The sequence below is a fragment of the Onychostoma macrolepis genome, chromosome 16 (assembly GCF_012432095.1).
Source record: "Onychostoma macrolepis isolate SWU-2019 chromosome 16, ASM1243209v1, whole genome shotgun sequence".
In the NCBI taxonomy this organism is placed as follows: Eukaryota; Metazoa; Chordata; class Actinopteri; order Cypriniformes; family Cyprinidae; genus Onychostoma; species Onychostoma macrolepis.
This window is the reverse complement of record NC_081170.1, coordinates 28,053,095-28,121,006: the sequence shown is the minus strand read 5'-3', so window position 1 is coordinate 28,121,006 and position 67,912 is coordinate 28,053,095. Positions and strand designations below refer to the sequence as shown.

General features: G+C 39.5%; 2 protein-coding genes and 3 long non-coding RNA genes across 15 annotated transcripts; 4 read left to right on the top strand and 1 right to left on the bottom strand.

Moving 5' to 3' along the window:
* Positions 1 to 7,584: 7,584 nt before the first annotated feature.
* LOC131522467 (uncharacterized) lies at positions 7,585 to 26,400 on the bottom strand. Its single transcript, XM_058747972.1, has 5 exons — positions 26,304 to 26,400; positions 25,472 to 25,679; positions 9,299 to 9,468; positions 8,444 to 8,537; positions 7,585 to 8,042 (listed from the first exon to the last, which is right to left on the bottom strand). Exons 3-5 carry the CDS (start codon positions 9,452 to 9,454, stop codon positions 7,585 to 7,587), a joined length of 708 nt encoding a protein of 235 aa, XP_058603955.1. The 5' UTR covers positions 9,455 to 9,468; positions 25,472 to 25,679; positions 26,304 to 26,400.
* Positions 26,401 to 28,164: 1,764 nt separating this feature from the next.
* On the top strand, positions 28,165 to 58,580 carry LOC131522347 (protein FAM133A-like). Of its 8 annotated transcripts, XM_058747791.1 has the most exons (10): positions 28,165 to 28,743; positions 29,542 to 31,414; positions 31,857 to 31,948; positions 32,209 to 32,245; positions 33,890 to 34,043; positions 35,088 to 35,235; positions 35,901 to 35,986; positions 36,247 to 36,396; positions 36,582 to 36,812; positions 46,637 to 47,242. In XM_058747791.1, the coding sequence occupies exons 7-10, from the start codon at positions 35,911 to 35,913 to the stop codon at positions 46,906 to 46,908; spliced, it is 729 nt and encodes a 242-aa protein (XP_058603774.1). In that variant the 5' UTR covers positions 28,165 to 28,743; positions 29,542 to 31,414; positions 31,857 to 31,948; positions 32,209 to 32,245; positions 33,890 to 34,043; positions 35,088 to 35,235; positions 35,901 to 35,910; the 3' UTR covers positions 46,909 to 47,242. The 8 variants fall into 8 exon arrangements, 5 of the variants coding, with proteins under 5 accessions (XP_058603774.1, XP_058603775.1, XP_058603773.1 ...); XR_009266509.1 differs by lacking the exon at positions 46,637 to 47,242 and adding exons at positions 34,908 to 35,004; positions 38,636 to 38,715; positions 38,899 to 39,051 and having other exon boundaries at positions 35,088 to 36,812; XM_058747792.1 differs by lacking the exon at positions 35,901 to 35,986.
* Positions 41,176 to 41,980, top strand: LOC131522350 (uncharacterized). 2 transcript variants are annotated; one of them, XR_009266515.1, is made up of 4 exons: positions 41,176 to 41,259; positions 41,399 to 41,586; positions 41,666 to 41,817; positions 41,890 to 41,980. It is a non-coding gene; the product is annotated as an uncharacterized LOC131522350 (long non-coding RNA). The 2 variants fall into 2 exon arrangements; XR_009266514.1 differs by having other exon boundaries at positions 41,666 to 41,975.
* LOC131522349 (uncharacterized) lies at positions 41,979 to 44,393 on the top strand. Of its 3 annotated transcripts, none has more exons than XR_009266511.1 (5): positions 41,979 to 42,065; positions 42,157 to 42,219; positions 42,390 to 42,937; positions 43,077 to 43,129; positions 43,230 to 44,393. It is a non-coding gene; the product is annotated as an uncharacterized LOC131522349 (long non-coding RNA). The 3 variants fall into 3 exon arrangements; XR_009266512.1 differs by having other exon boundaries at positions 43,029 to 43,129; XR_009266513.1 differs by having other exon boundaries at positions 43,008 to 43,129.
* A 72-nt stretch (positions 58,581 to 58,652) lies between the features above and the next one.
* Positions 58,653 to 61,416, top strand: LOC131522351 (uncharacterized). Its single transcript, XR_009266516.1, has 3 exons — positions 58,653 to 58,849; positions 60,717 to 60,850; positions 60,964 to 61,416. It is a non-coding gene; the product is annotated as an uncharacterized LOC131522351 (long non-coding RNA).
* The last annotated feature ends 6,496 nt before the right edge of the window (positions 61,417 to 67,912 follow it).

The following is a 67,912-nucleotide window of genomic DNA, read 5'->3' as shown; positions in this document are numbered from 1 at the left end:
CAGAGGCTGCTGGGACTCATGGCATCCGCTTCAGCGGTATGTCATCTGGGCTTACCACATCGCCCGCTGCAGTTATGGCTGAAATCTCGAGTCCCTTGGGCGGCGTGGACTTCGGGCCGTCTGAGCATCGCTCAGATCTCTTCAGCCGGGGTTCCCCTGGGATTGGTGACGCCGCGCGTTGTGGTCACGACGGACGCATCGACTCGCGGCTGGGGAGCAGTGTGCGAGGGTATGCCGGCCGGGGCTGTGGTCAGAACCTCTGAGCCGGTGGCACATAAACCGCTTGGAGCTGGAAGCTGTGTTCTTAGCTCTAAAGGATTTTCGGCCGCAGCTGGAACAGCGGTCGGCATGAGTGGTTTCCACATCACTGCTAGGCGGTTTGGGTGGTACTTGGGGTGGTTGCTAGGGTACCCAGGGTGGTTGCCACAGTGGTTGCTAGGGTACTCAGGGTGGTTGCTAGGCTGTTGCTAGGGTACTTGGGGTGGTTGCTAGGGTGTTGCTATGCGGTTGCTAGGGTAGTCGGAGTGGTTGCTAGGGCACCCAGGGTGGTTGCTAGGATGTTGCTATGTGGTTGCTAGGGTACTTGGGGTGGTTGTTAGGGTGTTGATCTGGGGTTGCTAGGGTACCCAGGGCGGTTGCTAGGGTGCTGCTAGGCAGTTACTAGTTTTCACATATCATTACTATGGAGTTTTATAGAGTTCTTAGTTTGAATTAGCACTTTGCTAATCACTATTAGCATGTATCTATTCCTGCTAGCATGTGTAGCATGTTTGGAAGTTCTATTTGTTAGCATGAGTCAAAAGAACCAACTCCCAAGTCTATACGACATTCTGATGCAAAGATATAGGACTTGATAAATGGTTGCTAGGGTACTCTGTTTGGTTGTTAGGAAGTGGCTTGGCAGCTGCCAATGATGATACTCCAAAGGCTTTTTGCCAGTATGAATAATATAAACCCCCATGTCTCTATGACATTCAGATTTGAAGATATGCCTGTTTGGGTTTGAGTTGCTAGGTTACTCGACATTGGTTGCTAGGGAGTGGCTAGGAAGTGTCTATGGTGATTCATGATTGGCTGTTTGCTGCCCCGAGTCAAACGAGCCCACCCCCATGTCTGTATGACATTCAGATTTGAAGACATGCCTGTTTGGGTTTAGGTTGCTAGGGTACTCGACATTGGTTGCTAGGGAGTGGCTAGGAAGTTTCTATGGTGAGTCATGATTGGCTGTTTGCTGCCCCGAGTCAAACGAGCCCACCCCCATGTCTCTATGACATTCAGATTTGAAGATATGGCTGTTTGGGTTTGGGTTGCTAGGATACTCGACATTGGTTGCTAGGGAGTGGCTAGGAAGTTTCTATGGTTATTCATGATAGGCTGTTTGCTGCCCAGAGTCAAACGAGCCCACCCCCATGTCTCTATGACATTCAGATTTGAAGATATGGCTGTTTGGGTTTGGGTTGCTAGGGTGCTTGATAATGGTTGCTAGGGCGAGGCTAGGAAGTTTCTATGGTGATTCATGATTGGCTATTTACTGCCAATCATGTATGAGCCCACCCCCATGTCTTTATGACGTTGTGATCTAAAGATATCCATCTGGCCCTTTATAATGGCAGTCTATGGGATCAGTTGCTAAGGTGCTCTAAATGGTTGCTAAGGCGTCGCTTGACAGCTTCATAATGATCCTGAGAGTTTGATTGGTTGGCTGAGTAAAATGAGCCCACCCCCATGTCTCTATGACACTGTGATCCAAATATATCCATCTGGGACTTTTATAATGGCAGTCTATGGGATCAGTTGCTAGGGTGCTCTAAATGGTTGCTAGGGTGTGGCTTGATAGCTTCATAATGATCCTGAGAGGCTGATTGGTTGTCTGAGTAAAATGAGCCCTCCCCCATGTCTCTATGAGATTGTGATGCAGAGTTATGTTCAATGCAAAATTCCTATGTAAATTACCATAGTAGGAAAAATGTGTGCTGTTTCATGGGCCGTCCCTCACCATAGTTAGATTAGATTAGATTAGATTCAACTTTATTGTCATTACACAAGTACAGGTACAGGGCAACGAAATGCAGTTTAGGTCTAACCAGAAGTGCAATAGCAGCAAGTGCAGTATATACAATGGTTGAATAAGTGCAGGACAAGGATATGTACTGAATATATGTATAAATATATATAGAAAGATGGTTATTAATATAAACAGAATTTACAGGTGATATGTACTATCAATATAATATATATACAGATGACTATTACTATAATATGTATAACATAGTATGTCAACATAGTATGACATATGTATAACATAGTATGTCAATATGTATAACATAGTATGTCAATGGGGCAAATTTGGGGGGCTCTTGCGCCCCAGGGGTACAACTTATACCCCATTGCGGGGTATGTTCTCGCACAGCTTGATAGCCTCTTCAAATGTGGTGATTCACAAGTTTCTATGAAATTCTCGCTCTGAGCTACAACTTGTCAAATTTGGTCGCAATGTTAAGTCTATGGGATTTTTCGGCCAATTTTTCGCCCACTGTACGATTATCGTACGCCCGATCGCTTATAAAAGATATAGCACACCATTCCTCAATAAGCCGCACGATTTGACGCCTCTTTCATGGGTCTGTGACGAACGGTGCAGGAGGAGTAGCGAACCAAAGTTTTGTCCAGAAGAAGAATAAGAATAAGCAGAATAATAATAAGTATGCAAGATAACAATAGTGATGCCTTGCCTTTGGCAAGCACCACTAATAAGAAATTTAAATAGCATTTCAGTAATGCCTGGCTCACACTACAGGATTTTTAAAATCCTAACCGATTATGAAATCTGGTTGCAGCACACACATAAGGAGAATCTTTGCAGATTACCTTACCCTCAAATCTTAAACATGCATACACTACAAGATTTGAAATTCTCGGAGCATCACACACTACGAGATGTTAAGATTATCGTGCCAGAGGGAGCGCCTCATGTGATCTAGAGGAGACGCGGAAAAGCGGATGTAAACGAAATGGATACTGTAGCGCGACAACTTGCTGTATCGATACTTATTGTTTGTAGCGAGAAAAAACAAAAGCGGAAGAGCAAACGATTGTGGATGAGAAAATGGTTGGGGAGACGTGGTCAACACGGATTGCCAGTTCTTCAGCGAGAATTGGAGGTAAGAATTTAACTACCAGTATTACTATCCTGTTAACGGTGGCGTGTTTGAATTTTTACCGTTATAGCGCTAGATGGCTAGTTCAAAAGCCATATTGTCACCTGTTGCAGTGTAGATCTGTGCTGTAAAATGAAAATAAATGTAGTTATTATGAAGAAAAGTGTCTACATATTCTAATATAGAGACAGGATATGTGACTGTTTAGCAACAGGACTGATTAGGAGTGTGTAAATTGTAACTGTGGTGACCAGTATATTCACTGAATGTAACGTTAAAACCCGGTTCTATCTATCTATCTATCTATCATCTGCATTATACTTTTGATTATTAGTATTGTTATTATTACTAGTGGGACTGAAAATGGCTATGTAAAGGGTGTGTTTAAAAATATGGCCAAGGGTAAGCTTATTTGAAATATGATTTTTGTTTTCATGTATAACATTAGTTGGAGGACAGGTCAGGCTTCAGGGAGCTGCTGCGGATGACCTTGGATGAGTTTGAAACCCTGCTAGGGAGAGTAGAGCCATTGATCACCCGACAGGACACCAAGATGAGGCGGGCAATTACGGCCAGGGAGAGTCTCTCCTTGACCCTCAGATTCTTGGCAACAGGTTTGTATATATAACAAATGTACAGGTTTGTATTTTATGTTTTCATTTTACAGTAATGTTAACTTTCTTCTGTTGAAGGCGAAACCTACAAATCACTGAGTTTTCAGTACAGAATTGGGGCTACTACTGTATCTGATATAGTGAAACACACGTGTGCAGCCCTACATCAAGTGTTGAAAGATGATTTTCTAAAGGTTAGAAATCCTTAATATTTTTATCATTAGTATCACAACAGCAAAAATTCTGACATACAGTATGATTAACTGTCAAGAAATCTCTCATGTTGACTGTTGTAAATAAATCTATTGTACTGTTTTTATATTTGCAGACACCAAAATCAGAGGAGGAATGGCAAGCAATTGCCAAGAACTTTGTGGAGAAATGGCAGTTTCCACATTGTCTGGGTGCCCTTGATGGCAAACACATCTACATTCAGCCCCCAGCCCACAGTGGAAGTATGTGGCACAATTACAAAGGCAGATTTTCAGTCCTCATGATGGCAGCTGTAGATGCCAATTATAAATTCATTTACATTAGTGTTGGCACTCAGGGCAGGGTCTCGGATGCTGGGCTTTTTGCTCATTCTGATCTGAAGAAAGCACTGGACCAGGGTCTCCTGAATGTTCCTCCTCCAGAAAAGCTTCCCGGTTCTGAAAGTGTTCTACCCTATATGTTTGTGGGGGATGAGGCGTATCCACTGAGAAGGGACCTTATGAAACCTTACCCCTTCAGGCAGATGGACCACAACCAGAGGGTCTACAACTACCGGCTCTCACAGGCACGCAGAGTCGTAGAAAATGCATTTGGCATTCTCGCCAATAGGTTTAGAGTGTTCCGCTCCACAATCCTGCTTCACCCAGACAGTGTCACCAAGATCACCCTAGCGTCAGCATGCCTCCACAACTTCCTTTGTGATCGCCGTTCAGAGGCCTACATGACACCAGCACTGGCAGACTGGGAGGATGTAGACCACCGGGTCAACGAGGGAGCATGGAAGAGAGATGGTCTGGGGGCCATGCAATGTATGCCAGCTGAAAGATCACGGAACCCTACTCTTGCTGCTAAGCAGCAACGTGACCTTCTGAAAGATTACTTTGTGTCACCTGCTGGCCAGGTGCCATGGCAAGAAAAGTACATTTAGAAAATGGACAAAAAGAAGTGTTGTTAGTTGAAGTTTAGTGATGTATGTAATGTACATAGTTATCATATTACATAATTTATATTAATTTACCTTTGTTGATTGATTTGTTGGTTGCGATTTAAAATTCTATTTGATTCTGCTGTACTGTATTTTGATGAGATTTTACATGTTTACAAGTTTTTAATAAAATAAAATAAAGACAGCATTTATGATTGTCACAGTTATGGACTTTTGTTTGTGTTTTCATTCCCATGTGTGACCTAGTTTCTGTATCCTATTAATGGTATCATTATGTTCAGGTGTGTCTCCTCATTATCCTTGATTACGTTCCCCTTATAAGTTGCATTCAGTTCTGTGTTTCTTTGTCCGATCTCGTCTATGTATGCTTGTGGTGTTTATCCTCTCGTATTGGATTATCTATGTGGATTATTAAAGACTGTTTCTCATTACCCTTCAACGTCGTGCTTCTCTCCCGCACCACACCGTGACAGAAGATCGGACCAAAACAAAAGTAAGGCATAGCTGCGTGTTTTCCCTCGTTTTGTTTTCCGTTTTTAGTCAGTTTTTATTTTTTCGTTTCGTCATGAATGACCCTGCCTGCCTCCTCCTCATGCTGGAGCAGAGGAGCCTTTCCCTCGAGGACCATACGAGACTATTCGTGGAAATTGCCAACTATACCCACTACCCGGACTACTGCCTCTGCACGTTCTACCAGACGAGCCTGAACGACGAGTGCAGAGCGGTTGTCCGGAGATGGTCCTCGGGAGATTTTGCCACCTTTGTGGAGTGGGTGCTGGTGTCCTGTGAATCCCCACTGACCGTGGACTTCGAGGAAGATGACACCAGCCCCACTCCTGACCCAGAGCCCAGCCCACCATCACCCCGAGCCGCAGAGCGTCAGCCCGAGCCCACCGCAGACAGAGAGCCAGAGCCCATAGCAACCCATGAGCCATCGCAAGAAGGAGCGACTGAGCTGGAGATTGCCCCGGAACCAGAGCCTCACCGAACGTCCGATCAGGTGCGAGAGCCGGCTACATCGCACGCGACAGTGGGAGTTACAGTGGAGCGTGAGGGTGCCGAAGAAAGCCCGCCCACTGCACCGACGCTGAGGGTGAGCAGTCGCAGGACTCTGGGGACTGGATAAATTGGGAAGATCATGCAGACATGCCTTCCATGCTCACGCCTTCATCTGAAATCTCTAACTACCCTGAATTGCCGACCTACCTGGATTACCCACCCACCCTCCTCTCCTGCCTCCTCCTATCATCCCGGCTACTTCAGCCCCGCCTCCGCTGCATCCTGGCAGCCCCTCTGCTCACCCTCAGTCCACCATCTGTGCGGTGGGATCGCCGGGTCTGTCTGTCTCCATCGGCCGTGGCTGGGAGATCCCTCCTCGCCTCCAGCCTCTGAGTCCTGGACTCCACCTCGTCCCTCCGACCCAGCGGCTCCACCTCGGCGCCTAGCTCCCTCATCTCCACCGTCGCCCATCGGCCCACCAGCTCCACCGGGCTCCTTCGTCCCTCCGGCTCCGCCTTGGTCGGTCGTCATCCCGCCATCGCCTCAGGACTCCACCTCCGGCTGTGCCTGCTCGCCCCACCGGCTCCGTTGGGCTCCTCCTCCTCCAGCTCCACCTTGGTCCTCAGTCGCTCCGGCTCGCGCGTACCTCCGGATCTCCGCCTCCGCCTCGTCGCCAGAGCCCTCAGCTCCACCTTGGCCCTCCGGATCCTCGGCCGCCCGGACTCATCTGCTCTCCGGCTCCGGCTCGGGCTCCTCCTCCACCTGCTCTACCGCCGCCGGTCGGCCCCTTGAGTCGGCGGCCATTCCTCCTCCATGGCTCCTCCTCCGCCGGCTCCACCATGGGCCGTCATCATGGCTGTGGCCTGGGTCCTACCAGGCTCCTCCTGCTCCAAGTTCCTCCTGTCTCCGTCCTGGCTCCTCCCTCCGTCTGATCCGCCCTGGGTCCCTCTGTTCTCTCCCTGGCTCCTTCCTCCGTCACCACCCTGGACACTGCGGATCGTCCTCCTCCCGGTCATCCGGCCACCTCCGGAACCTCCTCCTACCTATTCGCACCAACCCTCCGACATACCTCCGTCTCCTTCCCCTTCTACGGCACGGGGTCGCGCCTTCCGGGAGGGGGACGAACTGTCACAGTTATGGACTTTTGTTTGTGTTTTCATTCCCCATGTGTGACCTAGTTTCTGTCTCCCATTAATGGTATCATTATGTTCAGGTGTGTCTCCTCATTATCCTTGATTACGTTCCCCTTATAAGTTGCATTCAGTTCTGTGTTTCTTTGTCCGATCTCGTCTATGTATGCTTGTGGTGTTTATCCTCTCGTATTGGATTATCTATGTGGATTATTAAAGACTGTTTCTCATTACCCTTCAACGTCGTGCTTCTCTCCCGCACCACACCGTGACAATGATCACATTTCAGTTGTTTATTTAAGTATTTCCAACATAAAGGATTAAAGTGCCAACTGAATATTTTAAAACATTCATTCATACAAAACTTTCATTTTGAAAAACACATACAACCGTTTTAACAGCAACTTAAAATTACATTGTCACTTGTATACATTACAAGAGTAAAATAACCAATTAATAAAGTAGAAATAAATAATGTGTTTGTGTATAACATACAGCATTTTTTAAATATGCAACTACTTTTCCTATTCTTCTAGCATCCTCAAAAAGTTCTGAGGTTGAACAGGGCCCTGAGGGGGCATGTGCTGATGGTAGTGTTGAGGTGTCTGTGTGTATAGAGGGGTTGAGGTGAGCATTTGTGTAGGTGTGAGAGTTGAATATATGAGTGGTGGCATGTGTGAGGATGGTGAGGTACTAGATTGGTCAGCCTCCTGGGCCTCAAACAAAGCATTCATTATTTTTCTTTTTACCCCGGTCTGTATGCTTGTATTCTTTATTAACCGGAGCTCCACAGCAACCTGGTTTCCAAAGGAGCTGCATGCATCTGGGGTGGCCAGAACTGAAGCAGACATCTGCTGTAACAGCTTCAGTTTTTGTTGCTCAACAGTGTCTGTGTCAGCTTTTCGGCGTTTAAGCGCAGGCCTGGGAGTGGGAAAAAGGGAGTTGTGGTCTTCACCCTCTTGCTGGGTAGAGGGATGTGGTCCTATGGTTGAGATAAAAGATTAAATTATAATAACATTAGAAGAACTTCAAAGTATGTTTTTGCATACAGCCAAAGTATTTGCAAACTTTTAATTATAATTAATTTTTTTCATTGTGCTTGATTCTTAATACTATGACGTTACCTGCATGATCTACAACTGTTTTTTATTTTTTTTTTTTTTTTAATAGATAAGTGCCTTGTTTGTTAAAATTGGAGCCCTACAAGAAGCATGTTGCCAAACACCCCAGTGGGTGATGTAAGAGTGACATGTATAAACACTAATCCTAATAATTAATGATAGAAGAACTAGACTATTTAAAATGTATGAAAAGTCACTGTCTCTAGATTTGTGCAACTTTACACCCTGAAAGAGTCTTGTACATCTACATTTATAATTCTACCTAGTGCCTCAGATGTGTCTGCAATGTCTTCATCACTGGTGGGGTCATCAATGTCCTGTCCTTCACTCAGTAAGTCTTTCACAGATTGATCAAGCTAAAAATAATAATAATAATTGTTATGTCAGTGGGGTTTACAAACATTTATCCATCCATCTATCAGCAAAGTACTGCCAAAACAATTGTATAACAATTTCACTGTATTGCCCCAATAATTATCCACCTTTTTCCAAACGTGCATATTGCATTTTAAATTATGGGTTGCACTTCAGGTTTGGGAAACTTCCATTCAAAAGAGTTCACCTTTTCTTCCTCCAGATTTCAGTAATATTTAACTCATTAATATTGCTGTGGAAATTCACGTTCTGATTTTTTTTTTTTTTTTGGACGTAATGTGCTGCAGCACCCGGGGAGCAATTGGGGGTTCGGTGCCTTACTCAAGGGTCTCACCTCAGTCGTGGTATTGAAGGTGGAAGAGAGTATTGAAGGGGCACTGGTCATTCACTCACCCCACCTACAATCCCTGCTGGTACCGAGACTCAAACCCATGACCTCTGCTTTACAAGTCCGACTCTCTAACCATTACGCCACAACTGCCCCAAATTTCTGCAATTTTAGGTCTGCTAAAAGTAATTTTTTAATATTTGATGGTTGAACTGTGAGGAGAATAATGCTACCTTATTGTACCCAATTTTTAAAACACATCACTGATTATTTACAGTTTAATAAGTTACTCCCATAATTCATGCAAAACGTCATGGGTATAGGAAAAAGGTGGATACATGATGAAGCCTACTACAGCACTTATTAAAGACACAGTATCACATGTCATGCCTGTCCATAATATTGCATGCTTACACTGGTCTCAGAGGGGCGTTGGGCAACATGTTTCTTAAGAAAGTCCAAGCTGATTAAAAGCCATCTCTGTTTCTGTGATAACCCTTTCTCTCCACTGCCGCTAGGTTTGGGTTTAATGAGTTTTGTGAACTGAGTCCGTAATGATGTGGCTCTCATCTTAACGTCTTCCACTGAAAATATACAATACATACATTGACACTCAGAGTCTCCTCTCTACATTCGGCTGAATATTATTAAAATATAAATGGGCTATAATAAACTCTTAATGTCCCTTTAAGTATTTTTCTCAAAATGTACAAACAATTATAGAGCTCATAAAGATGTAATGTTTTAACCCTTATGCTCTGTTGAGAGAGTGGACTGCATGTGTGTGTGAGAGACAGAGATTGAGGATATTGTCTTTGTGTGAGTGTGTGCGAGAGAGAGGGGATTGTCTCTGTGTGTGTGTGTGAGAGAGTGAGTGTTTGAGAAAGAGGGGGAGGGGTGGTTTGTGGTCGTTTGATACTGATAAATTGCTACGTTATTTTTTGACAGACATGTAGCAGATGGTCACTGACGCTTCAACTGTTTGTTTACATTTGCAAGCCTAGCACGCTAGCAGATTTCTATACTCACCTGGTACGTTTAAAACCGACGCGATTTCTCCCCAGCTCTTTTCCTTATCGCTACGGTTGTGGTACAGCTTTGATGACACATTAAATAGACAATCATGTTGTTGCCACATCTCAACAAGTTGCTCCTCCATCTCTGCAGTCCAACGGGTACGTACTACAGGTTTCGCGGTCACCATTTCAAAATGTTCGTCATTTCCGTCTCCTTGTAGACTTGCTTCTTATTGGCTATTGTGAATGTACTGACGTAATCATAGCCGTCATCATCCCGATTTAAAATCCTAAATATCAAACATGTTTGATATTAATCGGGGCAGCCCCGATTTTGTGCGAGCAGATCGAGAGGTGCAAGATTCGATCTGTGAACGCCTCACATTACGAGATAATCTGCGCCGAACATCGGGACCGATCGAGGTGCTCGACAAGATTTCTGCTCCGATTCTCGGGAGAGGAAAATCGGGCTCCTGTAGTGTGAGCCAGGCATAAGTTGGCTTTCTCAAGCTTAACTTAACTAGTTAAAAAAGTTAATCGAGACAAACTTTAAGTTGGCTTGAGAAAGCCGAACCAGAAAATTAGAAAAGTTAAAAAAGTTTGAAAAGTTTTTAAAAAGTTTAAGAAGTTTAAAAAGTTTAAGTTTTAAAAATGTTAAACCTTTTAAGTTTGATGGATTTCAGTCTGAAATAGTTTGAAGTTTAAAGTAGTTTTAAAAGCTTAAAGTTTGATACATAGATAGATACATAGAGTCAGATTATAGATAGATAGATAGATAGATAGACAGATTCTAAGGACCTCAGAGTGGTTGCTAGGGTACTTAGAGTGATTGCTATGATGGTTGCTAGGCTAACTCTGGTGGTTTCTAGGGTGTTGCCATGTGGTTGCTAAGGTGTTACTATGCAGTTGCTAAGGTACCCGGGGTGGTTGCTAGGGTGTTGCTACATGGTTGCTAAGGTACCCGGGTGGTTGCTAAGGTGTTGCTAGGGTACCCGGAGTGGTTGCTAAGGTGTTGCTACACGGTTGCTAGGGTACCCAGAGTGGTTGCTAAGGTGTTGCTATGAGGTTGCTAAGGTACCTGGGGTGGTTGCTAGGGTACCCGGGGGGGGGGGTTGCTAAGGTGTTGCAATGCGGTTGCTAGGGCTCCTGGAGTGGTTGCTAAGGTGTTACTAGCATGTTTCTAGCATGATTAGCAAGTGACTAGCATGTCGCTAGCATGATTACCAAGTTACTATCATGTCGCTAGCATGTTTATAGCATTATTAGCATGTTAGTAGCATGTTGGTAGCATGATTAGCACATTACTAGTATGTCACTAGCATGTTTCTAGCATGATTAGCAAATGACTAGCATGTTTCTAGCATGATTAGCATGTCGCTAGGATAGATAGATAGATTAGAAATATTAGATGGATGAGTTTGAATGAGTTTGAATGGGTTACAAATAGTACATAGAAGGGAAGCTTGATTGAGTCTCAAAGGATTCTGGGAGTTTAAGTTTAAATTTTGACAGTTGGAGTTTGAATAGTCTTGGCTCATTTGAACATTCCGTCAATGTAAGTCTATGGGATTTTTATGATTTTTAATCTTCAGTTTTATGAAAACCATAAGTCTGATCAGTTAGAAAAGATATAGCACACCCAGCGAGATCAGTCTTAAGATCTGGGCTGAGTTTGGAGTCTGTAGAGTTAAAGCTCTAGGAGGAGTAGCAGTCAGAAATTTTAGTCTCAGAAGAATAATAATAAGAAGTTTAAATAGGATTTCAGTAAGTTGGCTTTCTCAAGCGAACTTAATAAGAAGTTTAAATAGGATTTCAGTAAGTTGGCTTTCTCAAGCCAACTTAATAACTAGATAAAAAAGTTTGTCGAGACAAACTTTAAGTTGGCTTGAGAAAGACGGACCAGAAAGTTTTAAAAGTTTTAAAAGTTTTTAAAAAGTTTAAGAAGTTTAAAAAGTTTAAGTTTGAAAAATGTTAAATGTTTTAAGTTTGATGGATTTCAGTCTGAAATAGTCTGAAGTTTAAAGTAGTTTTAAAAGCTTAAAGTTTGATACATACCTAGATAGATAGATAGATAGCTAGATAGATAGATAGATAGATAGATAGATAGATAGATAGACAGATTCTAAGGACCACAAGTTTGAATGGATTAGAAATAGTATTGGGGTCAGTATGACCCCAATCAACTTTCTTTAGTTAAAAAATGTTTTCCTTCATCTCAGTGGAATAAGATTTTGTGACTTTTCAACATTTTCTATCTGTATTCACACATAAAAAAAAAAAAAAAAGGGCTTGATTCGGTTGTTCTGAAACTGTTTTTTTTTTTTTACTAATATGGTCTTTGTGGTCAATATGACCCCAATTGAAAATGAATGGGAAATACGAAAAAAAAAAATAATAATAAATCCAGCATAGGTCTGAAAATTTTCACACAGAAATGAAGGCCTGGTACTAGATCACAAATGCAATGTAGAAAGGATGTGCACACACACATACAAAAACACACATGTGTGACTGCAACAAAGAGCATTTTTATAGAAATTGGCAAATAAAATCAAAAAATTCTGCATAAATCTATATATATGGTCATTACACTATTCTTTCAAAAACTGTGATTTCTACAAGTTTTTCTCTAACCACCAGATGGCAGAATTGTACACCTAACACCTAGATCAATATCCAGAAACAGTTTAAATTAAATTTAGATCATCATTTAAGAGATTTATTCATAAGAATGTAATATTTCACATGCAAGCTAATGGTGTAGCTGAGGATTTTTGTGGTAAACAGGTACAAAAGTACTTCATATCTCCCAAAACACAGCATTAATGAGAAGTAAACAAAAAAAAAGATATATTATTTGTATGATTAAAAATTTATAAATGCTTTACAATTACTCTTTCAATTTTGGGGTCATATTGACCCCAAAGGACACAGGTGTAAACAGGAAAAACAGGTCTTATGAGGGTTAAGAAATAATGTTAATGCAAATGCGAATAAATGCAGTGTATATATTAAAGCTTCACATTTTCTGTCTATTTCTTGTGTGCGTGTGTTTGTGTGTGTGTTAAATAGGGAAGGTATGTTTGTTTGTGTGTGTGTGTGTGTGTGTGTGTGTGCTGAAAAGAATAATAATAACTAGATAAAAAGTTCGTCGAGACCAGAAAGTTTGAAAAGTTTTAAAAGTTTAAGAAGTTTAAAAAGTTTAAGTTTGAAAAATGTTAAAAGTATTAAGTTTGATGGATTTCAGTCTGAAATAGTTTGAAGTTTAAAGTAGTTTTAAAAGCTTAAAGTTTGATAGATAGATAGATAGATAGATAGATTATAGATAGATTATAGATAGATAGATAGATAGATAGACAGAAAGACTGATAGATAGATAGATAGATAGATAGATAGATAGATAGATAGATAGATAAAGTCAGATTATAGATAGATAGATAGACAGAAAGACTGATAGATAGATAGCTAGATAGATAGATAGATAGATAGATAGATAGATAGATAGACAGATTCTAAGGACCTCAGAGTGGTTGCTAGGGTACTTAGAGTGATTGCTATGATGGTTGCTAGGCTAACTCTGGTGGTTTCTAGGGTGTTGCCATGTGGTTGCTAAGGTGTTACTATGCAGTTGCTAAGGTACCCGGGTGGTTGCTAGGGTGTTGCTACATGGTTGCTAAGGCACCGGGTGGTTGCTAAGGTGTTGCTGCGCGGTTGCTGAGGTATCTTGGGTGGTTGCTAGGGTGTTGCTATGCGGTTGCTAAGGCACCGGGTGGTTGCTAGGGTGTTGCTATGCAGTTGCTAAGGTACCCGGGTGGTTTCTAGGGTGTTGCCATGTGGTTGCTAAGGTGTTGCTATGCAGTTGCTAAGGTACCCGGGTGGTTGCTAAGGTGTTGCTATGAGGTTGCTAAGGTACCCGGGTGGTTGCTAAGGTGTTGCTATGCGGTTGCTGAGGTATCTTGGGTGGTTGCTAGGGTGTTGTTATGTGGTAGATAGATAGATACAGTCAGTTGATAGATAGATAGCTAGATAGATAGATGCACAGAGTGGTTGCTAAGGTGTTGCTATGAGGTTGCTAAGGTACCTGGGGTGGTTGCTAGGGTACCCGGGGTTGCTAAGGTGTTGCTATGCGGTTGCTAAGGTACCTGGGGTGGTTGCTAGGGTGTTGCTATGCGGTTGCTAAGGTACCCGGGTGGTTGCTAGGGTACCCGGGGTTGCTAAGGTGTTGCTACACGGTTGCTAGGATAACTGGGGTGGTTGCTAGGGTGTTGTTATGTGGTAGATAGATAGATAGATAGATAGATAGATAGATAGATAGATAGATAGATACAGTCAGATGATAGATAGATAGATACAGTCAGTTGATAGATAGATAGATAGATAGATACAGTCAGATGATAGATAGATAGATAGATAGATAAAGTCAGATTATAGATAGATAGATAGATAGATAGATAGATAGATGCACAGAGTGGGACCACAGAGTGGTTGCTATCACGGTTGCTAGGATAACTGGGGTGGTTGCTAGGGTGTTGTTATGTGATAGATAGATAGATAGATAGATAGATAGATAGATAGATAGATAGATAGATAGATAGATAGATAGATAGATAGATAGATAGATACAGTCAGATGATAGATAGATAGATACAGTCAGTTGATAGATAGATAGATAGATAGATACAGTCAGATGATAGATAGATAGATAGATAGATAAAGTCAGATTATAGATAGATAGATAGATAGATAGATAGATAGATGCACAGAGTGGGACCACAGAGTGGTTGCGATCACGGTTGCTAGGATAACTGGGGTGGTTGCTAGGGTGTTGTTATGTGATAGATAGATAGATAGATAGATAGATAGATAGATAGATAGATAGATAGATAGATAGATAGATAGATAGATAGATAGATAGATACAGTCAGATGATAGATAGATAGATACAGTCAGTTGATAGATAGATAGATAGATAGATAAGAAACATTAGATAGATGAGTTTGAATGGATTAGAAATAGTATTGGGGTCAGTATGACCCCAATCAACTTTCTTTAGTTAAAAATGTTTCATCTCAGTGGAATAAGATTTTGTGACTTTTCAACATTTTCTATCTGTATTCACATAAAAAAAAAAAAGGGCTTGATTCGGTTGTTCTGAAGGTATGTATTTTTTTTTTTTACTAATATGGTCTGATAATGAATGGGAAATACGAAAAAATCTATATATATTTTTTTAATTTGTCAAAAAATAATAATAAATCCAGCATAGGTCTGAAAATTTTCACACAGAAATGAAGGCCTGGTACTAGATCACAAATGCAATGTAGAAAAGACGCGCACACACACATACAAAAACACACATGTGTGACTGCAACAAAGAGCATTTTTATAGAAATTGGCAAATAAAATCAATAAATTCTGCATAAATCTGAAAATGTCCACACAACAAAATTAAAGCATGATACTAGAGCACAAATGCAATGTGGAACGAGCATACTCACTCACGTACGTACACACACACTCTCTCTTACACACATACCCGCCATTCATATCTGCTTATTGCAGTTGTTTTTTTTTTTTTTTTTTTTTTTCGTTTCAATTTTATTTACATGTAAAAAAAAAAAAAAATTATTTTACTTTTTAGATTGAAATAAATATGTACCTGCAATCAAGTTTTAGTGACAACTTGTGTGGCATTTCTGCAAATTTATGTGGCATTATTGCAAAAGCGAGCACTTATACAGTTTTTAATGTATTTTATAATGTTTAAATATATAATTACAAAATATATATCAGAAAAGTTGTGAGAGGAGCAGCTGACCACTTCCAGAAAAATGAATGGCTCTCTATGGGCCTCTGCTGGATATATATGGTCATTACACTATTCTTTCAAAACTGATTTCTACAAGTTTTTCTCTAACCACCAGATGGCAGTATTGTACACCTAACACCTAGATCAATATCCAGAAACAGTTTAAATTAAATTTAGATCATCATTTAAGAGATTTATTCATAAAAATGTAATATTTCACATGCAAGCTAATGGTGTAGCTGAGGATTTTTGTGGTAAACAGGTACAAAAGTACTTCATATCTCCCAAAACACAGCATTAATGTATAGATGAGAAGTAAACAAACAAACAAAAAATGATATATTATTTGTATGATTAAAAATGTATAAATGTTTTACAATTACTCTTTCAATTTTGGATAGCTAGATCTTGATAGATGATAGATAGATTTCAAAGGACACAGGTGTAAACAGGAAAAACAGGTCTTTTGACTTTTAAGAAATAATGCTAATGCAAATGCGAATAAATGCAGTGTATATATTAAAGCTTCACATTTTCTGTCTATTTCTTGTGTGCGTGTGTTTGTGTGTGTGTGTGTGTGTGTGTGTGTGTGTGTTAGATAAAGAATGAATGGAGAGTGAATATCCTTTAGATAGATAGATAGATAGATGAGTTTAAATGGGTTAGAAATAGTACATAGAAGGGAAGTCTGATTGAGTCTAATGGGCTTCAGTGTGTTTAGATTTAAATTTTGACAGTTGGAGTTTGACGGAATGTTCAGATGAGCCAATGTAAGTCTATGGGATTTTTTATGATTTTTAATCTTTATTTTTATGAAAACCGTAAGTCGGATTAGTTAGAAAAGATATAGCACGCTAAGTCAGATCAGTCTCAAGACTTGGGCTGAGTTTGGAGTTTGTAGAGTTAAAGCTCTAGGAGGAGTAGCAGTCAGAAATTTTAGTCTCAGAAAAAGAATAATAATAAGAAGTTTAAGTACAATATCAGTAAGTTGGCTTTCTCAAGCCAACTTAACTAGATAAAAAAGTTCGTCGAGACCAGAAAGTTTGAAAAGTTTAAAAAGTTTAAAAAGTTTAAAAAGTTTAAGAAGTTTAAAAAGTTTAAGTTTGAAAAATGTTAAAAGTATTAAGTTTGATGGATTTCAGTCTGAAATAGTTTGAAGTTTAAAGTAGTTTTAAAAGCTTAAAGTTTGATAGATAGATAGATAGATAGATAGATAGATAGATTATAGATAGATAGATAGATAGATAGATAGACAGAAAGACTGATAGATAGATAGATAGATAGATAGATAGATAGATAGATAGATAGTCAGATTATAGATGGATAGATAGACAGAAAGACTGATAGACAGACAGATAGATAGATAGATAGATAGATAGATAGATAGATAGATAGATAGAGTCTAAGGACCTCAGAGTGGTTGCTAGGGTACTTAGAGTGGTTGCTATGATGGTTGCTAGGCTAAGGTTGAATCCCATTTCTCTGTCTTACCCCTAGCCCTTGTCCCTCGAAACCGAGTGGTAAGCGCTAGGGGTGAAAACATACCCCTATGAAATGAGACACCACTTGGTTACGGTTACGTCATCATACACCGTCGCTAGCTGGCTGCTACGTCACCAGAGCCGACAACTGTCGATCACGAACTTTGGATCGTTTTACAAACTTGTTAAAACTGTAGACATGCATGAAGTCCATTCAAGGCTAGTCTGCGGGACTGTTGTGCAAATCAGCAATGTAACGTTAGTGTCGCAAACTAGCGATTTTTTAAAAACGTTTAAATTAAGAACATGGTTGCAAATATATATGTACAGGACTGTCTAGAGCACAAAACAAGACTGTCGTAATTTTTAAATAAATTATTTAAGCCGAAAATACTTGATTGTTGCCGGTTGCGCAGTGTGTTCTGGGTACCCCTCGGTTTCAAGTAAGCTCGTGAAAATGCTTGGTTTTAAGGTATCTACCCTTCCCTTAGCCCTACCCTCGATCAAAACGAGAATTGGGATAGCCCTTACTCTCACATGAACGCGCAAAACTAAGGGGAAGGGGTAAGGGGAAGGGGTAAGACAGAGAAATGGGATTCACCTTAACTCTGGTGGTTGCTAAGGTGTTGCTATGTGGTTGCTAAGGTACCGAGTGTGGATGTTAAGGTATTGCTATGCGGTTGCTAAGGTTCCCCGGGCAGTTGCTAGGGTGTTGCTAGGCGGTTGCTAAGGTACCCGGGGTGGTTGCTAGGGTGTTGCTATGCGGTTGCTAGGGTAATCGGGGTGGTTGCTAGGGTGTTGCTAGGCGGTTGCTAAGGTACCCGGGGTGGTTGCTAGGGTGTTGCTATGCAGTTGCTAAGGTACCCGGGGTGGTTTCTAGGGTGTTGCTATGCGGTTGCTAGGGTACTTGGGGTGGTTCCTAGGATGTTGCTATGCGGTTGCTAAGGTACCCCGGGTGGTTGCTAAGGTGTTGCTATGTGGTTGCTAGGGTAATCGGGGTGGTTGCTAGGGTGTTGCTATGCAGTTGCTAGGGTACCCAGAGTGGTTGCTAAGGTGTTGCTATGCGGTTGCTAAGGTACCCGGGCTGGTTGCTAAGGTGTTGCTATGCGGTTGCTAGGGTATCCGTGGTGGCTGCTATGCGATAGCTGTGGTACCCAGGGTGGTTGCTAGGGTGTTACTAGCATGTTGTTAGCATTATTGGCTAGTTACTAGCATGTTTCCAGCATGATTAGCAAGTTACTAGCATGTTGCTAGCATTTTCTAGCATGATTAGCAAGTGACTAGCATGTCGCTAGCATGATTAGCAAGTTACTAGCATGTTGCTAGCATGATTAGCATGCCACTAGCATGTTTCTAGCATGATTAGCATGTTACTAGCATGATTAGCAAGTGACTAGCATGTCGCTAGCATGTTTCTAGCATTATTAGCATGCCGCTAACATGATCAGCAAGTGACTAGTATGTCGTTAGCATGATCAGGAAGTGACTAGCATGTCGCTAGCATGATTAGCATGTCGCTAGCATGTTTCTAGCATGATTAGCATGTCGCTAGCATGTTTCTAGCGTGATTAGCAAGTGACTAGCATGTTGCTAGCATGATTAGCAAGTGACTAGCATGTTTATAGGAGGGATTAGCATGTTTCTAGCATGATTAGCATGTCGCTAGGATAGATAGATAGATTAGAAATATTAGATAGATGAGTTTGAATGGGTTAGAAATAGTACATAGAAGGGAAGCTTGATTGAGTCTCAAAGGATTCTGGCAGTTTAAGTTTAAATTTTGACAGTTGGAGTTTGAATAGTCTTGGCTCATTTGAACATTCCGTCAATTTAAGTCTATGAGATTTTTATGATTTTTAATCTTTATTTTTATGAAAACCATAAGTCTGATCAGTTAGAAAAGATATAGCACAATAATAATATGTTTAAATAGGATTTCAGTAAGTTGGCTTTCTCAAGCCAACTTAATTACAGAAATTAATTACAGATTTAATTGCATATAGGTATTTTTAAAAATATAAGTACAATGTAAAAACATGTACACAATAAGTGCATTGTACCAAATGATTAATTTAAATGTAAGTACATAGTAGTTACCTAATATAAAGTGGGACCAATTTATGAAAATTTACTGAGTTGAATGTGTAAAGGTGGTTAACGATATTATACCTAAAACAACAGGCTCTTGTTTTTGTTATTTTATGCCACCTTGTTTTTGCAAAAAATGTTTTAAATTTTGTGATATTTGATGTTGCAATTTAACCCTTTAAAACCTAAGGGTAAAATAGGTCATTTTCACACATTTTGTTTATTTGACTGTAAAATTCTAAACGAATGTGCTATTATTGAATCATTAGTTTTTACCACTTTTAGTTTCCAAGCAACCTCAAAGATGCATGTGTCTTATCTGTTCAGCATACTGTTTTATAATATGTTTATCAAATTTAAGCGATAATTATGTTCAATTCAATCAGTATAAAGAGTATAAAATCACAGCTAAAAAAATAAAAAATAAAAAATAAAAACATTTGTTGTTACTTGGATCATAGTATCAACTGCACATTAATCCTAAACCTCCTAAAGAACAGGATTCAGATCAAGAGGTTATGCAAACATATAGAAGAAGATTATAGCAGATTGTTTTTGTTAATGATGTAAGGCAGTATTGTATCAGATTATCAGATAATCTGTGTTATAAATTTAACATAAATTAAAGATACATTACATGCTGGGTACACATTAATTTTTCATTAGTCTGGGATCAGACCAGAATGGAAAAACTAAACTACCACTTTTGTCTCATTTCCAGTTAATACGTTCATGAATGCACCGTGATGTTATATATGTGCATTGATTTATTACCTGAGAACCAGATCATGGTGAGTGCATGGATAATTATGACTCATTCAAGTGTAATTAATCTAGCCAGTGTCATTATGGGAACTTGATTCCCCACAAACCATTATATTCCTCTAATTCATTTACCCCTCTCACCTACACCATCATCTCCACCATCTACATGTCCTGTTGTGTTTTACTCCTTCATAGTATTTATTTCATTCATTCATTCATTCATTGGTCACACTTTATATTAGGTGGCCTTAACTACTATGTACTTACATCAAAAAATAAGTACAATGTGCTTATTGTGTTCATATTGTATTGCAAAACACATTTGCTGCTATTGAGGTGGGATACGGGTAAGGTTAGGGACAGGTTTGGTGGTCTGGTTAGGTTTAAGGGTGGGTTAAGGTGTAAAGGATGGGTCAACAGTGTAATTCTAAATGTAATTACAGAAAATAATTACAGATGTAATTACATATAGGTATTTTTAAAAGTACAATGTAAACACATGTATGTACACAATAAGTGCATTGTACCAAATGATTAATTTAAATGTAAGTACATGGTAGTTAAGGCCACCTAATATAAAGTGGGACCCATTCATTCATTTATTTATTTATTTATTTTCTGGCACAGCTCCGGTCCACAACCCCTTTCCATCAGCCCACATACCACAAAGAAAAACGGCCTGGGGTGCCCCAGATCTGGATTAAAGACAAGGGCCAACTGGCCTGAGTTCCAGTCAGTTAATAAGCCTTAAATGGCCCTGCACTGGGCCTGAATAGGTTTAGTATTGATACCAATGCTCAGCATTAGGTAAGCCAGAAGTCCCAAAACTGCACCACACCTGAAACTTATATAGCCCAGACCCAATACAGAATCTTAGTATTTAATATAAATCCTAATACAGAATATTAAATTTTGTTGTTACATTGTATATTTATTTTACAGTAGTTGCCATTGTGTTTTGTGAAATGTTTTAGTAATAATGAAAGCACAATCATGCCAATAAAGTACAATAAATTAGAGTAAAATATACAATAAAAATCAGCCTTAAAATCCACACATCATGTAACTGTACAAGAAAGTATTGCAAATCAACCAAATCTATTTTATACGTAGTGTCCTGTCCTGTACAGATACCTATTACCTGAAAAAATAACCTGATTACGTAACTTGTTACTTCACTGTTTCTTGAGACATGGGACAAAACATTTGTACAATTTTAACTGCTTATAGGTTTAAAAATGAAAATATTTTAAATTGAAAATGTACTGAGGGATTAATAATAGAATGTATTTAACTATCCCCTTCAATTTTATTTTACCGTTATTATATCAAATCTATGACACTTATTGTCTTCTCACTACATCTAAAACTGTGTCCACAGTGAAGGATTCAATCATTCATATGCTACAAAATGGATAATTATTTTTTATTTATTTATTTTAATGATGAAAAATAGCTTGTTTTATCAAAGGCAACACTTAATAATATCTCATATCGAAGGAAGGTTGTTTTTCAATGACACATGCGTGTTTCGTAAGGTTTCTAAGTTGTGTCCCGACTTTTGTCAACACCGTCAGACAACCATTAAAATGTAAAAAAATCAGAGTGGCAGCTGTCACTCTAAACGACCCCCTTGCCACATTCTACCTCTGCAGAATACATCAATATCTGGTAAGTTTTATAGTTTTAGAATATTTTAAATCCTAATGTTAATATTTCCTGTGTCAGAACTAGGGGTGTGCAGCGGAGCCATTATTTTTATCTGTATCTGTGACAATCTCAAAATAATTTTATCTGTATTCGGATAGATCCGGAAGTGGGCGTGGCTTAAACCACGAAGTTTGTCAAATTACATGAAAATACCATTTTAAATGCAAATCTTTTCGATTCGTAGTTTTCATTTAACAAATATGCCTTGTATAACCAAATAAAGTATTCTTTTTTATTATAATTATAACTTTGTAAATATCTTCTATTTAAAACTTTATCAAAAAAGAAAAATAACTTTACTCTTATTTTCCAGTGAAACTTTGTGTACAAATTTGACAAGAGAGAAGCATCCACAATCTTAAATAAGAGCACTAGTAGAAAAAAAGAAGCTGAAAAAAAAAATAGAAATGGAAAGAAAGTTTTCAGTAGCCTACTCATAGCAGAATGACAATAAAGCTCGCTTGAACTTTAAGTAACTTAGATCATGTGTTGCGGGAGTCTGCGATTATTTACGAGTATTTTATCAACAGAGCGCAACAAATCATTTGGACCCTCCAAAAGCCTTGATCAAACATCACTTTTCTTCGTCTTGTATAATTAAATGTAATGCCATTCATGAAAAGGGCTAATGTAATGCATTTTTACAGTTGGATTTCGAAAAGGTTTGAAGTTAGGACCGTTTTTAGGATATTTTTTTCGAGTCAAGACGCGCATAGACCCCAACTATTGATTTGCGCTCATTTCATTCACATAGGCTATAGTTTGCTCACTTTACACATCCAGGCCCATAGCCAGCTATGAGGTCCAGACCTCCGTAAAAGTTTCATGTTCAAAAATAAAATTTGAAAACATATGAAAAATTATTTAAAATCATGTCACTGAATAAATTCATGTGGCTGACTTACAGCAGGCAGCTGCGAAACGCAGGAGTTAAGGAGCTTGGCGCAAGTGCAGCCTCCACTCTGCTCCGCCATGTTGCCAGTTCTAGTTATTATAAGCGTCGCTGGACTTGTTTTAATACTTAATGTAACAGCGTTAATAAAGTAATTAGGGCATTAATAAAGTGGGAAGATGAAGGTTGAGGTTAGAGATTCTGTGTCCTATTTGCAAAATGCAAGATTTAAACTTATTTTCGTGCAATTCTCTGTTCCCTCCTTCAGGAAACGAGGGTTACATAGGTAACCAAGACGTTCCCTTGGGATCCCTACCAAAGGGCCACAGATACTGCCCCTTCCAGTGTCCTGTGGAAGACTCCTGCGCCCCTTCTTTTTGGCATAGGTCGGGGCTTACCACAAGAAGACCAGTTACTGTTGCTATGGCACTACTCACTCAGTAAGACTGGATAACACTGGGAAAACATACCAGTTCCACTTGGAACAGGAGCGCTGCAGAAGTCCCATCCTTCCCAAAGGAGGCTCAGAAGCACTTACACATATGAACAACCGTTTAGGTGCATATAGAAGATTAAAGGTGATTGTAACTTTTGGAAAATGGCAGAAGGTTTGCCAGGGAAACACGGACTCTGGAGTTATACCGTGGAATTACACATATGGGATCCATTTAGGTCTCTACATATGGAACCCAGCCCTCTACCGGTTCTCACGGATTCATCGAGTGAGGGCCTGGCACTGGCGCTCCACCACGTCTGGCTGCCGAGGGGACGGAGGAGCTCGACAGGGCCTACAGTATGGACACTGTGGAGCGGTTTTAGCAAGCCGACCCAAAACCGGGGCCTCTCAGTGCTTCTACCCGTTTGAGGTGAGAACACAGGAGGATACGGGCTCCACACGAAGGCTATAGAATCTAGCGAAAGTGTTGGGGGTCGCCCAGCCCGCAGCTCTACAAATATCTTCCAGCGAGGCGCCACGAGCCAGCGCCCAGGAGGATGCAACACTTCTAGTAGAGTGAGCTCTCAACCTGAATGGCCGGGGCACACCCTGTGCCTGATAAGCCAGGGTGATGGCATCCACTGTGCAGTGGGCCATCCTCTGCTTAGAGACAGCATTCCCTTCTGCCGGCCTCCGTGACAGATAAAGAGCTGGTCTGAGGTCCTGAAGCTTTGTGTCCTGTCTACGTAGCATCTCAATGCTCGGACGGGACAAGCAAAGCTAAGGCTGGGTCTGCCTCCTCCGGGGGAAGCGCTTGCAGGCTCACCACCTGGTCCCTAAAGGGAGTAGTGGGAACCTTGGACACATAGCCGGGCCGGGGCTTCAGGATTACCTGGGAGTCAGCTGGCCCAAACTCTAGGCACGAATCGTTGACTGAAAACGCGTGCAGGTCCCCTACCCTCTTGATGGAGGCCAGTGCAAGCAGGAGCAGAGTTTTCATTGATAGAAACTTCAGCACAACTGTCTGCAAATGCTCAAATGGGCCCTTCTGTAGTGCTCTGAGCACTAGAGACAGGTCCCAAGAGGGTAAAGAGGGGGGCCATGGAGGATTTAACCCTCTCGTCCTCTAAGGAACCTGATGACCAGGTCATGCTTCCTTAACCAACTTCCCTTCCACGGGGTCTTAGTTGGCAGCAATCGCAGCCACATAGACAGGTGTTACCGAAGCGTCCTCTTGCATACTACAAAACAGTATCAACAGTGTTAGAAAATAATCAAAATAATCTCTTGACCCTGTAAAAATGTATTACTAGAAAGGTGTAATTATATGATAATCCTTTTTTTCATCCAAAACTTTTAAATTCATTTTTAAGCAACTTTTTAAATTCTGTATAATACAATACCCAGTCAACACGTGAGATCATGCAATGATCACAGTGACATCACACCATTTTCATACGGTGATACTCACAGTGTGAGTAATATATGAGCTCATTGTGAACTCAAAAAGATGAGCGGGGTTCTTATTTCTGTTAGACATCTACAAAAGCGCTTATTGAGAATTAACAGATTTAGATGATGATTTTTTATTGTTTTGTTTGACGTTACCATCGTGGTGTGTAGTGTTTGCTTTAGTTGGGCTCTTGACCCTTGACTTTACATCATTATATTTTTTGGGGCTGCTGTAACTGTGTTATAAAAGCACATTTGTTATGGCAAGGAAAACCAAAAAGAGACTGATGATGATAACACCGCAACCATCATCTAAATTCAGTATGCAGTCTTTGTGAGGAGTTATTAATCTAGAGTTTTTAGTAATAGCTATGTGATTATACAGTATAGGACCCAGCAATGTCAATCGTTTATGAAGGATTTTAAAAGCATGATAAGACACAAACATTTTGAACTACTGTCATTTAAACACAAAGAGAGACATCAAGAATCGGTGTATGAATCTCAACAATGGTGACAATCAAAAGCTTCATGCTGCAATGCATGCTGGGTACCTGATCTCTGTGCAGTGAGTGCAGTTTGACCTCACATTAGTATGAGCACACAGTGAGGGCGCTGTGAGGTTACACTTTTAGCTCACTGTTACCTCACATTGTGACCTCATAACGAGTATCCTGTGAGCTCATGGTGACATCACTGTGAGATCAAATTGTTGACTGGGTAAATATGCTTACAAAATAATAAAATAAGAAAAAAGTAAACAAAACTTATATACAATCAATCAGTATAAACTGATTGACATCTTTGTGGAAAGTGATGTCTACCCCCACTACTTATAAATATCCTAAACTACGATACACATATTGATGTCAGCTCTTTCAGGTTCTACAAAATGTAACACGTTTTGTCAAGTGCATTGCACATTTAGATTACATTACCTTGCGTTTATGGCAGAACTTGCTCTCATCAATGTGAACAACGACATTAACTCCACCAACTTTCTGCCTTTTTTTCTTTCGGTGCTTTTCCAGGCTTTTTACACAAATTCTTCTGAGTTTCGTTGACATCATAGAAAGTGTTGCTGTGCTCTTTGCAATACCATCTTGAAGCATGTCTACTTGCCGTAGATGTAAACCCTGTGCAAATCTACAAAGGATTAACAAAATTGATTACCATTAAATAAGAACAGTATATTTCACATACAGAAAATCTATGATTTATGAAATAGTAGGCTGCAAAGCATAATTTGTTGATTGTATTTTGGACACTAGTTTTTTTTTATTATTGACATGTTGCTGCTCAAATTCTAAACATAACAAAACATTAGCATAAAAACACATTCTGTCCACCAACCATAGCTGACTAAACAGTACTGTATAGTACAGTAACTAAAAGTGATGCTCCTTGCAACACAGTGCCACATCTATACAGTCACCACCATAATCTTCTGTTAGAAATGTACATTACATAGTTAAAATTATGGTCAAAATATAGGCAGCTTGATACAATTAAAAAACAAAAACTTTTTTTAATTTTATTTTTTACTTTTTGGTTATTGTAACATGTATGGCAAACTACGGTGACATATTACAGAACATTCTTTTGTAATATAATGCTACGCTAGATGGACCACAATATTTTTTAAATCCATGCCAACATAAACTATTATAGCGTATGCTGTAGTGCAATTGTTCTATGCACTCAAAAGCACTATACAAATAGTGTAATATTCCAAATATAGTTCTTATGAAATGCACTTGCATTGCTTACCTGTGAATGTACTTCATCCATGTGAATAGACTGCAGTGTGATTGTGAAAAGAGTGACTTTGACCTGACACTTCTTTTCAACCGCCCACATCTTTTACGTCGACACTCCCTGGGAAGTTTTAGGAAATCAAATTGAATGATATACAAAAAAATTTAACATTTGTCTTTCAACACACACACACAAAAAGTTGGATATTTAATTAATGTGTATATATATATATATATATATGAAATACAGGTGTGTAAAGAAAAACAATAAATTGATTATTGAGCTCATAGTAACATGTATATACTTAATGTGTTTAAAAAAAAAAAAAAATCTGTAGCATTTATTTGTTATGATGGGCAGCCCATGTTATAAAATCTCTTATTTTAAAATATCTGTGTTTTTACAACTTCCAGCTGCTGGCTAAAAATGGAAGTAAAATCATGATAAGAAATTGCGCTCTTACAAAGATCTACAATAAATTACAATATGAACACTGTAAGTACTGTATACATTGTCATTATTCATTAACCGTAGATCAAAAGCAATCACTGTGTGCTGTATCATTACCAACTGCTCGGAAACCACTCACCAGTAGAACATTTATTTAAATAATAGCTTTTTGAACTTTAATGAATGTGTTAAACTTAAAAAAAAAAAAAAAAGTATCAAAGTCATATAGCGATTCTAGCTTTTCCTTCCCCAAAATACCATTTCAAATAATTACTAAGATTTTTTATACAATTTATATTTAAAAGTTTCTATGACCTTAAATTGATTAAAAAAATTAATTTAAGACTTTTAGCAATTATTAATGTAATTCCCACCTACAAGAGGAATAGCGGCATTCTACTAATATAACTTACTAATGTTTGCTAAGGAGGAAACCCTATCTACAAGGTTAACTACCTATTGCAAAACAAAATTTGAACCTATAGTTTTCAAATGGTGTGTGCAAATGGTTAATATAATAAGATATAATAATATATTAAAATATTAATAAAGATATAAATAGATTGGACTGCCACCTCTCGCGCATTCAGCGTGAGACGGTCAGAATTCACTCTAAACGCCACAGGCAGACACGATGTAAATAAGATATTATTTGCAGATGTAAGAGCTTCATATCACGGAACATCGTGGGATCGCGATAAATTGAAGTGAGTGACAGCTTTTTAGTGATTAACGTTATATATGAAAGCGCTATTTGCTCGCTTTCTAGGCTATAATCGATTCAGAATTTAAATAAGTTGTTTTAAGTGCTGCTAATAGGACCAACAGCCACATCCCAGATAGCAAAATACACTCGGGCCAGCTCCGGTTAGATTCTCGCCCGCCGGAGACTTACTTTACAAGCCACTTTCCCCTGCGTTTTTCAGTCAGTTTCTTGACTTTCCCCCTCTTATGAACAACACATTGTCGTACATAATAAAAGCTCCTTGTGTTTTCTCGGTTTGGCCGATTATGGCATCCTTATGCCGAGTTCACACTGCACGATTTTAGCCCGATTTTTCACTCGCCGACAGGTTTTGATAAATCACCGACAAATGCCCGGCATCGGAGGCAAATCGGAGCTCGTTCACGCGAGTGACAATCGCGCAGTGTGAATTACCAAAGACGCGATCTGAGAGAATCGCCGACACGTCGCCGACGCCTGTGAAATATTTGGCATGCTAAATATCTGGAGCTGTCGGCGATTCACAATCAAGCTGTGTGCAATGATTTCTGACTGAAAACTACATCCCGATGACAGTGGCGGTCTTAACATAGAGGCATAGGTAGGCGGTTGCTTGGGGCCCCCTACCGGCGGTCGAAGTAGGGGGGCCCCCAACCAACCTAAAAAAAAAACTAAAAAAAAAACCTTATCATCATGAACGCTTCAAAAACATGGTGAATTGTATTAATATTCTTAAGAAATACGTTGAAACATTGAAGTAGTAGTTAAAATGTCCAGTTCATGGTTATCTGTCCCTACACATATACACCCCCTACTTTCATAATGAAATGGACCAGTCCGTGACGGTGCGCGGCGCGAAAGATAAACACACAGTGACAGGAGGACTGGGAAGTACACAAACAGAGACGAAGCAAGACGCGAAAATGAAACGATGTTACCCAAGCGGCTCAAATTAGAGAAAAAAACGAAAAGACACAGATAAGTATTTGGCAACGCTGCTGAAGATGACACACTTTTTTACGGCTACTGTTGTTGGGGTTGGGGATGCAGACAGCCCAAAGCGTTGAACATGCCGCTACAGCAGCATCAGCAACAGCTAGCTGTGAAGTGGCGCTAGTTGTAGTTGAGGATAACATTAACCAAGAAATCAATGAAAAGGACATCACGTTGTTGCCGCCCGCCGTCACCGACAGTGTTATCGACTTTGACACAGATGAGGTGGAAGAGTTGTCCAGTGATGGCCATTTTGACACCGATGATGACGATGATGGGGCTTTGGTGAGTCAAATGCCTACTTCTGCTAGTAATAGCCCTAGCCATACCCTAATAAAAATGATTTTGTGGTGAAGTAAATACTACAGAAAAAAACATGTAATTTCTACATGTAAACGGTCTCATTCTCTCTCACTCACTCACATACACTCACGTGGATATACATGGATTTGCTTGGAGCCAAATGCAACCTCACCTCTCCCAGTTCGCCCCTCTTACCCCCTCTCACTCACTACTCATTCACTCACTCACTCAGACAGACAGACACACACACACACACACACACTTTCTGTCATACCCTGCATCCTGTACATGGGTCTGCTTATGCAATGGCCCTCTCTCCCACACACACACACACTATCATGTACATAGGTTTGTTTGTAGAATGTTTGAAATGTCAATCTCAAGTAATACCAACTGCAACCTCACTCACTCACTCACACATACAAAGTAAATTATTCGTCTTGACAGTATTTGTTAAGTATATGACTGTTTGTGGGGGTTTACCCTAACTTTTCTTGCTGGTTATATTGATTTGATCTTAAAAAAAAGAATAAACAGTGCTGGTTTCCTGGCATTTTGGCAAAGACGTGTTATCTGAAACCTTATTCTCTGTTGGGTTCCATCGTGACTGTTAGTTTGTATTGTGCTACACTGTGTTCTCTGCTTTCCATCTTCATTTTGGAGTAAAGTGTATGCAGGGTTTAAAGGGGAAGGTTTTTTCTCTCCTCTCCAACCTTTACTTCCCCGTAGATTAGCTTTACCTGCCTATCCACCATTTAGTCAGTACTTTCTTTTTTAAAGATTGGATGGGGGGGGCCCCATACATACCTTCGCCTTGGGCCCCCAATTTGCTAAATCCGCCACTGCCCGATGACCTTCAGCCAATGAGAGACAAAGATACAGGGCAGAGGGAAGTTTGGTGAGGAGTTATAGACCATATCAGTATTTTAATATGTACAATTATATCATACAGAAACAAGCAGAAACGCTTGACCAGCCGCAACATCAGCATAACAGTTACTGCAAATTATTATTTACCAGAACACAATCCCTGTTCCCTGCATCTCCCTCCTGCATAATCTGTTTTTGTTTTTGTAGCTGGAAATCAGCGCACAGACCATTTGCAGGCTATATTTTTTAATACTTCCAGTCTCGCTCGAGAACAACGGTCTGACGCACGCGGGTTCTCGCGTTATTTCCTTATCACTTCTCGCGTAGTTTGCAGATCAGACAGAGTTGTCGGCGATTCTTCCTATTGTGAAATCGTGCAATGTGAAAGCCCCTGTCGCCGATCCATCGTGCAATGTGAACACAGCAGCGACTGAATGCTACCCCAGATAGTCATGCAGTGTGAAAACAACAGCGATCCGACGAGTTTGAAAATCGTGCAGTGTGAACTCGGCATTAAACAACGCAAAACGCAGAAATTTTGAGTTTCTGCTACTGATTCCTATCGAGAAAAATCACTTCCTGCCCTCCAGCTGCATTTTGCGCGTCATCAGTGACGTCATGTGCAAACAACCTATTGGCTAAATATGTTATCAGACACACCTACCATGGCTGAGTGTTGGCAGAGCTAACACGTGACCGACCACTTCTACAATCGGATTGGCCAACCCGTACTGCTCTGGAAAAAAAATTGTCAAAAATTGGTAAGAGTTAACTCCACTGGAAATATTGTTCTTTTTTTATTTTTTAGAGAGCGGTCGTTATTACTTGCATGTTAACCAAAATCGCTATCTCAATTTTCTTCTCAGCCTAAACATAACATGTTTGATCAAGCACATTACCGCCCCTTGCCTGGCAACGGGAGCAGTGCGCTGCTGGGTCCCAGCTAACACACGCCAACAGTTACGTAATTTATTTGTAATTTTTGGTAATTTCATGACTTACCAACAGACAACGTTACCACAACGTCGTATGTTCGTAATTCCATTACCATCCCATTACCAACTCACAACGTCGTCAGTACGTCCTCATAACGTAACAAGATCACCAAAAACGTCCCAGACAGGTCCTCTATTCGTAATAATTTGGTAATTTCATGACTTACTGACAACATAACTGCAACGTGACTAGCCATAATTTAATTAAACTGCATTTCTTTTAAAGATTTTATTGCTATTGCTATTATTTATGCTAGTTTTTGAAACACTACAAAAAAATGCACAATTTCAACTCTTTTTGTGAACGTTCCTAAAATATTGTGCTTGACATTTTCATTCATTTACAGTTTTATTTATTTATTTATTTATTTTATTATTATTATTTTTTAAATAAAGAATTGACTAAACTGCCCAAGTTTTCCTTGTGGCCCCTTAGAAAATTAATTGCCCACCCCTGGTCTACATGCAAGAAGGCTTTCTAATGAAATAAGGTGGTTGAGTGTTCATTAAAAAAAAAAAAAGTGTGAGTCAAATGCAGAGTGCCATAGAACTACATTTAAATAAATTAAATGTATGATTCAATAATAATTTAATTAGATTGTTATTTATTTATGTAATGTTCTAATTTTATATGATTATTTATGTAAATTCTGCGTGACTATGACGAGCTGAACTTTCGAACCGCGTTCAAACACTGGAGCGGAGGGAGTTGCCATGGTAACGGGGCGTCAACACAACGACTGTCAAGCAAGAAGCTCCGTTTCTCGCTGCTGTTTTTACTGTTTTCGGTAAGTTTAGTCCCTAAAATCTCACAAATATTAAATATAACTATTTACTCCTCTCTTGCTTGTATTTGAGTCGCTTCTGGTGAAATTAGTTCATAGAAATGGTTTAGTGTCTTCTTACGAGTCCGTTAGCATCTTAGCCGTTTTCAGAGGAAGTAAGTTAGGCTAACTCCATAGACTGAGCTCTTTTTGAAAGTTTGGGATTTTAATCAAATCTTTATGTGTAGATGAGAGGTTTTGACAGTTCTGTAAAAGTTTTGCTGGTAATGTTTCAGTGGGTGATTGGAAATAGGCTCCTTTATTTAACTTAAACATATAGCCTACACTGTACCGTTAATCGGTGACGTCACTTACATCAGCGGGACAATTAACTGAATCTAGTTCAAACGTATTTTGATCTCTCACAGTCAACAAATATTGATGATAAACTGTTCTGTTACTTCAGAAGAAAAAAAACACAGCAACATGGGAGGCTCCAAGATTTCATAATTTCTGAAGGGAGCCGCAGACGGAGAAGTAAGGAACACAAGTGAACAGGTGAAGCTTCTTAAAATTTTAAGAGGGCTTTGACATCCACAAGAAGTATGAGCAATTAAATAAGTAAACCTAGAAGCAAATTATGTTATGTTAAAAAAATATTTTCTGTATATTCTTCTTTCTCTTTTCTACATTTCACCTGCTCTAGCTTGGTTCCTTGTAATAAACCTGGCTGGCATTGTATACTAAATATTGTTGTCTCTGTGACAAATTGCTTCTTATGTTCCTACATTCTTCCATGTTGATGGCCTGCACCCCAGACTCAGAGCGGACGTCCTGTCGGACAACATCTCCCAGGTACAATGAACTATATGGCTAATGCTCACAAAGGCTGAATTTATTAAAAATGCAGATTAAAAAAAAAAAAAACAGTAATACTGTGAAATATTATTACAAATTAAAATAGCTGTTTTCTGTGTGAATATATTGTAAAATGTCATTTATTCTTGTGATCAAAGCTGCAATTTCAGCATCATTACTCCAGTTTTCAGTGTTACATGATCCTTCAGAAATTATTCTAATATACTGATTTGCTGCTCAAGAAATATTTTTGATTATTATCAATGTTGAAAACATCCTTTAAAAAAAATACTTTAAAAAAACTTTACACTGTTAAAGCATTCACACAAAAATATTCCGCACAGCTTTTCTTTTTTTTTTTTTTTACATTCATATTTGGATCATTCTACAGAAACATCCACTTTTGGTATGGCAAGATGTCTTAAAATGTATTTCTTTTTTTAACGTTTAAACTTAGACCACACTATTAGATTACCTTTTGACTTTATGAATACGCATAAATGACAGCTAAATTATTTTTATATTTTTTGTACCATTTATTTAAAGACCACATTGTAACATTTTTTTTGTCATTGGTGTTACCTTCTTTGTAAATTTTAGAGGTTTTTATTAAATATTATTTCTCGATTTTTTTTTTTTTTTCAGCACATGTAGTCAGAGTTACAGAAAAACAATGATAATGTGACAAATAAGGAGATTATGTTTTATTTATTTTAATCAGGTTTGTTAAAAGTGTGATTGAATGATGTTAGTACATTTGCGCAACCATGTATTTGCTATAACAATGAAAATATTTGGGGAAAAAAACAGTTATAAACAACTAATGATGCAATCCTTTAAATCTTAACTCTTGAGTGAAGCAGAATTCAGTGGATGTAAAATTAATTATTATCATGCCACATGTGACACATTTTATGTAATGTGACAGAAAAAAAAAAAAACACGGTAACACCAGTGACATACATTAGACCAAAGATCCTTATTCTTCAGCTATAATTAATAGATGAGACTAAATTGTTACATTCGGCATACATTTGGCAATTAGTGAAAGTAGTTAGTAAAAGAACATAAATGTAAACTGATCTTCACTGGTGTAACCCATAAGGAAGGTAACACCAGTGACAGATTTCATGAAAAATGCATTTTACAAAATGTCTGCTGCAAGGTATCAAACCACATGTTGTCAATCATGGTATACTCACTAAATTAAGTAGTTTAATCCATTTGTATTCTAGTTTTTTACAATTCCCTAACAATAAAGTAGGTCATACCAGTGACTTCAACTAAAAGCCTCATATGAAATCATGAGATAAATGAGAAAATTTCTGATAACTGAAAAGATACAGTGGACTTATCATAGGCCTTTCTTCATAGATCTTCAGAAAATAGGAAGAAGGAAGTCAAGTGATGTCATCAGTGTGATTTTTATTTAAAAATAAATGGTTTTTGTTAAACGGTAACACCAGTGACACAACTCCAAATTACATTTTAACATATTCACACAGAAAACATCTCATAACCTTGCACTTCAGTTATATGTGATGAAATAAATAATCTTTTGTCTGAAATAATATGAACAGCAGCTATTCTAATCTTTCTTCTTTTGGTTTCCTGTTTATATCTCGGGATGTCCATCCCAAGGTTACTAGAGATTACACCAGTTCCAGTTTGGATCCAGCCTTGCGTGTGATGTCTTCAGAAGACGCTAGCACTCACAAAGACTTCAGATGATGGCAACTAGATGAACATACAAAGCTGCCAAATAATCCTTATATTGTAATCATTGCCCTAAAAGGTAAGTTTGCAGATTTTCAACCAGCTTTGTATTGTTACAGTGTTGGTAATATATGTAAATGAACAAGGTTTACCTGTTCTCTGAATTACTTGTATCGAGATTTCACCATAAATGAACAAATTTTCAAAAATGAGTCACTTTTTATGGTCATTTAAGACATAACAGATTATGTTTGCGTGAATACTTAAATACTGTAATTCTGTGTATGTGTGTATATTTATTGGGATCACACGCCGTAAGAAGCGCCGTTATGCGCTCACTTCAGAAAGCATGCAAATAAACATATATTTAGATGTTTAAATACTATTTAGAGCATTGGGATCGCTAGAAGAGGGCTTAATGAACTCATTTTTGTGAAAACCTCAAATTCGACCAAAATCAACATCTTTCACTTCTGTGTGCATTTCAGACTCATTTTACCAGCACAGGTCACATTTATTAGTAAGCAAAACTCTGCCAGATGATGCAAACATTTCTTTGTCCTGTGTACTATAACTTTTGAACAGGAACTAATACTCCTTTGACTTGTTTGAGAAGATTTAGATGGAGGATTTCTCCCTTTTCTCTATTTTATTCGTTTTTTTATATACTACTACTATTAAATTATTAATCAGTTTGGAAATCTTTTTACCACATTTACTAAAGATGACTTTGGGACTGAGTATGTATTTATGATGCAAATATAAATTACTGTAAATGAACCTAAAACGCTGTTGCATGCCTTTCTCATAAGGTTAGCAATGTTATTTATTATAACAATAATATTATTTAGCGAAGTTATTAATGAGATAATTTAAAAAGGCTATATAGTGACTTCATTAAATGATCCACTATGAAAATACAGTTTTATCAATGTACTTTTAGGGAGGAACTTGTCAACAAACCTCACAGCGCATCAATGAAAGCAGTTTGACAATTACAGATGGGTGTGTTGGGTCAGGGTTAGATCTGAATTCTGCAGGTGGGTAGATCTCCAGGAACAGGATTGGGCGGTCCTGTTATATTGTTTATGTATGATTTTGAACTGTACTATTTTTACTGCAGGTTTTTTGGATTCCCAGTTGAAGACATCAGTACATCAGATGTTGGCCTGGACAGCTGTATCTACAGTACACCACACTGACCTCTCTTCTTTTGCATAGATGGCTGACTACTACCATGTTCTATAGTGTTATTGGTATTATGTTCTAAGGTATTATTATATTAAAACTGAGCACCTGTGACAGTGGAATTTGTAGTTGTAAAGAATAGACACATGCGTATTACAGGTAGTAAATTTAAAGTCACAGTTTTTTTTTTTTTTTAGGAGTTCCAAATGTTGTTTTTTTTACTCTTTCTCTCTAACAAACACAACACAACAGTTACATAATTTAAAATTCTGAGGTGCACGAATCATATTCTACAAATAACAAATTAAGAAACTCATGTGAATGTGGGGCAAAACACATTCACACACCCAAATAAAAAATGTGAAGTCATGAACAAATTTTGCACATTTGCATATATACAGTCATAGTCAGAATTATGGACACCCTTGGTAAATATGAACAAAGAAGCCTGTGAAAATAAATCTGAATTGTCAATCCTTTTTGATAAAACATGAAAAAAGGGGTAGGGGGAAGCTCATTAATTTCTAGTGATTATCGCCGATTTGGTTGCACAGATACTATTTAAACTAAACTGAGCTAGACAATGACATCTCTGAATTAACTGGCGACGTCACGAAGTTACGTTGTAGCAACGTATCCGGGAATTTCACTTTTCCGGTTGTCGCAACGTAACTAGTTACTTTGTCACAACGAAAGTTTTGTCGTCAAATTACGTTGCAGTTACGTAACAATCACGTATTATGGTTAGCTGGGGTACCATGCATTTTACCCGGGCAATGGCACGGAGGGGAAACGCTGAGGGCGAAGAAGGAGAAGATTCCACAAACAAAAGTGGTAAGTTGTGTTTATAAATGAAAAAAAAAAAAAAAAGTTTACATGAAGCTGATATGTCGCGTGACGCAATTATATACAAAGTCAATTAAAAGACGCAAATTGATACAAATTTGTGCTGGACGATGCGTCACGGGAGCATAATTAATGGGAGACGTAATTAAGGTCATATAATGCATACAACTTTTGACTCTGTGCTTACGAGGTTTGGACCTTTTTCCCCTCTGACATGTATTAGTAATTTTTCATGCTATATTTTGCAGCTGATAAGATGGACAGTCTCAAGCCTGTTAAACAACATATTCTCTGGAAAAAGAAGGCTGAGATGCTCCAGTCTCGCGTGGATGAGCTGGAGGAGGAAAATGGCTTGCTCAAGAAGCAACTTGAAGATAAGTCTGCACAAGAGTACACAAGTATGTAGAGGTAGAGCAGATGACTCTCCAGAACTTGTGTGGGCTTCAAAATAATTCTGCCAGTATCACTACAATATTTTAGCCATGTTTAAAAATATTATTGCCAGCCTTTCCATATTATTTTTCTACCCAGAGGGTGAAGTCACACTTTAAAGTTTGTTTGTGTTTGTTTCATCATTTCACAGATGGGAACATGGAGATTACAGCCACTGAAGATGAGGAGCCACAGGCCATGATGTTGGACTCCAGCACTGATAGTAGCACCGATTCAAGCTCTGATGACTCCAGCTCTGACTCCAGCTCCAGCTCTACCTCTGACTCTTCGGATGAGGAAAAGAAGAAAAAGAAGCGTAAAAAGAAGAATGGCAAGAAGAGAAGCAAAAAGACGAAGAAATCAGGCAGAAAAGGAGAGCAAGGTATGGTAGGCTTAAAACATGGGTTTTTAGGTTATTATTTTTAGCTAAGTGTTTTTTATTGGATTTGAGGCATTATGTACACTATCCCCCAACACCACTCTTATCATCTCTCTTTTAAATGACATGACACTAAAGGGATAGTTCACCCAAAAATTTTAATTCTGCCATTAATTACTCGTCCTCATGTTGTTCCAAACCCATAAGACCTTCGTTAGACACCAATTAAGATATTTTTGATAAAATCCGAGAGCTTTCTGATCCTCCACTGGTCCTACCACGGTCAACCACTGATGTCACACGGACTGTTTCACCAATGTCCTTACTATGTTTCTGTGCCTTGATCGTGTTAGGATCCTTGCTGTCTATGGAGGGTCAGAAAGCTCTCAGATTTAATCAAAAATATCTTAATTTGTTTACCGAAGATGAATGAAGGTCTTACGGGTTTGGAACGACATGAGGGCGAGTTATTAATGACATAATTTTCATTTTTGGGTGAACTATCACTTAAAGCTTAACTGTTCTGTTAGAGCCAGAGCCAGTGCTCCACAATTCTGTGCTGTTTGTTTTTCTTGAATCAGTGATGATCCATATCTAGCTTATATTTTTATTACAGGTTTCTTACATACACTATATTGCCAAAAATATTGGGTCACCCCCTTCTAATGAACAGGTTTGACTACTGTAACGGTGGGGGTCGCCCTGGCACAAATAAAATCTCTTTAAGTCTTTTTCGGCGCCAGCCAGGATTGATCCTGACAAAATTAAAGTAACCCAGGATAGCCAATAAAAAAACCACCTGTTACAATATTAAGTCACAAAAATAGTCAGAAGAAAAACTGTTCGAAATGGGAAGATTTATTCCACAATGTCCATGAAGAATCTTGGTTGAAAAATAAGTAACAGGAAAAAAAAACATTTCAGCACTTTGTATCAATTCAAGGGTGAATTCGGGGAATTCCTCCGTGTAGTAATTGCGTCACACTATTTCACGTTTCCAACATGGCAGATTCACATCCACAGTCATTCATAAATTGTCCATAGAAAAAAAACAAAAAACATTAAATAAGCATTTTGTTCATTTCATTTGTTCATTTCATAATTAAGCAATAACATTAAACCACACTCTTAAAGCAACATTTAATCATTTACCAGTCATGGAAAACAAAAAAGAAACCCACCGAATGTGCGGGGATGAATATCATGCGAGTGCGTGCGTGTGTAGAGAGTAAATGAGTGTGCGTAATGGTGGCGTAGAAATACTGACCAAGTTCACAGTCATGAGGGGAGCTGAAGCGTGTATCTAGTGGTCATCAGACACCAGGACAGGTGAATAAGCAGCCGTAACTTGTCTTCAGAACCACCTAACTAAATCCGGATAATCTTGAAGTGCAACGCTTTAAAAAAATCACGTGGGACTCCGCAACGCACCAGATAGCGTTCGCAGAAGGCAACAGTTCCTGACGCGGCCGTCTTTCCACCTACTTCACTCTCACACTGCAATCCTTACCGATGACGCAATCCTCCTGGGTAAGATCACTTCCTTATATCCTTTTTTCTTCCGCCATTAATTGAAACACTCCACCCCTAACGCGCAACGTAAAACGAAAGTAAACTGAAAAAATATTGTGGCCCAAAGTATTTTGCACTGCCACACTCTCCCTCCCTGGAAGAAAACAACCCGTGGTTGTTTAAAAGGAAGCATGGATTAGAAACCTAGGAATTCTTCTTCCTCATCAGAGGCTTCTTGAAATAGATCAATGAGTTTGCGTTTTTCCTTTGTCTCCAATTCCTCGGCTGTTGGAAAACACATTTTTAAATTACAGATATGTGCTGTCCGGACATCCTCTCCAGTGTCCTCTAGAGCTATTTGATAGTTCAACGGACCAAGCTGCTTCAGGATACGGTAAGGCCCCTTCCATTTTGGTGCCAACTTTGCACTAAAGTTATGTTTTGCACTTGACTGTGGAAAGTTTCGCAGCCATACCCGGTCTTTGCATTTAAATGTTAATTCTCTCCTCTTTTTGTTATAGTTCCTCAGTTGTCTCATCTTGGCTTTTTCACTACTTTCTTTGGCTTGCATTTGCAGCTGATGGAGATGATGAACCACATCATAGGAAGCAGTGTCTGGAGTTAAATTACGGCCATGAAGCATTTTGTCCATTGGACCTTGGAGTTTTCTGCCAAGCTGGAGTTCTGCTGGGGATAGTGCAGTGGTTTCTTGGATGCCTGAATTCAGGGCGAATCGAACTCTGGTAAGAACTGGTCCCACTTCTTGTGGTTATCATCCACATAGGCTGACATCATATTTTTTAGAGTCCGATTCACTCTTTCAGTCATGTTGGTTTGTGGGTGGTATGCTGTAGTCAGTTTTCGGGTAATGCTCCAATTCTCACATAGTTCTCTGAACACAGCTGAGACAAACTGAACACCCCTGTCTGAGAGGATGAAATCTGGCACACCCCATCGTGTCAGAATCTCTTTTCTGAAGATGGAAGCAACATTCTGAGCCGTGGCCTGACGGATGGGAAACAGCTCAACCCATCGAGAAAAATAATCAACAAAAACTAGTAGGTATTCATTTTGATTTGAACTTCGTGGTAATGGGCCCATGATGTCAACTCCCAGCATTTGGTTTGGGCGAGTGGTAGTAATTTGCTGCAATTTTCCAACAGGTTTCTGATTTTCATTTTTTAATGTTTGACACTTTACACAAGCTCTGACATGACGTTTCACGTCAGCCCACATGCCTGGCCAAAACCACTTCCTGGAGTCGCTTGTACGTTTTGAAGATCCTCCATGGCCACTAAGTGGACTGGAGTGATAATGCTGCAGCAGAGGGCCGAAGACTACTGGGAACATACACTCGGTAGTGCAACTGGTTATTTGGGAGGTAGGTTTTCTGGTATAATTTGTCCTCAACAACTTCATATTGGTCCATCAAACTTGCATTGTTCTCTGCAACGGCTTGCAATAGCTTTGAAACCTCCGGGTCTTTGTGCTGTTCCTCCCACAGGACAACATCTGATAAAGACAAGTCTGGATCCTTGTGGCTGGTGTACAGACTGCAGCTTGAGGTTGGAGAAGACCTGGATAGTGCATCTGGGGCTACATTGAGTTTCCCTTTTCTGTACTCAATGATGAAATCGAATTTCTGCAGTCTTAGGACCCAACGGATGAGTCGACTGGTGGTTTTGGTGGAACCCATGACCCATTGCAAGGCGGAGTGGTCAGTGACAACTGTGAAGAGTTTGTGTTCGAGGTAATGTTGCCATTTTTCCAGGGCCCACACAACTGCCAGACATTCTTTTTCGGTTGTTGTATAGTTAAGTTCAGCTCCTGTCAAAGTTCTACTTGCATAAGCAATAACTTCCTCCCTTCCAGCATCCTTCCTTTGTGCCAAAATGGCACCCAAACCGGTGTCACTGGCATCAGTATAAACCATGAAGGGGAGATCAAGATTTGGATGGCCGAGGATGGGTGGCGAGGTGAGGCAAGCCTTCAACTGTTCAAATGATTGTTGACACTGAGCTGTCCATTGAAATCGATGTTCCTTCTTTTTCAGGGAATTAAGGGGTTCGGCTATTCTTGAGAAGTTCGGGACAAACCGATGATACCACCCCGCCAATCCGAGGAACCTTTGTACCTCCTTCAGGTTTCTAGGCACAGGGTAAGCGTGAATGGCTTCAGTTTTACATGGGTCTGCCGAGATGCCGTGAATGCTTACAACATGTCCTAGAAAAACGATTTCTTGAAGAAAGAACTGGCTCTTCTTCAAATTAATAGTTAGACCAGCAGTCTCCAATCTGTGAAGGACAGTCTGAAGGTCATGGAAGTGCTGGGTGATTGAAGGTGAGTGAATGATGATATCGTCTATATAGACGAAGCATAGTTTTCTCCTTAGTTCCCCAGGACTGTTTCCATAAGTCTCTGGAAAGTGGCAGGAGCATTTTTTAAACCAAACGGCATAACATTAAATTGATAGAGACCTGCAGGAGTGATGAAGGCAGTCTTGGCTTTGCTATTGGGGTCCATCGCTACCTGCCAATAACCACTATTAAGATCAATAGTGGAGAAAATGGCTGCGCCAGAAAGTGACTCAGGATTTCTGTGATGTTTGGAAGAGGGTAAGCATCACTTTCTGTTACAGAATTAACCTTTCTGTAGTCCACACAGAATCTAAGTTTGCCATCCTTTTTGGGTACCAAGACCACTGGTGAGGCCCAACCAGAGTGGGATGGTTCAACAATTCCTTGCTTCAACATTTCGTCAAGCTGTTCCTCCATGGCAAGTTGTTTAAGAGGGGACAAGCGGTATGGTTTTTGCTTAATGGGTACCTGATAAGTGGTATAAATGTGGTGTTGCAGAACATCAGTACGTCCAGTCCGGAGAGTACACACCCGAGGATTGCTTTCCAGGATGTGGAGCAACTGTTGTTTACCATCTGGAGGTAAATGAGCTTTATTCACTGCGGTTTTTAGTAACGTTGTTTCATCCATACTGTCAAGTTGTTGATTTAGCATTTGAGGGGACGGAGGTGGAATAGAACTTAATAGGAACAGATTCTGTGTTGTTTTTTTCTGTTGCAGGGGTTCCTGATGTGGACTCACCATTGGCACGCTGGCATTGCCTGGTTGAAAGGGGTACTCCTTTTCAGGTGTAAGCTTAAAAGAATATTTTTGATCAGTGACATTAAGCTGCATTCCACTGAAGAATATAAAATCCAACCCCAGGACTACAGCATAGGCGAGGGCTTGTGACGACAGAACAGTAGCAGGTATAGTGAAAGCTTGATCGTGGAGGTGTATGGTGGTATTCATCCAGCCTAAGGGAATCTCTGCTTCTCCATTTGCTAGGTAGAGAGGACCACTGGACCATGGATGGAGCTGATCGGGTGATGTGAGCTGTCTCATGAGACTTTCATGAATAAGTGTGTAGCTTGCACCAGTATCCACGATGGCTTTTCCAGTCCAGGCAGCAATATTGATGGGAACAACCAACTGCTGGGGTACTGTCATTGTTGCATTAGGGTTTGTGTAGGCTTTCTTGGTGGTAGATAGAGGCTTCTGCATTCTTGTAGCAGTCACAGAGTTGTTAGAAGACTGACCCCTTGTCTGAGGAGATGAATAGGGATGTTTGCTGCTGGTAAATTGGTGTGCAGTTGACTGAGGGACGGTGGAGGGTTATAGTGTGGACACTTGCCTGGCGGATGCTGTCCTCTGCATCTCCAACATTGAACTGGGATTTTCTCAGCAGGTCGGTTCGATGAGGGTCTTTGTAATGTGGTTGGATACTTAGGGCCCATTCGACCTTCATATCGAAGCTGTTGTTCATAATCTTTTTCCAGTTGGTGTCCCAACTTGACCAGTTCCTCCACAGTACACACTCGACTACGCAACTGGCTGGCAAGGTAAGGCTTGATGTTCTTAAGTATCATCTTTACAATTTCACCTTCAGTTAGATCTGTCTTCCATCTTTTACAAAGGGCTCTGTAGGAGAATGCAAAGTCTCTTATAGATTCTTTCTCACCCTGGATTTTCGTTCTAACTCGTTCAGCCAGTTCATCCTCATAATCTTCAGATAGGAACGCAGAAAGGAATGCAGCCTCAAACTCACTCCACGTGGATATGCTGGAACGTCTGACCTCCCACCAGTCACGAGCGGTTCCATGTAGGACAGTACGGAATGTGGCCAGGACATCCGCATCAGTGAGGGGATGAAGAGCCAAGAAATCCTGACATTTAGTTAAGTACAGGAGGGGGTCTGCATCGTCTGATGGCCTTCCAAAAGTGGGAAAGGTTAACTTGATATGATCACTTTTTACTACAGACGTGGGAAGAAGGGGTGAAGATTCAGCTGGCAAATTTGAAGTAATGGTGTTGCTGAGAATTTGTGGTGCCAATTTTTGTTGTTCTTCAATTTGATTGTTGATATCTTGAAATCCTTTCTCCAACTCATTTCTCAACTCCTTTACACATGTGGAAAACTTGTGGATTTGGGTGACACATTGCTGAAGTTCTGAAGTAATGTGATCCTGACTTGTTTGAAATGTATGTTGACCAGCTTTGATGTCCTGCTGGACTTCTGACTGGAGTTGATCTACCATGAAACGCATTTCCGACACCAAGGTAGATTCCACCTTTTGGAGTTCAGCTGTCATCATTTGCTTTATAGCTTTAGTCAACTTGTCCATTTCAGATTCCTCTTGTTGTTTGGTAGTGGTCAACAGAGTGAAGACTTGGCTTTTGTTATCCTCCACTTTTACAGCAAGGTCAGCGAGCTGATTTTTATGGTGGGAAGAAGTGGCTTTCATTTCTTGGGTAAGATCATCCACAATTTTTTCTTGCCTTTTCATGAAGTCAAATAGAATATCCCAGTTCCCTTTCACCTGAGCAGTGAACTGTTGAATTTCTTTTCCAGGAGTTGGGAGGACGTTGGGTAGGTCATGTTGTGCCACAGAAGAAGGAGTTCCACCTTCAGATGATGTGCAGAGTTGCATAGGTTCTGGCTGAAATGAAGCAGAGCCACCTAGAGGCATGGAGGCAAAGTGCACCTGAGACCGGGGATGGGGACTGCTGAATTGAGTTGGGGTGAAGTGGAAAGTGGGAAACTGAGGTAGAAGAATGGGTCTTGGCTGCACAGGTGGCCAGACGGGCGTCGCTATGTCTGGAGGAGGGTCAATTTCCACTGATGTGGAAGGGGAAGGAGGGATAGTAGCCATTTTGTTTTGGGTTTTTGTTGTGTTTGTGTGAGTGAAAGAAATGTAGAGTAGAAAATCAGTAAATATAAAATGTAAATCAGTAATAGTGTTTGGGTCAGTAATTTCTTGCACCACGTTTTCACTAAACAATATAAAACTTTTCACAAATGGTCAACCAATACTTTTCCCAATTTAATAACACTCCCGCAATCAAAAGCACAATTTCCAAAAGCAACATTTTTCCTTTATGGTTCAAAGTTTTAACCTTTAACAATTTACCATAAGGTCTCAATAATTCTCCAACAAACACAATTCACAAAAATAATGTTCAAGTTCACATACACAATTTTTTTTCAAGTCCCTGTTCGGGCGCCACTCTGTAACGGTGGGGGTCGCCCTGGCACAAATAAAATCTCTTTAAGTCTTTTTTCGGGCGCCAGCCAGGATTGATCCTGACAAAATTAAAGTAACCCAGGATAGCCAATAAAAAAAACCACCTGTTACAATATTAAGTCACAAAAAATAGTCAGAAGAAAAACTGTTCGAAATGGGAAGATTTATTCCACAATGTCCATGAAGAATCTTGGTTGAAAAATAAGTAACAGGAAAAAAAAACATTTCAGCCCTTTGTATCAATTCAAGGGTGAATTCGGGGAATTCCTCCGTGTAGTAATTGCGTCACACTATTTCACGTTTCCAACATGGCAGATTCACATCCACAGTCATTCATAAATTGTCCATAGAAAAAAAACAAAAAACATTAAATAAGCATTTTGTTCATTTCATTTGTTCATTTCATAATTAAGCAATAACATTAAACCACACTCTTAAAGCAACATTTAATCATTTACCAGTCATGGAAAACAAAAAAGAAACCCACCGAATGTGCGGGATGAATATCATGCGAGTGCGTGCGTGTGTAGAGAGTAAATGAGTGTGCGTAATGGTGGCGTAGAAATACTGACCAAGTTCACAGTCATGAGGGGAGCTGAAGCGTGTATCTAGTGGTCATCAGACACCAGGACAGGTGAATAAGCAGCCGTAACTTGTCTTCAGAACCACCTAACTAAATCCGGATAATCTTGAAGTGCAACGCTTTAAAAATCACGTGGGACTCCATAGCGCACCAGATAGCGTTCGCAGAAGGCAACAGTTCCTGACGCGGCCGTCTTTCCACCTACTTCACTCTCACACTGCAATCCTTACCGATGACGCAATCCTCCTGGGTAAGATCACTTCCTTATATCCTTTTTTCTTCCGCCATTAATTGAAACACTCCACCCCTAACCCGCAACGTAAAACGAAAGTAAACTGAAAAAATATTGTGGCCCAAAGTATTTTGCACTGCCACACTACTTTAGTAATTTCCATGAGTACAAATCTTAATTTTTAAGCAACAGTTTGGACAGGACCCTTTTCTATTCTAACATGGCAATGTCTCTGTGTATAAGGCAAGGTTCAATTGATTGATTTAGTCAGTTTGGAAGAACTTGACTGGTCTGCAGAAAGCCAAGTCCTAATCCAAGCTGAACACCTCTGGTCTGACTTTAAATGCAGACCTTGAGCCTAAAACTCATCACTAAACACCAATGACTTTATATACACTATATGGACAAACGTATTGGGACGCCCCCTTCTTTAGAACAGAAAAGGGCACTTCCAAAACTGAGGCAACAAAGATGGAAACATAATTCATTTATTTAAAAATTGTATTTCCATCTCTGTTGCAACAGTTTTCGAACTGTCTAAAATGACTGTACCCATATGTACAAGTCATTGGTGTTTGGTAAAGAGTTTTTGGCTCAAGGTCTGCATTTAAAGTCACACCAGAGGTGCTCAGCTTGGATTAGGACTTGGCTTTCTGCAAACCAATCAAGTTCTTCCACACTGACTCAATCAATCATCTGTTTTTGAACCTTGCCTTGTGCACAGAGGCATCGTCATGTTAGAATAGAAAAGGTCCTGTCCAAACTGTTGCTCGAGACCCTGCCCCTTTGAGGTCCGACGGTAAAGTGCCCTTGCGGTCCAGTTCCCCTAGTCTGCGATTTCTGCCGAGAGTAGGGGTGTTCGATATGACGATTTTTGATCGTGGACTATAAAAATGTCTCCACGATTTGCTTTTTTGAAGAAATATCGTAGTATCGTACTTCCGCGCGCATTCTATCAGCTGCAGTTCACCCTAAAATTGTAATTCTGTCATTATTTACTCACTCACATGTTGTCCCAAACCTGTATTAATTTCTTTCTTGTGCTGAACACAAAAGAAGATATTTTGAAGAATGTGGGTAACCAAACAGTTGCTGGTTCACATTGACTTTAACAGTAGGGGAAAAAAAATACTATGGAAGTCACTGTAGACCAGCAACTGTTTGGTTTTCCACATTCTTCAAAATAGCATTTATTTTCAGCAGAAGAAACTCGTTCAGGTTTAAAACAACTTTTGAGTGAGTAAATGAAGGTATAAAAATCAAACACTAGCCTATTTTAATTTTGGGGTGAATCATTCCTTTAATGTTAATAAAACACCAAACACAAAGAGAAAAATCACTCACTACTCTTGACTGAAAAACTTTAATACAGTTGCTTTAATAGGAATCAATCTATATAGTGTTTTATTTTTATATTTGTTCATTCAATTTCTTGAATGCTCCAGCTAAATGCACCTATTGTAGACTACCTGAAAATAAAACACTGTTTATTTTATTTGTATATTATGTGTATCTTTGCTCACATTTTTTAATAACAAAGATAAAATAATGACAACGATTGTTATCTTCACCCACTTTGGCCTAAATATTCGCCATACTTTTTTATATTTTGTTACCTTGAAAGGCTTTGTTTTTATAGTAGGGAAATTAGTTTGGCTGTAATGCTCAAACAGCTTGCAAAATAGAAAATCCAACATGACAAAGAATTGTGATAATATTGTGAATCGTGATATTTCTAAAAAAAAAGTTTTGATATTTTTGCCATATCGCCCACCCCTAGCTGAGGGGGACGAAACCCATAAAACACCCCCATTTTGCCCCTTCCCCTCCGGAGGTCTGTGCACGCCACTGCCTGCAACTATGACAGCACAAAAGACACAACAATCGTTGGTGATTTATTCGCATTGTTTTCTTTTCAGTTGCCTCAATCTCATATGTGGTGAAAAGATATCGACGGGTCCTCAAACTTGTGCAAAGAGGCTTCAGGATGACCACGGCTTTCAAGAAAGCTCACGTTTCAAGAAATGCTGTGAAAGACACGGCAGCAATCGCAGAGATTTACATAGCAGACAAAAGTGTCCTAGACCAGTTCAAGGGTAAATACACACTTTTGAAACTAGCACAACTTTGTCAGAAAACAATAGTTGGTGAACTGGCAGAAAAGATCATTGAAATGAAAAACAACAAATAGCTCATCCCCTTTTCTGCCAAGAAAGACTGACTATAGATAACAGGATGTTAACTAGATAAGTTGAAGTAGATTATTGTTAATTAGGTAAGTTTTATTTTTCAGAATTTGAAATGGTGGTGGCTGTTGTTCAAGTTGGTTTTTCCCTATGCCACACCTCCAATAAGACAACATGGTAAAGCCATATGTGCAACAATGTAAAGACATATGTGCAGCATGTTTCTCTCTCTCTCTCTCTCTCTTTTTTTTCTCAGTGTAGTTTTTTTCATATAATGTTAATTCATGTAAAGTTTGCCACATATAATCAGACTGTTTAGATCTGATACCCTAGTGAACAATGGGTTGTATAAATATATTGTTAATAAAATCATTTTCTCTAATGTCCTGTCTATAGTGTTTATTCTATAGTACTGCATCGTCTGGTATTGACTTCTCATTTCAAATGGTAGATATGTTGCAAATAATTAATGGATGACTGTATGTGTTCTGTTGATAGTTTATAGACTTTCTACTGTTATCAACTGTTTTTCACTTTAATTGGATGGTCCTAAAATATATCTACAAATGTTTAGTTGAGAATGCCTACTAATAGTCTGCTGATCCTAAACTTTAGATTAGTTGAAAAGCAACAGATATGCAACTAATCTTTAGTTGACTATCAACAGATATTAAACTAGTGATTTTGATAAAAACGAGGTGTTAAATATTTATTAATCTGATAAGTTTGAGACTCTTGATTAAGGATGATGTAATATGGTCTTGATCATAAGTTGACATGACTGTAGACTTTCAACTGACACATTGATTTTGAGTAGTTGGTAGACAACTTAGAAGATGGTAACACAATCTACAGAAAGGTGGCTGACTATTGGTTAACAATCTGTTGCGAAAAACATATAGACAGTCAACAGGCACTTTTTGTAAAATCTATAGATTAGAATTTGAAATGCATCTTAAAATCTACTGGCAGTTGAATGTGTGTTACTTGTCTGTTGAAACAATGTTGTTGAATGTCAATTGATTCACTGTTGACATACTACTAAATGACTACTGATAACTAGTATAGTCTCAACAGATGGACTATCAAAATAAAGTGTTACCGATTGATCTCCTCTACTGGATGAAATCGTGTTCTTCTTGTGAGGGAAATCCTGCCATTACTCGGCGCGTCTTCTTCCAGAAACGAACAGTAGCAGTGATGAATCTCCTCACTCTTTGTTTGTGTGCATGTCCCACGTGGCTATTTACATATGAACGGTGCGAGCCGCGAGGGGGCAGGATTTCATTAGAAATAATGAGTCAGACAGGAAAGACTGATCATCGTGTTGGTTTCATACGGATTACTTCATCACAGAATGTTTGTTTTCGATAAGACTTGCTTCATTTAAATGTAGACACTTCAAGCTTTCTGTAGATATAACTCCCATGTCTGTGTGCTGAGTATTTGCTGAGTTACAGTTCATTTTAGTGACGCGTTTCTAAAAGCAGTTCGCGGAGACGGAGAAGACAGAGAGCGCACCCTGTTTGTTTTCTTATTTTGCCAAAAGCATAAAGTTGTATTGTTATTGTGAGTGTACACAAATAAAAGTAGACACTTAACAGTTTCGATTGATGTATAACACTTATTTGTGTGACCAAAATCAACAGAGTATTTTTAGTGTCTTTTGCACTGATCTTAAAAAAAACGAGTTGGTATCGGCGATACAGCCGACCCCAGAGAGTTAAAGTAATGTAACTGATTACTTTTTGATGACTTTTCTAAATTTCTAATGTTTTCAACTGTTAATCATTTTCAAACATGTAAAGCAGACAGGGTTAACCTCACAGTAGTACTCAACACTGATTACTGGCAGACTTTCGAAATCTTTCATCACTTGAATTAATATTATAATATTTTAATTTTAAGGGAGACATTGGATGCCAAATATCTTCATTTGCATATATATATATGTGTCTTGGCAGTGTATGGACACAACCACCATACAATGATAAAAATTTTAAAATGATAAGGCCTTATATTTTTTTTTAAATCCCCAAAAACCTAAACAGTCTCAATTATCAAGCCATTTTGATTTTGGAGTGAATAACCAGTGCTCTCTTCCACTTTCAGTACCATGATTGAGGTGAGACCCTTGAGCAAGGCATCGAATCCCCAACTCCACCCCGGGCACCACAGCAATATTATACAATAATCCTACAGACCTTAATGTGTATCAGTCACTCCTCTCTTCCTTCTCTGCTAATGTCTCCACTGCTAAAAGGACATACTATCATAACAAAATTAACAATTCGTCAAAAACACTTTTTTTTTCAACCTTCGCGTCATATAACGTCACATAAGGGAGTTGTCTGCCGCGCTCTGATGGTATTCAGTGGGAGCGGGCGCGAGTCAGTGTGTTTTCGAGAGTTATTTTTATTTCAATTTATCATCATCATGGTAAATTGTGTTTGTGGAGGTAACACTAACTCCAGCCTGTCAGGACATCGAGTCCACAGATTTCCTAACAAGAAATAGAACGGTATCTTCCGGGCCTCGCTGCGTTTGTGCAGCTGAAGAGACGGGACTTCACTGATGCATCTGCTTCGAGAAACGCGGTGCTGTGTAGCTTAACGATCACTTTACACCGGAGGATTATCATCCCGGCGATATGAGTTCCACATGGGATGCCGAAGCAAGAGCCTAGTGAGACTCAGTGCGGTTTCTTCGGTGCGCACAGCACCTTCATCGGGTCCGCCTGTGTTCGGCTGCCGGCGGTAGACACCTGCTCCTCTTTCCAGAGGATCAACAATATGAGGCTGTTGGCGTGTATCTAGCACAGCATTCACGATTTAACACACGTTAACAACGCATTAGTGTGATACCCAGACTGAAAGATTGTTAAATGTTTTTAAATGTGTCAGATTATGATGTAAACTTCATAAACAAGTTTTTATACAGTAAAACAATTTGTGATTGTGATTATTTTTTATTGTGACCAAAATGGGGCCATTCAAAATCTTTATAAATTCCTCCTTCCTTTATAAGGTCTTCTAATGGCTGACAGTTATTGCTTGATGTGCCTGCACAGAACACCACAGGCCTAGCGGACAACTTGCCTGTATGCTGTCTATATTTATTTTGTTATACCAATAGGATCAAAAAGTGTTATTTACTGGTAGTCCTGACCTAAATATAGGCAACTTGTAATTGAGAAACAAAATTATTCAGATAGTTTAAATATTCAAATCTTTAATTTACTATATATTTATACATACAAATATTCAGCTCAGATTAATAATTGATCTCTGCCCTAAACATACATGTGTCTGCTGGCCTGGAGAGGTCCATGCTCCTGTCTGAAGTGCATATAGGCTATCTGTAGCACATATTATGGGTTCAGACAGCAAGCCTCTAAGCCCGGGTGCAGAGTCAGACACTGCACATCAAGTGTGGGGGTCACATTCTCCTCTAAGACCCGGTATGCATCCAACTCCCTGCAGCACTGACTTTCCTCAGCTGTGACCATGGCCTCGCATTTCCCACACAAGCACATATGAATCAAAAACGTGTTTATCTCCCTCTCTCCTGCAGTGATGAGAAACCACTATATCACGTAACGTTAGTGTCGGATATTAACGAGTGTGACACGCCTGATCAACGCTTGTTAGTTTCTGTTACTGGTAAGTATCAATACTCATAGATGATCAATACTAGCTTTGCTATTGCCTGATTAATACATATCGTTAGTTAAGGTGTGTGTATATCTGTAAGCTGACTGGTCTCTCACCAAGACACCTGTCCTGTTCTCCTCACACATCAACTCAATCCGTCTCCTCTGACCGTTGTTCTGTCTAATTCTGACCTGTCGCGGCTCTCTTGGCCGCATAGCAGGCTCATAATTTTATCTGTGGTCCGTCATACGAGTTTAACTAAACATTTAAAATTTCCACAGCGTCCGAACTGTCATTGCGATCCATTGTTTTCCTATGATTGAAATGGACCGCTCTCCCTTTTGATACGTCACTTCCGGTTTTGGCGGTTTTCAGATGCGGAAGTAAAATTATCTCACAAAAAACGACTCCAGAAGCCTTAATAGCGTATTTTAAAGTTTATTTTAAAGAAAATCTAGTTCCTACATTATTTTTCTATACATTGACTCACTGGGGTCTCTAACCTGCAATATGCCCTTTAAAACATTTCCATCGCTCCTTTGTTCTCCTCCTCCCCTTCCTTCATCAACTCTAACAGCTGACGACTTTGCCACGTTCTTCATTAATAAAATTAAAACCATCAGTGTACAATTTTCCACACCACAATCTGTCAAGCACATCTTACCAGCAAACATACACTCGTTAACATCCTTCTCTTCACTCTCTGAGGCAGAAGTCTCCAAATTCATCCGATCTAAACATCCTACTACTTCTCCGCTTGATCCTATTCCATCTCATCTCCTTCAAGCCATTTCTCCTGCAGTTGTACCTGCACTCACTCACATCATTAACACATCCCTTCACACTGGTGTTTTTCCCTCAGCATTTAGACAGGCTTGTATAACCCAACTACTTAAGAAATCAACCCTTAACCCATCTCTAGGACTCACACAGAACAACCTCCTCGACAGGAACCAGTCTGGTTTCAGAAGTGGACATTCAACCGAGACTGCCTTTCTCTCAGTTGTTGAAGCCCTAAGACTTGCAAGAGCGGATTCCAAATGTTCAGTACTTATCTTGCAGGATCTGTCCGCTGCTTTTGACACGGTTAACCACCAGATCCTCCTGTCAACCCTACTGGTAAAGGGCATCTCAGGAACCGCATTCCAGTGGTTTGAGTCTTACCTCTCAGATAGGTCCTACAAGGTATCTTGGAGTGGTGAGTTATCCAAGTCGCAACTACTGGGGTGCCTCAGAGCTCAGTTCTTGGTCCACTTCTCTTCTCTGTCTACATGGCATCACTAGGTTCTGTCATTCAGAAACATGGCTTTTCATATCACTGCTATCCTGATGACACTCAACTCTACCTCTCATTCCATCCTGATGATCCGACGATAGCTGCTCGCTTCTCAGCTTGTCTAACAGACATTTCCTGCTGGATGAAGGACCATCACCTTCAACTCAACCTTGCCAAGACAGAACTGCTTGTGGTTCCATCAAACCCATCGTTTCATCACAATTTCACCATCCAGTTAGGCACATCAACCATAACTCCTTCAAAAACAGCCAGAAACCTTGGAGTTATGATTGATGATCAGCTAACTTTCTCAGATCACATTGCTAAAACTGCCCGGTCCTGCAGATTTGCTTTATTCAACATCAAGAAGATCAGTCCCTTTCTCTCGGAACATGCTTCACAACTCCTTGTTCAAGCTCTTGTTCAGTCCAGGCTGGACTATTGCAATGCTCTCTTGGCAGGTCTTCCAGCCAGTTCTATCAAACCTTTACAATTAATCCAGAACGCGGCAGCAAAATTAATTTTTAATGAGCCAAAAAGGATGCACGTCACACCCCTGTTTATCAGTTTGCACTGGCTACCAATAGCTGCTTGCATAAAATTCAAGGCATTAACATTTGCCTACAAAACCACCACTGGCTCTTCACCCCTTCACCTAAATTCATTACTTCAGACTTATGTGCCCTTTAGAAGCTTATGTTCTGCAAGTGAATGTCGCTTTATTGTGCCATCCCAAAGAAGCACAAAATCACTTTCACGGACTTTTAAATGTTCCCTCCTGGTGGAATGACCTGACCAACTCAATCTGAGCAGCTGAGACCTTAGCCATCTTCAAGAATCGGCTAAAAACACATCTCTTCCATTATTCTATCTATTTGTTTTCTTTTCTTTTATTATACAATTAACAAAAGCAAAAAAGGCCTCTAACATTAGGTTGCTCTATTCTTTTTCTATTCTATCTGTTTTCTTTTTATTTATTATATAATAATAATAAAAAACTTGCTACATGTACTGCGTTAAGCTAACTGAGACTTGTTAGAGCACTTGTATATCATTGCTCTTTTTTTAATTTTGATTGCTTCCATTGTCCTCATTTGTAAGTCGCTTTGGATAAAAGTGTATCTTAAATGACTTAATGTGTGTGTATGTATGTATGCATGTATGTATATATATATAAAAATAAAAAAGCGGAAGTCGTGGCCTAATGGTTAGAGATTCGGACTCGTAATCCAAAGGTTGCGAGTTCGATTCTCGGGTCGGCAGGAACTGTAGGTAGGGGGAGTGAATGTTCAGCGCTCTCTCCACCCTCAATACCATGACTGAGGTGCCCTTGAGCAAGGCACCGAACCCCCAACTGCTCCCCAGGTGCCGCAGCATAAATGGCTGCCCACTGCTCCGGGTGTGTGTTCACAGTGTGTGTGTGTTCACTGCTGTGTGTGCACGTTGGATGGGTTAAATGCAGAGCACAAATTCCGAGTATGGGTCACCATACTTGGCCGTATGTCACTTTACTTTCACTTTCATATATATATACACTAAACTAAATTATAAATGCAACACTTTTGTTTTTGCCCCCATTTTTCATTAGCTGAACTCAAAGATCTAAGACTTTTTCTATGTATCCAAAAGGCCTGTTTCTCTCAAATATTGTTCACAAATCTGTCAAAATCTGTGTTAGTGAGCACTTCTCCTTTGCCGAGATAATCCATCCACCTCACAGGTGTGGCATATCAAGATGCTGATTAGACAGCATGATTGTTGCACAGGTGTGCCTTAGGCTTAGGCCACAATAAAAGGCCACTCTAAAATGTGCAGTTTTATCACACAGCACAATGCCACAGATGTCGCAAGTTTTGAGGGAGCGTGCAATTGGCATGCTGACTGCAGGATTGTCCACCAAAGCTGTTGCCCGTGAATTGAATGTTCATTTCTCTACCGTAAGCTGTCTCCAAAGGCGTTTCAGAGAATTTGGCAGTACATCTAACCGTCCTCACAACCGCAGACCACGTGTAACCACACCAGCCCAGGACCTCCAAATCCAGCATCTTCACCTCCAAGATCGTCTGAGACTAGCCACCGGACAGCTGCTGCAACAATCGGTTTTCATAACCAAAGAATTTCTGCATAAACTGTCAGAAACCGTCTCAGGGAAGCTCATCTGCATGCTCGTCGTCCTCATCGGGGTCTCGACCTGACTGCAGTTTGTCGTCTTAACTGACATGAGTGGTCAAATGCTCACATTTGATGGTGTCTGGCACTTTGGAGAGGTGTTCTCTTCACGGATTAATCCCGGTTTTCACTGTACAGGGCAGATGGCAGACAGCAAGCGGTTTGCTGATGTCAACGTTGTGGATCGAGTGGCCCATGGTGGCGGTGGGGTTATGGTATGGGCAGGCGTATGTTATGGGCAACGAACACAGGTGCATTTTATTGATGGCATTTTGAATGCACAGAGATACCGTGACAAGATCCTGAGGCCCATTGTTGTGCCATTCATCCACGACCATCACCTCATGTTGCAGCATGATAATGCACGGCCCCATGTTGCAAGGATCTGTACACAATTCCTGGAAGCTGAAAACATCCCAGTTCTTGCATGGCCAGCATACTCCCGGACATGTCACCCATTGAGCATGTTTGGGATGCTCTGGATCGGCGTATACGACAGTGTGTTCCAGTTCCTGCCAATATCCAACAACTTCGCACAGCCATTGAAGAAGAGTGGACCAACATTCCACAATCAACAACCTGATCAACTCTATGCGAAAGAGATGTGTTGCACTGCGTGAGGAAAATGGTGGTCACGCCAGATACTGACTGGTTTTCGGACCCCCCCAATACAGTAAAATGCACATTTTAGAGTGGCCTTTTATTGTGGCCAGCCTAAGGCACACCTGTGCAACAATAATGCTGTCTAATCAGCATCTTGATATGCCACACCTGTGTATCTCGGCAAAGGAGAAGTGCTCACTAACACAGATTTGTGAACAATATTTGAGAGAAATAGGCCTTTTGTGTACATAGAAAAAGTCAGATCTTTGAGTTCAGCTCGTGAAAAATGGGGGCAAAAACAAAAGTGTTGCGTTTATGATTTGGTTCAGTGCATATATATGTGTGTGTGTGTGTGTGTATATATATATATATATATACATATGTATAAATGTGTCTGCCTAATAATATTTCCAATATTGCGACGCACCCGACGAATTTGGAATTCTGCCTGGTGACTTGTGTACTTTAATCTCCTCAGCTATTCCCTCCAAGACTTATGGAGGAAGCTTACTATATATATATATATATATATATATATATATTTATTTGCAGCTCATTCAAAGAACCCTGAGAATGGATGCACTGAGAGTTCTGCAGTGTACAACCCACAATTTGAGGACAGTCAAAAAAAGATCAACAACTGTTTATACAGTAGAAGTTGTAGCCATAAAACTAGGCTTGCAGTGGGAAGAACAAAATAATACATATAATTGTAGTAGTTGCATCCGATAGTTTGACTGCTCTCACATGTATTAGATCTGGGAAGTCATGCAGATATATACATTTCATAATACAGGTTTGAATGTATCATTTATTTGGATTCCTGCACATGTAGGTGTGAAAGGAAATGAAGTGGGTTTATTAGCCAGTCTCTTAAATCTCAAATAGTAGATTTACAGATTGTATTAAGTAAAGTTGAGGCTAAAAACCATAATTTAAAGTTCATACTCAAAATATATGGCAGTAATAGTGGGATATTAATGACACAGGATGGCAGCTTTATAATATTCAAAACACAGTGTTGGTGTTGGAAGAGGGATGGGTAAAAATTGAAGTAAAGCCTGATCATCACTCGTCTCAAAATAGGACATACAGGACTCAATAAAGACACGTCATTAAATAAGTAGAAACAGAAATAATGTTCACATTGTAATGAACCATAATCTGTTCAGCATGTGAATAATGAATTGTCATGCATATGAAAATGAAAGAATAGAATTAAAAGTAGTATTTGAAAAATTTAAATTAAACTTCACTTTAGAAAATATACTTGGAGCAGCAGTGAGGAAAACATATGCACAGTTATGGCTCGTTTCCAAGGAGCGGTACGGTACAGTACAGTACGTATCGGTACGGGTAACCCTGATCAGGCTTGCGTTTCCACTGTCAATAGTACCCTTACTTGGTAGGCGTGGTGTATGCCGGAAAATAGCGATCGACGATAAAGCGCGACAAGAAGCACAAATCTGCCTCTTTTTGTTAAACGTCAGTTTTAATGAACAATAATAGCCATTATAAAAGTACAAGTACAAAGTATAAGAGGCTTATATAAGAGGAAATAAAGACAAAAGCAAACAATTCAGTCAAATGTATGCTACAGGTCAGCGCTGTTCTACGGTAAAGGTCAAAATAAATATACAGGTGCTGGTCATATAATTAGAATATCAAAAAAAAAGTTGATTTATTTCACTAATTCAGTGAAATAAATCAACTTTTTTTTTTGATATTCTAATTATATGACCAGCACCTGTATAGTTATAAGTTAAACATAACTTTGTGCTCAGCCAAAACGATATGAAAAGGAACAAATAATAGATTCATGAGACCACGAATGCCTGTTAAATATAGCCTACCCAAAACAAATTGTATCTCATGTTTAATCACTATAGAGACATCAGAGCCAGCGGCAATGGCTGCTCTATGTGGATACATGAGCAATGAGCGCCCGGTGATTGCATGGAGCTCCGAAATCGGCATAGCAAATTTTCAAATGCAGGCTCTCTTTATAAATAAACCACAGATTTGAGTTTTAACCAATTACATTCTCGCCTGAAAAACTCTTAAAACTACATTTCATGACAATAACAGTATATTTAGAAAATTATGCAGGTTTTTGGGCAATGACGTTTCACAAGTCCACAAGAACAGACAAGAACGCATATTGAGAAATGGCTATTGTCTGTGTGAAAATATAAAATACACTGTTATATTTTTGTGTTTGCACACTCTGATGTAAATAAGCCCAACACTCACGGACAGCAGAGCGAAACGAGTGAAGGAGAAGCTTTATCCCCTTGTATCATGCAAAAGTGACGATTCTAGTCAACCAATTAACGTTCTGCAGTGACTTTAGCTGCACCCTTTTGGTACCCTTTGCTGTGCCAAGTACCCCAAAATTGTCCAAAAGAAACAGAGGGTCTGGTGTCCTCGTCGTGCTGCGGGGCTTGTGAAGGAGGGCAGTGTTCTGGAAGGGAGGGTCCAGGTAAGGGGCGGAGTCCGGCAGCCGCACGCGCTCCCGCTCGGGTCCGGGGCACGAGGAGTGGCGGCTTCATTCAAGCGGCGGCTCTTCCTCCGGCGGGACTTGTACGGCCCGGCATCCTGGCCCGACGACCGTCCACGGGTGCGGCTTCTTCCGGACCGCGGGTTCGGCGGCTCATGTCTCCGGTGGCGCGGAAGTCCCTCTACGCTCCTTCCTGGACCCACGAGGACACCAGCGTGCATGCACGGGGGAAGAGACCGGTCTCTCGACGAGAGGCGCGCTTGGCATTTAAACAGTGGCGGTGATGAGGCTTCATTCAGTTCAGCTGTGCCTCATCACACGCCGCCAGCCCTCGCTGTTTCCACGGCCCTCCTCTCTCACACACCCACTCCCGTCGGGAGCCTGGTGAAGAGCGGCGAATAAGGGACGGGGTAGTGATGACAATAAGGGGGAGGGCAACCGACTCGTCACAATATATACATTCTATTTATTTATTTTTTTTTCTTTGTTTTTTTTTTCTGCCAAACTCTTGATCCACACTCCAGTCCAGCAGCACCTATAAGTTGGTTTACCATCCTCCAAAAATGTTGAAGAAAAAGATGGATTGTCACAAAATCAGTGGCTGCGTCCGAAATGGCATACACGAGTGTTTACAAATGGATTACAAACCAAAAACACCAGCACTCATGTTAAAATTGTAGTTGGTGAACTACAGTAGAGCAAACTGTTGAATTGTTTATAATGTAAATTTTAAACAGTATAGTATATTTGTGATTTTGGGGTAAAAACTGGTTTTTATTATGCATAGCAAACAGGGGAGCTCCAGTAAGCACACGTACGTCTCCCAAGTGGATTTACATAAACCATATACATCTTTAAAGACTATTACTAAATGTCTAAACATGTGACAGGAAAATGTTCTAAAAGAATTGCAGATGAGCACACCTAATAGACATGAAATAGACATCTGAGTGAGTGATGTATTTATGCTGTCATAGAACACTGATTTAGATAAATGTAAGCAATATAAATAAATAAATCTACATAAATGAACTAAACACGAGTTATCTATTTCATTTTTTCCATTAGTATTGTTGATAAACTGAGGAATATTTGTGTTGGATAAAAAGCAACTTAACACATCAGCATCTACCTCAACATGTAAATATAGTATTGAGCACATGAATCACAGAGGTAACTTAAATCTTGTCTGGATGTCACAGGGACAGGGACACATGTGTACTTATCCACTTGAGAGTGACTGATGAAGAAATGCTGCCATCAAAGGCTTTCAGTGAGTACACTACAGACATCAACAAACCATCTTTTTAAAATTTTAAGTTGTAGTTTATTTGAATTATTGTAATTTCAAACAGAGTTATTACAGCACTTTTCTGATTCCTGATTTCTGTGCCTTTGCTGCAGAGCATATGTGGTGGAGCAGGACCTGCAAGACAAGGTGACGGCAGCCTTTGTGGAAAAGGAAAACCTGAAACAAAAATATTAAGTAATCTTTTTTTTTTTTTACTTTTAATACAGAAATCAAATTACATTTGCATTACATGCTGACAAAATGGCTGCATTGGTATTATATTTGTGCAGTTTTGTAGAATCTGAACTGTACACAGACTGCTGTGTGCAGTGAGGATGGAAATCCACAGCAGCATCCTGGAAATGGTCTAGTGCCATGGATGAGACCCTCCATGACTCCACCTGTCCTTACTGCCTCATTTGGGCTGGATGTTACTGTGGCCTCTTCGTCATCAGTGAGCCCAGAGCCAGCGAGAGCATCTAGAGCAGGGCTATTCAGTTAACTTCATTTGAGGGCCGGATTATCGAATTGACCTTTTGAAGGGGGCCAAGGGGGTGGGGGCCTGTCCCGATCTTTTTCTGGGGGGCCTATAAAATTGGAAATTTAATTTAAATGCATATTCAGCAGTACAATTAACTAATATTACCAACAGCAACATCTATAAAAAGGTTAACATTAGTGTTGTCTGCCAATCAATTAAAAAAATAAATGACACATTTTTTAATTAATTAAAAAAAAGGGGACTAAACACATATTAATATATTTGTGTTGTCATATTTTCACACTGAACTTCCAAATTAATATACAAACAACATAAAGATGGTATATTTTAAATGTGTTTAATGGCATCTTTTTACTAGCCTATTATTAATGAAGTATCATTGATACAAATAATGTTACTGTTACTCTATTAAATCCATTTGTTCCTTTAATTTTAGCCATTAATTATATCCATTTAATATTACAGTATAATTGAAATGTTATGATATTTTTAACCTTTAATAGGCTTAGAAAAACATTACAACTTTTATAAGTAAACATAAAACAATCTTCACATCAACTATAAATTGTATGCATAAGCTATATTGATTATTCTTTATTCAAGCTACAAAAGTTAATCAGCAAGCAGATTTTTCTTTAGTTCTTTGATTTCCATCAATCACAGACTGCAGCAGGCTTCACTTTAAAAGCAGCGCTGTTTCTTTAATAAAACCTGATGCACATGACGTGGATGTGACGCATATCCAATTTTCTCCCAACTTTTTACGGTCATTTAGGATTTTATAACTGATTTAAGACTGTGTTTATGAGGTAACTCGCCAAAACCACGTATTTTTACATCATTGTGTGTGGTTTTGTCCATTGAAGCGCTGGTGCGCTTGTCTGAAGCGGCTCAGTTTATGAGCTCAGCCAAACACGCAGATTTTCAAACTACTTCCTGCTTTGATAAAAATATTCGTCCAGTGTCGGCGCTATTTCTCGCCAGAAGTTATATAAGTTATATAAGATAACACTGTCTTTAAACTTGTTTAAACTAACGTTAGGATTGTGGATATCTCCTAACTCCCTCACATAAGCGCTTGTCAACGCTGCCATCTATTGATGTTGCGGTCTCCGGTAGATTATTGTTATTGCGTCTCAGTCTCCCTTTTCTTTTTGGCTGGCCCGGGCCAGTGTTGCCACCTTGTGGACAAACTAATTAGTACAAGAACAATTCAAGGCAAATGTGCGACCTGCATACTCTTCCTCGGGCCGGATGAAGATGATTGGCGGGCCGGATTGGGCCCGCGAGCCGCCAATTGAATAGCCCTGATCTAGAGAAAAGCCAAAAGACATCGAGGATGTGATTTTGGTCAAGTTTGTTCTTCTGGTTTCTGTTCATACAATGGAGCCCGACTTTTAGATGATTCAAAAGCGTTATCACATAATGTTATAAAGCTTCTGAAAGACACGCTCTATTGACTCATGTTGTATGAACAGAAACCGGCAATCAACAGGACAAACTTGACCAAAATCACCTTTTGTGTTCAGATTAAAAAAAAAAAAAAAAGGTAAATAATGACTGAATTTATGTTTGGAAGAACTAACCCTTTAAGCCCCCTAATAGAAATGGTATGAAATATATTCATGCATTTATATTAGTAGTACTAGTACTACATAGTAGCTACTACTTTGGAGAAATAAGAAATAATCAACTTTATTGAGAATTTGTCCCTGAGACACTTACAGTGTTTTACAAAATGTTTTACTAAAATCACATTTACATTTATGCATTTGGCAGACACTTTTATCCAAAGTGACTTACAGTGCTCTTATTACAGGGACTCGTAATCACCCTGCAGCAACCTGGAAAAAAGAGTCTTGCTGAAGGACACACTGGTGGTGAGGACTGCGGAGATCGAAGCAGTAACCTTTTGCTTACCAGTTCAGAGGGTTTGCCCACTACACCGCGACAGTAATAAAGCTATAGCAAAAATTAGCATGTAATTGTAAACATATGACATGAAATTTGGCAAGAAATGGAATGCTGACAACATTAATTGTATTATTGTATAATCTGTTTTACAGGTAGTTGTGCTCATGGAGAGCAGGCACAAAAATGTTTGGAGCAGACACAGCTGCAGCCATATTGACCCGCACATGTTCTCCCACTCTTGCCTGAGGGCTGTGTGGTACAGAGGGCATCTTCATAGTCTTCCTCATCCTCTTTGTGGACTCTGGCAACGATAGCCTCAATGTCCATTTTCCATCCATGATCAGATTCCAGTCTTATTGAAGCAATGAGGGTTGTGATGGATGGCAGAGACAGGTGAAGGTGGGCATGGTGGTCAGCTGCTTCATCAGAATAAAGCTGCACAATTGGCACAGCTGTGTTGAGATGGCAGTAGTATGTGGGGTTCACCATCTGAAAATACATCATTGTTAGAACAATACGTTTTTGAATAAAGCTTTGTTTCATGTGTTGACTTGTATATGTATGTTTTTGTGATTGTTACTTTTATTCATTCTTTTACTCATTTATTCATGTTTCCTGTTTTCAGTAAATAAAATATAATTAATTCATTATCGTATGCATTAATTCACTGCTTTACTGAAAATGTATTCACTTTGGCTGCATTTGTCCAGTGTGTAGTCATGCATAGCTATGTCATAGCTTGTTTTACTAAAACAATTTTCAGTAAATAAATAAATAAATAAACAAATAAATAAATAACTTTAATTTAATAAATTAATTTAAATTAATAAATATATTATTAATATAGTTAATTATTGGTCTGCATTTATCATTATTATTGTAGTGTTGGGGTGAGAGCTAGTAATGCATTCTGGGGTAATCATCTTTAAGTTACATTTTTCGAGTATAAAATCAAGTCTTCTGCAAATCTTTGAGCAGCTGCCCGATGTCTCCTTTGTGCAGACATTGCAAACATTGTAAAGGCTGAGGAAAACCGTACTAAGTAGGGTTGTCGAGTTACTGATGCTATGAGGTGTTAGTGCACATGTTGCTCTTATCTTTTTTTTTTTATTGCACAACTTATAATTACATACAAGATGGTTCAACCATAATGAACAACCATAATTACAAAAAATAAATAAATAAATAAAACATAGGATATTATATACACAGGAGAAATAAAAAAAGCACAATCACATGTCAGTCCTCTGTCGTGTGTGTAATGTGTTCCCGCCTCTTGTTTCCTTATTTGGTTTGCTACCTGTCCTTGTTGAGTGTGATTGTCTGTTATTCAGTTCAGCTGTGTTTGTCTAATTATCAGTAATTATCATGTGTATTTAGTTCATGCCTGTTCAGTTAGTTTTCATCTGGTCTACTCGTTATTCCCGGTGTTACTGTGTGTCTGCCCTGCCCTGCCCTGCCCTGCCTGTTTTGGATTCATTAAAGACTGTATTTTGAGTTATCCTCATCGAGCTCGTTCCTCCCTGCTGTGTGCACCTTGACATCACAAGGTTAAAGATCTTTGAATAATCATAATATTCATATAATCATAATGCATCAACAACAGCATTTATTGTTGTTTTTGTTATTTATATGCCTGAGGGAGGAAAAAAGAGAGTTAAATTCAACAAGAAAAAAGAGGAAAAACAAAGGAGATTTAAGTCAGTTTTGCTTGTGGATGAACAATTTTGCACATAAAATAAAGAAATAAACAAAATATTCAAGAGATAATGATTTTGGGTTTTTCGTAATAAAAATAAACATCCTTTTGCCTACAACTGTGGGTCATATTAGTAGAGTAAAAATATAAATACTTAAATCATCCCAAAATGTATTGGTTATATATTACAATCACAAAATAAAAGGGCAGCTGTTTCTTCAACAGGACCACAAAATTAGCTAATTTCTTCAGCATCAAAATATTTACAGATTTAAACCTGAATTAAACCTGTCGCTTGTATCTTTTAAGTTGTTGCACTTGTTATTATGCCGCAAGTCACATGATAACATCAGCATGGTGGATAAAGTCCGGATCGCATTCATACTTAACGAGATTTGGCTGTAGAGTATGTACTCTTTTAGCGCTCGTTAAATAAGTACTTATTGAAATTAATGTAGGGTTTAATATGTAAATAATTTAATTTAGCTCAAAGGGAATCATTTATGATTTTATAGGGAATTTGAACAGAATCACTGTTTCACGGCCGGCGATTCACCAAACGAGCCATATAACATCAACTCTGCACTGGATATTAAAATCCAAAATATAGTGAAAACACTATTAATAAGCACAATAACAAGATCGGCAGATTAAGACATTAACTTGTAAGCACACAACACAAGATACTTCTCTTTTCAATATAAATAAGACTTTATTTATATAAACCTAAGACATAAACTAATCTAACACATGAACACACGCATTCACACATTCACACGTTGCAGAAAGAGAGAAAGGATGAGTTTAGAGAATGAGAATGTGAAATCCCAAGTTTATAGCAATATGTGCTATTGCATAGACCTGAACAACCATCAATCACTTAATTAACCCTTGCATTGAGTTTCTCAATGAGGCTAAAAAAATTATATTAAATGCACCAGCTCAGTTAGACCTGAAGGTTAATTGCTTGCGTTGCCTTTGTGTTACAGGGATTCCCTTTTGTCGTCGTCGTCGTTGCAGGAAAAGGGGTTTCCCAAGTGGTGATTGGCTGGAAGTTCAGTAGTCGTTGAAGTGATGTCTTGGGCGTTGGCTGGAGATGCGGAGTTGGTCTGGTTGAAGTTTTGAGGCGGTCACAGGCTCGAGTTGAACTCGGAGACAAGGCATGGTGGCAAAACTTAAACTGAGAACACGAAACTCGCAACGGAAAATAAAATACAATAAAAGAAAGAAAGAATGTAACGAGACTAGGTGGTTTTCCTTTTCATCGCGGTGTTAAGTAGCAACTGGCCGGTAGGCCAGAGCACACTCAAAGAGCGCTAAAAAGCAGCGTCAGAACGCGGTGGCAAAAAGAAGAAGGGAAGAGAGAAGGGAGAAGGGATTTGATGGTGTCCTGAGTTTTTAAACTCAGCTTCTGGACACATCCCATTTGGTGTCTTGACCAATTAGATAGGCTATTTTCTTAGCTAGGGTTGTTCCTTCCATCATAAATCAGCATGTTATCAGTCACATGGTCCGAATTTTACACACTCTTGCAAAGTATACTTTTGGATGCGATTTCTATAACCAGAATATGATACATTTGACAAAGAATCAGTTGGAAGAAACGTTTCAAGCTAGAATTGTCAAACTCATACATACCAAACACGAATAAACCTTAAAGTCGTTCAATAGTTATTAAAAAAGACATACATAATATGTGCTTAAAACATGATAGTCTAATATGTGGGTTTCATGCATAATATAGTGGTATGCCTAGAAATGTCCTTTTAGGATGATTTTATATGCATATGAAAAAGAAAGTCTCTGTGTAGTTATATGTAGGACATAGGGATATGTTAAAAGGTCTCCTAAAGAATTTCAGTCTCAGTCATTGTCTTGTATGTGTGGGGGAAAAGCCAATCTAAAGAAGCTCGTGATTTCTCTTGTGGAACACATGTGATGGCCATCTCTTTGACCATTATTCTTGATTATTTTCCCCAAATTTGACGATCTCCTTCCTGCGTTGGACTTATCAATAAGTGTTCTTTTGTCTTAATGTTGCAAGCAGTTCTGGAAGAGGCTTGTTGGTTAGGCTTCCTTCAGAGGTCGGAGCTTGGAATCTGATTTATGTCGTTGTCCTGTTTTCTTGGGGCCTCTCTGGAATTTCGGCTCCTCATGTTTCGAAGTTCTGATCGAATCTTAGTTTGTCTGACTCGTTCTGATACTACATTAAGTACCTACTCATTGAGCAAGCCATTTCGGACGCAGCCAGTGATGTGCTCTTGATTCCGTAGATGGCTTAGCAAAAGTACACATGCATTGCCTTTCTGTGCCTTTATAATACTTTCAGACTCTAGTATTGTGCTGCTTCAGTCTGTTCCTGTCTGTAGTGCTGCTGAGAGGTTTGCGATTGTAGCTCCGTGTAGCTTCGCTTTTTACTGAATCTCTGCCTTACACTCCCTGTTGTTTAAAGTGATAATATATAACTTAACTCCCACCATATTTCTGGTGTTATCTATCAAACTAATCTAACTAATTTGATCGTTCGCTTTTAAAACCAAGAGTGCGGCATGTGTGTAGCAGTTAGCTTGTCACTCGCGGTTCCATTCACGTTTCTATTATTGTTTTCTTTTCTTTTTCTCTCGCTCCATTTCCGTTTTTCACGAGTTCATCAAACAACAGCGGTAAGTGGTAAGTTAAGTTGGTATCATTCATCAATCACGGTGAGTAATGGCTTCTTCTCCTGCTATTGTTGGTTCCGGTTGAGCCCGTGCAGCAGGGCAACTGGGTGACTGTGAGGCGACCTAGTCACGGGTCAAAACACCGCTCTTCTGTTCTGATTAAAAGATCAAACAGGTTCTCCCCACTCGGTGACGCACCCACTGAGAAACCTGATGAAAGTGCTCTAGTTATTGGTGATTCTATTGTACGGAACGTGAAAATCGAGACACCAGCCACCATAGTCCATTGTTTACCGGGAGCCAGAGAGCCTGACATCTTGGCAAATTTAAAAGTGCTCGCTAATGCTAAACATAAATTCAGTAAGATTGTTATCCACGTCGGCGCTAATGATGTTAGACTTCGCCAGTCGGAGATCACTAAAAATAATGTTAAAGAGGTGTGTGAACTTGCAAGTACGATGTCAGATACTGTAATATGCTCTGGTCCGCTCCCTGCTTACCGTGGCGATGAGATTCATAGCAGACTGTCGTCACTCAATGGCTGGATGTCTAAGTGGTGCCCGCAAAATAACATAGGCTTTATAGACAATTGGAAAAATTTTGGGGCAGACATGACCTGTTGAAAAGAGATGGTGTTCATCCCTCCTGGGGTGGTGCCACTCTTCACTCTAGAAATATGGCACATAGTCTTAGAGTTCGTACTTGTCTAACTGGGGCCCAGGTCAGGAAGCAGACAGACTGGCTAAACCGCTCGTCTGCTAGCCGCCTCACGCCACAAAAGACAGTTAATTCTCAGCACATAGAGACTCCTTCACCTAGATGTGACACTATAGAGACAGTGTCTGTTCCCCATACTAGAAAATACAGAAAACATCCAAACCAAAGTAATAGTAACAATTTAATTGATGTTCAACAAATAAAAAACAGATATAATACAGATAAACACATGATAAAGCGTGGCTTATTGAATATTAGATCCCTTTCTACAAAATCACTTTTTGTAAACGATATGTTCACTGACCATAAACTAGATGTGCTTTGTTTGACAGAAACCTGGCTAAAACCAGATGATTACATTACTTTAAACGAGTCTACACCCCAAGATTACGGTTACAAACATGAACCGCGTCCAAAAGGTAAAGGGGGAGGTGTTGCAAAAATTTATAGCAATATTTTCAGTATTTCTCAGAGTTCGGGTTTCAAGTATAATTCGTTCGAAGTAATGGTGCATCATATAACGTTATCCAAAGAAAAAAGTGTTAATGATAAATCCCCTGTGATGTTTGTACTGGCTACTGTATACAGGTCACCAGGGCACTATACAGACTTTATTAAAGAATTTGCTGATTTTCTATCGGAGGTAGTGCTGGCTGCAGATAAAGTCCTAATTGTTGGTGATTTTAATATCCATGTTGATAATGAAAAATATTTGTTGGAAACAGCATTTATAGACATTTTAAACTCTATTGGTGTTAAACAACACGTCAAGACCTACTCATTGTAGAAATCATACTCTAGATTTAATACTGTCACATGGAATTGATGTCAGTGGCATTGAAATTTTGGAGCAGAGCGATGATATCTCAGATCATTATCTAGTCTCCTGTATATTCCATATAGCTAAAGCTGTAAAGCCAACTCCTTGTTACAAATATGGTAGAACCATCACTTCTACCACAAAAGACTGCTTTATAAATAATCTTCCTGACTTATCTCAGTTCCTCAGTATATCCAATAGCTCAGAACAACTTGATGATGTAACAGAAACTATGGACTCTCTCTTCTAGCACTTTAGATATGGTTGCTCCTTTACGCTTAAGGAAGATTAAGGATAAGAGTCCAACACCGTCGCATAATGAGCACACTTGCGTCCTAAAGAGAGCAGCCCAGAAAATGGAGCACAGCTGGAGGAAAACAAAACTAGAGGTATTTCAATTCCACTCATTCTCTACTGTAGGAGAGGAAGAATTGTATAAACTTGTTAAATCATCTAAACCAACAACATGTATGTTAGACCCTATTCCATCTAAACTACAAAAAGAGCTGCTTCCAGAATTCATAGATCCTCTTTTGGCTATTATTAATTCATCATTGTCATTAGGATATGTCCCCAAAACCTTCAAATTGGCTGTTATTAAGCCTCTCATTAAAAAAACACAACTTGACCCCAAAGATCTAGTTAATTACAGACCAATCTCAAATCTCCCTTTTCTGTCAAATATACTAGAATAGGTAGTATCCTCACAATTATATTCCTCCTTAGAGAAAAATGGTATCTGTGAGGAATTCCAGTCAGGATTTAGAACGTATCATAGTGCTAAGACTGGTCTCATTAGAGTTACAAATGACCTGCTTATACAAATATACAAAACTGGATGACGAGTAATTTCTTACTGCTAAATTCGGAAAAAAACCGAGGTCTTAATTATTGGACCTAAAAACCCCACATATAATAACCTTAGAACACTATCTAACACTCGACGGCTGCTCTGTCAATTCTTCTTCATCAGTTAGGAACCTAGGTGTGCTGTTTGATAGCAATCTTTCATTTGAAAGCCATGTTTCTATCATCTGTAAAACTGCGTTTTTCCATCTCAAAAACATATCTAAATTGCGATCTAAGCTCTCAACGTCAAATGCAGAAATACTAATTCATGTGTTTATGACCTCAAGGTTAGTGTAACGGGGCTGACGAGACGTGAGACGTGCAGATCCATGTGCAAGCTTTTATTTACAGGCATG

Coding starts and splice junctions, on each gene's coding strand:
- LOC131522467 (XM_058747972.1), bottom strand. CDS start 9,454: ATGAGAGCCACATCATTACGGACTCAGTTCACAAAACTCATTAAACCC. Junction 8,538..9,298: donor AACGCCCCTCTGAGACCAGT/GTAAGCATGCAA, acceptor TATTATTTTTAG/CTTGATCAATCTGTGAAAGA. Junction 8,043..8,443: donor AGACACATCTGAGGCACTAG/GTAGAATTATAA, acceptor TCTCAACCATAG/GACCACATCCCTCTACCCAG.
- LOC131522347 (XM_058747789.1), top strand. CDS start 36,157: ATGCATACAACTTTTGACTCTGTGCTTACGAGGTTTGGACCTTTTTCC. Junction 36,407..36,581: donor GAGTACACAAGTATGTAGAG/GTAGAGCAGATG, acceptor ATCATTTCACAG/ATGGGAACATGGAGATTACA. Junction 36,813..46,636: donor AGGCAGAAAAGGAGAGCAAG/GTATGGTAGGCT, acceptor TTTTCTTTTCAG/TTGCCTCAATCTCATATGTG.